This window comes from Nicotiana tomentosiformis, chromosome 9, assembly GCF_000390325.3.
Source record: "Nicotiana tomentosiformis chromosome 9, ASM39032v3, whole genome shotgun sequence".
Taxonomy (NCBI): Eukaryota; Viridiplantae; Streptophyta; class Magnoliopsida; order Solanales; family Solanaceae; genus Nicotiana; species Nicotiana tomentosiformis.
The window spans coordinates 29,773,528-29,843,731 of record NC_090820.1 but is presented as its reverse complement, the minus strand read 5'-3'; the positions used below and the strand labels follow the sequence as shown (position 1 = coordinate 29,843,731).

Sequence of the window (70,204 nt, the reverse complement as noted above, 5' to 3'; positions counted from 1 at the left end):
AGGTTGAACTTTCCTTCATAAGGGCCAAGCTTCACTGGTACTTCTTTGGCTATTCCACCCACTGGTTGAGGTGGTGAGTTGATAGCCTTCACACGACCTTTGCCCTTTCCTACAACTAGTCCAAGACGCTCCACCTGAGTCGAGGCTAAGTAGTTGTGGGTGGCACCCGTGTCTATCATTGCCCGAATGGGCTTGCCATTTACCTTCATGTCAACGAACATTAGGGTCCTCTCTTGATGAGGAGGAGTCCTCAAATTCGCCTTCTTATTTCCTTTCCTGGCAATTGGACAGGGGTCCTTCTTCTTGCGGATACCGGCACTGGTTCCCGCTAAGGGCTCAGAAATGGAGCCAACAATTGCATTGAATGCACCTACTGGCTCGGTCTGGTCCGCATCATCGGCGTCGTCATCCGTCCCATCCTCAAAAGCTTGATGGGCGTTCATCTGTGCATGTGGACATTCATTATTCCAATGTGGTCCGCCGCAATGGCGACATCCTGAGGGGGGCTTCCTCCCCCGATCATTGTTGTTAGATGCAGCACTAGTACTGCCGGAAGAGGGAGTCTTGGATTTGGGTGCACTCCGGTCTCCTCCACTTCTGCTAGGGCCACTAGTGTTTGGTTGGCCCCCTTTGTATCCTCCTCGGACAGGCTGTTGAGGCCTATCCTTCCGGGCTTCCACTTGGTAATCCCCAAGGCACTCTGCTGCTTGGATTGCCTTAGGCAACGTGTCTACCCTTTGTCTCTGCAACTCCATCCGGGCATAAGGTTTCAACCCTTCCAGGAAGGTGAAGAGTTTGTCTTTGTCCCCCATGTCACGGATGTTCAGCATGAGCGCGGAGAATTCCCGCACGTAATCTCGCACTGATTTGGTCTGGCGGAGCTCCCGCAACTTTCTCCTGGCATTGTACTCAACATTTTCGGGGAAGAACTGTAGGCGTATGGCTGCCTTCAGTTCCGCCCATGTGTCGAGGGCATCTTCACCTGCCTTGATGGCTTCGTACTTCACCCGCCACCAGAGTTTGGCATCACCCTGAAGATACATGGCAGCAGTTGCTACCTTCTTAGCTTCTTCCAGGCTTCCCACGGCATCGAAGTATTGCTCGATGTCGAAAATGAAATTTTCCACTTCTTTGGCATTCCGAGCTCCACTGTATGGCTTTGGCTCAGGAATTTTCAGCTTTTGTGCCATGGGGGCGAGGTTCACACCACCCCCAAATTGGTTTCCACCTCCTCGAAGTAGGCCTTGTAAAGCAGCATTGACAACATTGAGCTGGCCTGTCAAGTTGTCTATGGTTTGTTGCATGGCAGTCACCCTGTCTGCCTCTTGTTCCCTGTTGGCTAAATCCTCGGCACGCTCCTGCTGGAGGACCTCAAATTTACCAAAAATTTCAGCTGCCTCTGTGGCTGCTGTTTGCCGGTCTCCTTCAGAGTCGCGGCTGATGTTTTCTATGTCAACTTCGGCCTGGATGAGTCTGCGGTCCAGGTCGTCCAACCTTTGCACTAGGCTGGTTTTTAGATCGGGCACCATTTCCACGATGGGCCGTAATGCGTCAACCGTTCCCTCAAGGGTCGCGATGCGATCCCCATAATTCACCATGGTCAGAAATGGTGGTAATTGCAATGTGATCCCTCGTCCGATGTCGAGCCTAGGCTCTGATACCAACTGTTACGCGGCGCCTTCCTGAAGTTCCTTGGAAGGGCGACGTAAGGCTAGGCAACCGATGTCAGTACGGTTGCTGTCTGCCAACTGAGGTCCCCTCCGTACGCTAGACTAGATTGTCAGTGCCGTACGGGAAAACCAATGTCATGAGCAATTGAAAGAGAGCAGAAAAGAGAATTGAGAATGAAAGAAAGCTTGATTGCATTGAATGAAAGTTATTACAGAAAACAAGACGGTGTCGGGGGGGAGAGACACCAGTACAGAGAATTGTTTGCTTGCTTGAAAGTTTTGATTGCTTGGTCCCCCTTAATAATGCTTAAAAAAATAAACCAAAGTTACATGACTAGACCTATGAAAGCTGGAAAATCACACTTAAAGAAAATGCAGCAAAACTACTCTATATTTACAATGAAAAGGACTTAGTCTTCTACAAAGCAGCAGCAAGTCCGTTGGCAGCAACTTTGTCTTTAGCATCAGGGTTTGCGCGCGCGGCATTGTCTGCGCGCGCGGCGCTGTTGGCTTTTGCCTGTGGCTCGGCGCTGGCGATGGTTATCGGTGGGGCGACAGAGGCATATGCGCGCTTGTCACTTGGAGCTGCCGAGACCACGGGGCCGACAGTGGCGACGGGCGTTGGGAGGCTGGCCAGGACGCCACGGGGCGCGTCCAAGGGATCATGGGGCATGGCTGGAAAGCCGCCCATGACAGTTAGCACGTTAATAATGACACGTGATGGTTTAAATATTTATTTATATTAAGGAACAATAAAATTTAATTAATGAGAGAAATTTTATGTATAATAATACAACAATCATCTAAATACCGAAAAATGTTATTACATTAGCATAATATGTGAATTCAAATTGAAATGACATTATCAACACTTACACAAATGATCAATTTACTCATATTAGTTAGATAATTATGTATCATAGTTTAAAAGTATTTAATGTGGTGGTATCTTACCGAATACTTCTTTGTAGATGACGTTTTTTTGTGTATGTTTCCTTCTAATGTTTTGGCCGCTCTGCCATAACCAGAACTCTTGTAGTCGATATTGATATCCCTCTTGAAAGTGCAACATATAGTTGTTCGTACAAGAAAACATATTGCGGTAAATATAGTCCAATATTTAGGATATTTGTCCTTGTGCTTTATTTATTATTAAATTGCAAAACATAAACATACTGAAAATTATTGTCACACAAATTTAAAAGGTTATTCTTTAGTTTCGGAAGATGAAAGTTGAACTCAAGGATAAAAATATACTTAGAAGTATTGATGTGATGACCCGATAGGTCATCTTATGTTTTAGAATCTGATTCTGCACTTTGAAGCCTTAAAAATCTCATTTTTACCCTCCTCGATTTGTGTGCGCAATCCGGGCTTCTTCCCGAAAAGCTTTTATGTTAAAAACTGAGAAAAATAAGAATTTTTGCCTAAAAACATCATTTGAGCTTACTTCGGACAATATTTTTTAGCAAACAGACCCAGATTCGTGATTTGACGGTCCCTGTGGGTCCGTATCGTGATTTGGGACTTAGGCGTATGCCCGGAATCGAATTCGGAAGTCCCTAACCCGAGATATCAGACTTTGTTGAAATTTGAAAGATAAGGCTTAATGAATTTGAAATGTTTGACCCATAGTTTACTTTTTGGATATCGGGACCGTATTTTGGTTCCGAAACCCGATATAGGTCCAATACCATATTTATGACTTGTCTATGAAATTTGGTGAGAAACGGAGTTGGTTTGACGTGATTCGAACGTCCGGTTGTGAAAATAGAAGTTCCAAAGTTTTCTTGAAAATTTCATTTGATTTGGTGTTCAATTCGTAGTTCTAGGTGTTATTTTGGCGATTTGATCGCGCGAGCAAGTTTGTATGATGTTTTTAGACTTGTGTGCATAGTTGGTTTAGAGCCCCGAGGGCTCGGGTGAGTTTCGGATGGGCTACGGAGTAAATTAGACTTAAACCTTTGCTGGTATCTGCAATTTCTGGGGACTAGCCTCTGATCTCGCATTTGCGAGATCAGAGTTCGCAATTGCAAAAATGTCCATCTTCTGTCAGGCTCGCATTTGCGATCATGGGGTCGCATTTGCGGAAGGCCAGTGTCCGCATTTGCGATGGGAGCTGGGGAGGGAGATTCTTCGCATTTGTGATCATTTGGTCGCATTTGCGGTCAAGTCAGTATTCGCGTTTGTAAACTTTTCATTGCAAATGCGATGATTGCAGAGGTATGGGAGTCTTCGCAAATGCGATGGATTTCTCTCATTTGCGAAGCCCAGGTCGCAAATGCGACATCTGCAGCTGAACAAAATATGACTTAGACGGAATTTTTGGTTCATTCTTCAAAATTTCAAAACCTAAAACCTTAGAGGCAATTTTTCCTAGACTCTTTCTTCCCCAAATCGTTTATAAGTGATTCTAACCTATCCAGTCAATCTTTCACTATATTTCACAAGTTTTCAACCTAAAATCAAGAGTTTTCATGGTGGAATTGGGGGATTTTGGGTAGAAATTAGGGATTTGGTAAATTGGGGATTTAGACCTCAAATTGAGGTCGGATTCCGAAACAAATTACATAACCGGGGTCGGGGGTGAATGAATAATCGAGTTTTGGTCCAAACTTCAGGATTGGACCAAGCGGGCCCGGGAGTTGACTTTTGTTGACTTTTTCAATAATTACCTAAATTGAATCATTTGCAATCGTGGGTAGTTCCTAAGGCTTAATTTGAATCGTTTGGTTGGTAATTTGCTAGATTCTATTAGTTCGGAGGCTCGTTTGAAAGGCAAAGTTGTGATTGAGCTTTGAGTGAACCTTTGGAGTGAGGTAAGTGTCGTGGTTAACCTTGACTCGAGGGATTAGGACTTGTTTGCCTATTTGCTACATGTTTAGATGTTGGGTACAATGTATATGTAAGGTGACGAGTACTTATGCGTTGTTGTCGATTTATAACATGCGGGTGAGACTTATTCCTTGTAGTTTATTGCTTACTTTGATCTTGTTATCCATGCTTAGACTAGTTACTTATTAAATTGATTGTTCTTATCATATTTATGGGCTTTGTGATAATTGAGTATTGATTCCGAAGTTGAGGTTGATATTGTGAAACCAAATGTTGAAGTAAAGCTTGTACTTGTTATTATATCTCCCTGTTGTTATTTGTGAGTATTAATGCACGAAGGGTGATGCCGTGCCATATTATGAGTGTTAATACATGAAAGGTGATGTTGTGCCATATTGTGAGTGTTAATGCACGAAGGGTGATGGCGTACCATATTGTGAGTATTAATGCACGAAGGGTGATGACGTGCCATATTATGAGAGTTAATGCACGAAGGGTGATGTCGTGTCGTTTCTATTGATTTTATGGTGAGGTTGAGAGTAAAAGCACGAAGGATGATGCCGTGCATTTTTCCTTTACTGTGTTTACTTATTCTTATTGATTCATAGTATATTGGTTGTTCAAGATACTATTTTGCTGTAGTTCTCTATTTCGTATTCCCCTCAGCATGTTTCCCCTCCCAATAGTACATGTTTAGCTGTTATTGGTACATATACTGTTAAATTGCACAAGTTTGTTATGTAGGTGTCTTGTCATAGCCTCATCACTACTTTGTCGAGGTTAGGCTCGACACTTACCAGTATATGGGGTCGGTTGTACTGATACTGCACTCTGCACTTTTTTGTGCAGATTTTGGTACCATCCCTAGCTGATGGTGAGGCTTAGCAGCTTGGATTTGCTGTCAGGAGACCCAAGGTAGATCTGTTGGCGTCCGCAGACCCTGGAGTCTCTTCCTAGTTTTATCATTTACTGTTTCCTTACTTCAAAACAGTGTATTTTTCCTTTTCAGACTCTATTTGTAGTAAATCATAGTAGCTCGGGAGTTGTGACTCCAGATCCGGGTGGTAGTAATTAATGAAGTTTTTATATCATTCTGCACTCGCTGTATTTCATTTTAGCTTATTTGTTGTTATTTACTGAATTGAATAAGGATTGGTTTAATAATTCTCTAACGTCGGCTTGCCTAGTAAGTGGAATGTTAGGTGCCATCACGGTCCCGACGGTGGGAATTTCGGGTCGTGACAATTGACAAGTATCATATTTTTTGTATGTATGACGTTATTGTCAAAATTTCTATATACCATATGTATGCTATTATATAAGCTATTTGGCATAAGTTTTTCAGTAGCATGATGGGCATATTTTTTTTCATAATCAACCTGTATGCAATGGAAGATCAATTTTAACTTAGTCTATTATATATACGGTGACACTAACATATGTAAGAAATAATAAACTTGACAACAAATATGTATGGTAGAAGACCATTTGGTATTAAAGTATTTATGTATTTTTCTTGGTAGTAATTGTTGGTATCATCTTCTACTAAGTCAAAAATTAAAAAATATTTTATTTTTACCACAAAATTTTACAATCAACCTTTTATTTAGTTGGTCAACATATTCATTTCTGCTAGCTAAGATTGCTTTTAAATTTCTATCATGTAATTTGCACAAATTGCATTTTAATCTAATGATGAAATATTTCTCTTATTAAATGCATTATTATTACCATTAGGGCTATACACAAGTGTTGTGGAAGAACCAAATCATATTTATATCCGACATGAAGCAATAAATCACTGAATACTGAATTTGTTCTTACTTTATATTTCTTATCAATTGAATCTTTTTCATTTGAGACCATAAGTATAATTTTGGCAAGCTAGCTTTTACATTCTCTGCTTTCGTCGATTTTAGAACTACTGGCAGTACTTGACAGAAATTACCTTCCAAACCATTAATTTTCCACCAAGTTGTTCATTGATATCCAATTTATCTCTAGAACTCCGAGCAATTGTTTCGATCGTTTGACACTTCCCCATAAGCGCTTCATCTCATATTATTAATTTTTCTTAGATTGCTCTACTTTGATATATTTGTGATGGTTATTTCAGTTATTTGAAGAGGTGTATCAAATCTAAAGTGAGTGGTCTCATAATAAAATTATTGCTGGCACACCACTTGTTATTATTACTGACAGTATCATGCCTCTTGATCTGATATTTGAAACTAATTGACATAAAATATATTTTGATTCCATTGAAGGCATCTACAAAGGATAATCCCGCTCTACCAGAGTCGACTCTTTATAATATAGTCTTGAAAGCTTGTTCTTGTATAGGATTTCGTTTTGATTGTGCTTCTTCACACACTTGTATGGCTTTTAATTCCTTATACTATACTAACCTTTTTTATTTTGTGTTCTAATATTTTTAATCTTTAACGCTCTTTTTATGGAATAAATCTATGTACCCTAAAAATAATTTAACTTAAAAAATAATATTACTCATATGATGAGTTTAAAAAATAATTGAATTGGATTCACTAGCTAAATAATTAATTGAAAGAATTAATTATTTGGTCTTAACATACAAAATAATTTATTTTATGTTGATTCAAATTCTTAATATTAGTTCATCTTTTGTTTTGAATATTTAATCTTAATTATAATTTTATCCTCACATAAATTTTATTTTCAAAGAGTAAAAAGATAGATCTAACGTTCCACTTTTAGATCTTTATATATACAGAATCGTTAGTGGTATTGATTCTTATCATCTATTTTTCTTTCTCTTTCTCACACATTTATATTCTTAAATATTTTCTTAGTTGTTGTTTAATAATTGGGTATATTTTTTAATATTACACGAAAAATTGATAAAAAATGTTATTTGAGTAGGAAAATAGTTCAAATATAAGATCAAAATATATTATCATGGGGAAATTTTTTTCTCAATTTACACGCTTTTTGCAGCCCATTTAACATTACTTTTATTGTTTCTTGGTATTGGACATTATGGAGTGGTAATGTATTTCCAACACGGAGGATTTTTATGAAATTGATTTTATTAAACCTTCATACATATTGTTAATAAGATTAATAGATAAAAATTTATTAATTTTAAAATTTTATATATTAAAAAACTAACATAGAAGGTATTTGTGATGACCCGATAGGTCATCTTTAAATTTAAAATTTATTTCTGTGTTCTATCACCTCGAATAGTACTATTCATCATTCCCCAACCTGCATGCGCAGTGCGTATAATTTTCCGCAAAGTTTTCATATGAAAAATTGATTAAAATGTGAAATAGAGCTTTAAAACGCATTTGAGTTGACTTCGGTCAACATTTTGAGCAAACGGACCCGAATCAGTATTTTGACAGTTCTGATAGGTCTGTATCATAATTTGGGACATGGGTGTATGCCCAGAATCGAATTCGGAGGTCGTTAGCTCAAATTATCGCCATTTAACGGAAGCTAGAAATCTAAAGGCTAAAGATTTCTAAAGTTTGACCGCGGAGTTGAATTTATTGATATCGAACTCGGATTGAGATTCCAAAAATTAGAATAGCTCTGGTACGTCATTTATGACTTGTGTGCCAAATTTGAAGTCATTCCGGATTAATTTAATATGTTTCGGTACGAGTTTTGTAAATTAAAAAGTTTCAAACTCATAAGTCCGAATCGAGGTGTGAATTGTAATTTCGATGTTGTTTGATATAATTTAAGACCTCTAGTAGGTCTGTGTTATGTTACATGACTAGTTGGTATATTTGAACGGGGTCCTGAGTGGCTTGAGTGAGTTTCGGGGTGAGTTTTGAACGAGTTTGGGAATTTTGATACTCTGATGATGTTTTGGGATAGTTGAAGTACGGAGGACACATTTTGGAGTGCGGATGTGTGGCCACAAACTCCCAAAGTGCGGAGGCAGTGGTAATTGTGCAGACCGCAGTTGAAATTATGCTGTCCGCCGTTGTAATTGTGCGGTCCGCAGAATTTCTCTCGCGGCCGCAGAAAGGAGATTTTCAGGTTCAATGGTCCGACTTCAAAAGCTTATATCTTTTAATCTACAAGTAATTAGGAGATTATACAAAAACAAAAGTTGTAGTCCTTTGAGTCTAGTTTTCAGAAAGGTTTATCATTAATTATTTGGACATATGTATAAAAAGTTATGGTTAGTTTACTAAAACCTAGCTGCAAAGTCACACTGAAGTGCGACCGCACAATTTGGACCGCGGCCGCAGGGCTTGGAAATGTGCGGACCGCAATAAAAATGTGCGGTCAGCACAATGGGGATCAGATTTTATACCATATAAATGAGGGTTTCATCTCATTTTTCATTTTTGGACCTAAAGAGCTCGGTTTGTGGTGATGTTTCGTGGGTTTTTCAAGAAATTCATGAGAGTACGTGATTCTAACTCGGATTTGGTTAATATACATGAATATATCATTGTTTTCATCATTCAATTAGCATTTTGAGATGGAAATTTGAGAAAAATTATAGAAACTTCATAAACTATAATTTTAGGATTCGAAGGGCAATCCGATGTCGGAATTCGGTAATTTTTGTATAGTTGAACTCGTATCGGAACGGGTGTTCGGATTTCATGATTTTTCGTCGGGTTCCAAAAAGTGGGTCCCATGTTGACTTTTGGTTAACTTTTCCGAAAATAACTTAAATTAAGTCTCTTTTGAATTGTGAATAATTTCTAACGCTCAAATTGAATTGTTGGTAAATAATTTGCTAGGTTTGATTGGTTTGGAGAATAATTCGAAAGGAAAAGCTGTGTTCGAGTGATCATTTAAAATAATGGAACAAGGTAAGTGTCGTGGTTAACCTTAACTTGAGGGAATAGAACCCTTGAATTATTTGTTACGTGAATTTCATGTGTAACGATGTATAGGCAAGGTGACGAGTGCATATACGTCGTCAAATTGATTGTTCTCATATTTATCTAGAAATCATAAATTATTTTCTTTATCATGACTTAATTATTATATTAATTATTTCTTTCATATTCCTTGCCAAATATTAAGTCTTAAATTCATGCTATAATTGTTACATGCTTATTTGACTTATGTGACTTAATTGCTACTTGACATTTAGTATATTAGATATTAAATTACCTATTTTCTCCCTGATTTCCACAATTAATTGCTACTTGTCATTACTTGTTTCCTAAAATATTTATAAATATTGTATGCTTTGTTACCTAATAATTTCTTATCGAATGTGGTATTTATTGGAGTATTTTTATTACATTCAAGAGTTGTTAAATTATATTGTTGGAACGGGTTGCACGCCGCAACGGAGATAAAAATAAATATATTGGGGAATCGGTTTGCACGCCGCAACGGATTATATTTTAAGTTATATTGTTGGAGCGGGTTGCACGCCGCAACAGAATTTAATTGAAGGATTATATTGGGGGAACGGGTTGCACGCCGCAACAGAATGAGAAAAGAAATAATTGGTTGTGACTGCTGAAATAACTTATATTATTGATATGATTTACTAGTCTTACTTCTATTAATGTTATTATTATTATTATTATTATTATTATTATTATTATTATTATTATTATTATTATTATTATTATTATTATTATTATTATTATTATTATTATTATTATTATTATTATTATTATTATTATTATTATTATTATTATTATTATTATTATTATTATTATTATTATTATTATTATTATTATTATTATTATTATTATTATTATTATTATTATTATTATTATTATTATTATTATTATTATTATTATTATTATTATTATTATTATTATTATTATTATTATTATTATTATTATTATTATTATTATTATTATTATTATTATTATTATTATTATTATTATTATTATTATTATTATTATTATTATTATTATTATTATTATTATTATTATTATTATTATTATTATTATTATTATTATTATTATTATTATTATTATTGCGTACAGGTTAATGTAAGCAACTTGCCTTAGCCTCGTCACTACTTCGTCGAGGTTAGGCTCAGCACTTACAGAGTACATGGGATCGGTTGTACTCATACTACACTCTGCACTTCTTGTGCATATACCGGAGTTGGTCCTAGCGGCATACTATAGATTTGCTCGGATTCAACTATCAGAGGAGACTTGAGGTATAGCTGCACGATGTTCGTAGCTCTGAAGTTCCCTTCTACCTTATTTTAGTTGTGTGCTTTCTTACAGACAGCTTTATTTTTATTCACACCCTTATTTGTATTATTCTATAAGCTCGTGCACTTGTGACTCCAGTTCTGGGAAGGTATTTAGACAGCGTTATTATTTTGGATTGTTCACTTTAATTTAGATATTTTTTCAGTTGTTTGGTTTCTTTATTAATTAATTAAAATAGATTGTTAAAAATGGCTTAAATTATTCTAACGTTGGCTTGCCTAGCAAGTGAAATGTTAGGCGCCATCACGGTCCCGAAGGTGGAAATTTAGGATCTTGACAAGTTGGTATCAGAGCACTAGGTTACTTAGGTTTCACGAGACACGAGCAAGCTTAATAGAGTCTGAAGGATCGGTACGGAGACGTGTGTACATATCTTCCAGAGGCTATTTAGGAACAATATCACTTCTTTCTTATTCTATCGTGCGATTTTATTTTATCATCGATGATTGAACCATTCTATTCTTGAACCGTTCTATTCTTGTTTTCTCGCGGATGGCGATAATACGTACTACATCTACCACCGGACATGGACCAGAGCCCCCGGTGGCAACTATGACCAGGGGTAGAGGTCGAGGCCGAGGTAGAGGCAGAGCTATAGCTCAGTCTAGAGCTTGAGCAACAACACCTGTTGTAGAACCTCAGGTGGATTTGGGAGCGGAGGTTCAAGCTCAGACTATGCCTGTTGGACCAGTTCAGGTCCCCGAAGGATTCATAGCTACTCTAGTGCTTCAGGACGCTCTAGTCCATTTGGTGAGCCTTATGGAGGGCGTGGCCCAGAATGGTACATTTCCGGTGGCACCAGTTGTCTCACAGGCTTGGGGAGGAGCACAAACTCCCTCTACTCCCGCTCCGGAGCAGATGGCTCCCCAGAATCAGGCTCCAGCAGTCCCGCCAGTTGGGGTAGTTCAGCCAGTTATTGCGGCACAGGCCAGTGATAGACCCGCCATGTTTTCATAGGCCTTATTGAGACTGGACAAGTTTACTAAGCTCTTTCTAGTTCACTTCAGTGGTACACCTACTAAGGACCCACGAGATTATCTTGACCGCTTCCATGAGGTGATACGGAATATGGGAATAGTTGAAAGCAACAAAGCCGATTTTGCTATATTTCAGATGACTGGTTCCTCCAAGAGGTTATGGAGAGATTATACATTTACTAGACCAACTAATTCGCCTGCACTTACCTGGGAGCAGTTCTCACAGCTATTTCTAGAGAAGTTTGTTCCAATTACACTAAGAGAGGAATACCGCAGGCAGTTTGAGCGTCACCAGCAGGGTAGTATGACTATTACTAGTATGAGACTCGATTTATGGACATAGCACGTCATGCCATCTTCTTTCTTCCTACTAAAAAAGAGGGAGTGAGGAAATTCATTGATGGACTCACTTATACTATCAGGCTTCATATTGCCAAGGAGACAGGGAGTGATATTTCCTTCCAGGAAACTGTGAATATTGCTAGGCAGATCGAGTTAGTTCGTGCTCAGGATAGAGGGCCAATGTCAGATAAGAGTCCCCGTCATTCCGGTAATTTCAGAGGCGCCTCATATGGAGACAAGGGTACTTATGGTAGGGGCCATCCTCGCAGGCCATTTTATTCAGAACTTCAGGCATCTCACGGTGCTTCAGGGAGTCACGGTCCTATTATGCCTTACTCTGGGAAGCCGACATTTAGTGCACATCTTGCTCCTATCAGTGCACCACCGCTCCAGAGTCACTACATCAGTTATCCGGCCCGTTCGGGTCAGCTTCAGCTCCAGCAACCATAACAACATGATAGGTGTTATGAGTGTGGGAACATTGGTCACATCGGGAGGTATTGCCTTAGGTTGTCGAGCAACAGATCTCAGCATGATTCTCATGCCATCATACCGGCACTAGTTGCTCCACCGCCCGCCCGACTAGCTAGAGGCAGGGTTCAGACAATTAGAGGTGGAGGTCAGGTTGTTAAAGGTGGAGGTCAGCCAGTTAGAGGTCGTCCTAGAGATGTAGCTCCGAGTGGTGGGGCCCAGCCCTGATTTTATGCTTTTCAGGCGAGGCCTGAGACTGATTCATCTGATGTCGTGATCACAGGTATTTTTCCAGTTTACCATAGAGATGCTTCAGTTCTATTTGACCTAGGATCTACTTATTCCTACGTGTCTTCCTATTTTTCTTCGTATCTGGTTGTGCCTCGTGATTCTCTAAGTGCTTCTGTGCGTGTGTCCACACCGGTGGGAGATTCTGTTGTGGTAGATCATGTCTATCGTTCGTGTGTAGTTACTATTAGGAGCCTTGAGACTAGCATAGATCTTCTACTTCTTGATATGGTAGATTATGATATTATCTTGGGAATGGATTGGTTATCACCTTATCATGTTGTATTAGATTGTCCTGCCAAAACGATGACATTAGCCATGCCAGGGTTACCTCGAATAGAGTAAAAAAGGACTCCTGGCCATTCCACCAGCAAGGTTACCACTTACGTGAAAGCTCGTCGTATGGTCGAGAAGGGGTGTCTAGCTTATTTGGCTTATATTCGTGATCCCAGTGCGGATGTTCCATCTATGGATTCAGTCCCAGGTTTCCGTGAGTTTCCATATGTATTTCCTTCATATTTGTTGGGGATGCCACCCGACAGAGATATTGACTTCTGTATCGATTTGGCTCCGGGCACCCAACCCATTTCTATTCCACCATATTGTATGGCTCCACCAGAGCTAAAGGAATTGAAGGAGCAGTTACAAGACTTATTTGACTTAGGATTCATTAGACCTAGCATATCGCCTTGGGGTGCGCCAGTGTTATTTGTAAAGAAGAAAAATGGTTCAATGCGAATGTGTATAGATTATCGGCAGTTGAACAAGGCTACTATCAAGAACAAGTATCCGTTGCCAAGAATTTATGAATTATTCTATCAGCTTCATGGTGCCAAGGTGTTTTCAAAGATCGATTTAAGGTCTTGTTACCATCAGTTAATGATTAGGGCATCTGATGTCCCTGATATAGCTTTTTGGACTCCGTATGGGCATTATGAATTCCTAGTGATGTCATTTGGGCTGACAAATGCCCCAGCAACATTTATAGATTTGATAAATTGAGTGTTCAAGCCCTATCTGGATTCTTTTGTGGTTGTGTTCATTGATGATATCCTTATTTACTCCAGCAGTCGAGAGAATCATGAACAACATCTTTGGATTGTGCTTCAGACTTTGAAGAATAGTCAGTTATATGCCAAATTTTCAAAATGCGAGTGTTGGTTAAACTCACTTGCCTTTTTGGGGCATGTTGTATCGCAGAAGATATAAAGGTGGATCCTAAGAAGATTGAGGCAGTTCAGAACTGGACTAGGCCTACTTCAGTAATAGAGATACAGAGTTTTCTAGGTTTGGAAGGTTATTATCACCGGTTCGTGGAAGGTTTTTCATCCATAGCAAACCCATTGACTAGACTGACCCAGAAAGGTGTTCCATTCAGATGGTCAGACGAGTGTGAGTTGAGCTTTCAGAAGCTTAAGACTGCTTTGACTACAGCGCCAGTATTGGTGTTACCCACAAGTTCAGGATCATACATGGTGTATTGTGATGCATCTCGTATTGGATCGGTGCAGTATTAATGCAAGATGGTAGGGTGATTGCATATGCGTCGCGGCAGATGAAAGTTCACGAGAAGAATTATCTTGTTCATGACTTAGAATTGGCAGCCATTGTTCATGCGCTGAAGATTTGACAACACTACCTTTATAGCATGTCATGTGAGGTATTCACGGATCATCGTAGTCTACAATATCTGTTTAAATAAAAAGATCTCAATTTGAGACAGAGAAGATGGTTGGAATTGTTGAAAGACTATGATATCACCATTTTGTATCACCTAGGGAAGGTCAATGTGGTGGCCAATGCTTTGAGTAGAAAGGCTGTAAGTATGGGTAGCCTTGCATGTATTCCAGTTGGTGAGAGGCCACTAGCTGCAGATGTTCAGAATTTGGCCAATCAGTTCGTGAGACTAGATGTTTCAGAGCCCAGTCGGGTTCTAGCTTGTATAGTCGCTCGGTCTTTTTTATATGAGCGCATCAGATAGCGACAATATGATGATCCTAATTTGCTTATCCTTAAGGAAACGGTGTGTCACAGTGGTGCCAAGCAGGTTGTTGTGGGAGATGATGGAGTTCTGCGGATGCAGGGTCATATTTGTGTTCCTAATGTGGATGGGTTTCGTGAATTAATTCTTGAAGAGGCCCACAGTTTCTGGTATTCTATTCATCCGGGTACCGCCACAATGTATCAAGATTTGCGGCAACATTATTGGTGGAGGAGAATGAAAAAGGATATAATTGCATATGTAGCCCAGTGTCTGAATTGTCAACAAGTAAAGTACGAACATTAGAGACCTGGTGGTTTACTTCAGAAGTTAAAAATTCCTAAGTGGAAGTGGGAGCGTATCACTATGGATTTTGTTGTTGGACTCTCACGAACTCAGAGAAAGTTTGACGCAGTATGGGTCAATGTGGACAGGTTGACAAAGTCAGCACATTTCATTCCAGTGGCAGTTACCTATTCTTCAGAGTGGTTAGCTGAAAATTACATTCGTGAGATTGTCCGCCTTCACGGTGTACCCATATCTATTATTTCAGATCGAGGTATACAGTTCACCTCGCACTTCTAGAGGGTTATACAACATGAGTTAGGCATGCGGGTTGAGTTGAGTACAATATTTCATCCCTAGACAGACGGACAGTCCGAGCGCACTATTCAGATATTGGAAGATATGCTCAGTGCTTATGTTATAGATTTTGGAGGTTCTTGCGATCAGTTCTTGCCACTTGCGGAGTTTGCCTATAATAACAGCTACCAGTCGAGAATTCAGATGGCTCCGTATGAAGCATTATATATGAGGCGATGTCGTTCGCCAGTTGGCTGGTTTGAACTGGGAGAGGCTCGGTTGTTGGGTACTGATTTGGTACAGGATGCCTTAGATAAGGTCAAGATTATTCAGGATCGACTTCTCACAGCTCAATCTAGGAAAAAGAGTTATGCCGACCATAAAGTTTGTGATATTGTATTCATGGTTAGAGAAAGAGTATTGCTCCGGGTTTCACCTATGAAAGGTGTAATGAGATTCAGAAAGAAGGGCAAGTTGAGCCCTAGGTATATTGGACCCTTTGAAAATCTTGAAATGGTGGATGAAGTAGCCTACAGGCTTGCATTGCCACCTAGTTTATCAGTAATTCATCTGGTGTTACATGTGTCTATGCTCCGAAAATATCATGGTGATCTGTCCCATGTATTAGATTTTAGCTCAGTCCAATTGGACAAGGATTTAACTTATGAGGAGGAGTCGGTAGCTATTCTAGCCCGGCAGGTCCGACAGTTGAGGTCTAAGAGTTATCCTTCAGTTCGGGTGCAATGGAGAGGTCATTCGATTGAGGCAGCTACCTGGGAGTCCGAGTCGGACATGCGGAGTAGATATCCACACTTTTTCACCAGCCCAGGTACTTTTCTAATTTCGTTCGAGGACGAACGTTTGTTTTAGAGGTGGAGAATATGATGACCTGATAGGTCATCTTTAAATTTAAAATTCATTTCTGTGTTTTATGAACTAGAATTGCACTATTCATCATTCCCCGACTTGCGTGAGTAGTGCGTATAATATTTCGAAAAGTTTTTATAAGAAAAATTGATTAAAATGTGAAATAGAGCTTTAAAACTCATTTGAGTTGACTTCGGTCAACATTTTGAGCAAACGGACCCGGATCAGTATTTTGACAGTTCTGATAGGTCTATATTGTGATTTGGGAATTGGGTGTATGCCCGGAATCGAATTCAGAGGTCCCTAACTCAAATTATCACCATTTAACGGAAACTAGAAATCTAAAGGCTAAAGATTTTCAAAGTTTGAACGCGGAGTTGACTTTATTGATATCGAACTCGGATTGAGATTCCGAAAATTGGAATAGCTCCGCTACGTCATTTTATAATTTGTATATCAAATTTGAAGTCATTCCGAATTCATTTAATATGTTTCGGCAAGAGTTTTGTAAATTGAAAAGTTTGAAACTCATAAGTCTAAATCGAGGTGTGAATTATTATTTCGATATTGTTTGACGTGATTTGAGACCTCTAGTAGGTCCGCGTTATGTTATGGGACTGGTTGGTATATTTGAACGAGGTCCCGAGTGGCTTGAGTGAGTTTCGGGGTGAGTTTTGAACGAGTTTGGGCATTTCGATACTATAATGATGTTTTGGGATAGTTGAAGTGCGGAGTGGACATTTTAGAGTGCGGATGTGCGGCCGCAAACTCCCAAAGTGCGGAGGCAGTAGTAATTGTGCGGACCGCAGTTGAAATTGTGCTGTCCGCAGTTGAAATTGTGCGGTCCGCAGAATTTCTCTCGCGGCCGCAGAAAGGAGATTTTCAAGTTCGCTGGTCCGACTTCAGAAGCTTATATCTTTTAATCTACAAAGAATTAGGAGATGATTCAAAAATAAAAGTTTTAGTCCTTTGAGTCTAGTTTCCATAAAGGTTTATCATTAATCATTTAGACATACAGAAAGTTATGGTCAGTTTACTAAAACCTGGCAGCGCAGTCACACTGAAGTGCGGCCGCACAATTTGGACCGCGGCCGCGGGGCTTGAAAATGTGCGGACCGCAATAAAAATGTGCGGTCAGCACAATGGGGATCAGATTTTGTACCATATAAACGAGGGTTTCATCTTATTTTTTATTTTTGGACCTAGAGAGTTCGGTTTGTGGTGATTTTTCGTGGGTTTTTCAAGAAATTCATGAGGGTACGTGATTCTAACTGGATTTGGTTAATATACATGAATATATCATTGTTTTCATCATTCAATTAACATTTTGAGTGGAAATTTGGGAAAAACTATAATTTTAGGATTCGAAGGGCAATCCGATGTCGGAATTCGATAATTTTTACATGGTTGACCTCGTATCGGAACGGGTGTTCGAATTTCATGATTTTTCGTCGGGTTCTGAAAAGTGGGTCCCACGTTGACTTTTGGATGACGTTTCTGAAAATGTCTCTTTCGAATTGTGAATAATTTCTAACGCTCAAATTGAATTGTTGGTAAATAATTTGCTAGGTTTGATTGGTTTGGAGAACAATTCGAAAGGAAAAGCTGTGTTCGAGTGATCATTTGAAATTGCAAAATAAGGTAAGTGTCGTGGTTAACCTTAACTTGAGGGAATAGAACCCTTGAATTATTTTTTACGTGAATTTCATGTGTAACGATGTATAGGCAAGGTGAAGAGTGCATATATGTCGTCAAATTGATTGTTCTCATATTTATCTAGAAATCATAAATTATTTTCTTTATCATGACTTAATTATTATATTAATTATTTCTTTCATATTCCTCGCCAAATATTAAGTCTTGAATTCATGCTATAATTGTTACATGCTTATTTGACTTATGTGACTTAATTGTTACTTGACATTTAGTATATTAGATATTAAATTGCCTATTTTCTCCCTGATTTCCACAATTAATTGCTACTTGTCATTACTTGTTTCCTAAATAATTTATAAATATTGTATGCTTTGTTGCCTAATAATTTCTTATCGAATGTGGTATTTATTGGAGTATTTTTATTACATTCAAGAGTTGTTAAATTATATTGTTGGAGCGGATTGCACGCCGCAACAGAGATAAAAATAAATATATTGGGGGATCGGGTTGCACGCCGCAACGGATTATATTTTAAGTTATATGGTTGGAGCGGGTTGCATGCCGCAATAGAATTTAATTGAAGGATTATATTGGGGGAATGGGTTGCATGTCGCAACAGAATGAGAAAAGAAATAATTGGTTGTGACTGCTGAAATAACTTCAATTATTGATATGATTGACTGGTCTTACTTCTATTCATGTTACTATTATTATTATTATGTACAGGTTAATGTAAGCAACTTGCCTTAGCCTCGTTACTACTTTGTCGAAGTTAGGCTCGGCACTTACAGAGTATATGGGATCGGTTGTACTCATACTACACTCTACACTTCTTATGCATATACCAGAGTTAGTCCTAATGGCGTGCTGTAGATTTGCTCGGATTCAACTATCATAGGAGACTTGAGGTATACCTGCACGAAGTTCGCAACTCTGAAGTCCCATTCTACTTTATTTTAGTTGTGTGCTTTCTTTTAGACATCTTTATTTTTATTCACACCCTTGTTTGTATTATTCTAGAAGCTCGTATACCTGTGACTCCAGTTTTGGGTTGATATTTAGACAGCGTTATTATTTTGGATTGTTCAATTTAATTTAGAATTTTTTTCCAGTTGTTTGGTTTCTTTATTAATTAATTAAAATAGATTGTTAAAAATGGTTTAAATAATTCTAACGTTGGCTTGCCTAGCAAGTAAAATGTTAGGCGCCATCACGGTCCCGAAGGTAGAAATTTCGGGTCGTGACAGTATTGTAGTCCAAAAAAATAAGTTATTACAGTTATGTCCTTTCCCTATGAGTTCTTCTGTTTAATATTTTAGGGCTATTTTGGTCTATCAATATTGTATTCGTGCTATAATATATAGGCTCTCCTTTTCTAAAAATTAGTGATAGAATTTTTTAAGAAGTATATCCTAAAAGTAATAGGATTACATGACTAAAAATATGTATCTATCCCGAAAGTAATTATACTAAAAGGAAACCTAATGTGTTCGTAAAGGTATTAGGTTTACATGATAATATGTAGTATTATATGTCTATGCCCGAAATTAATTATACTAATAGTATTCCTAAATGTAATCATGTAGGATTCCTAATATGTAGTATTATATCCTAAAACTAATAGGATTACAAGGCTAATATCTAGAATTCCAGATATGTCCTTTTTATTGTGAGTTATTATGTTTAATATTATAAGGTTATTTTTATAAAACGACATTGTATTCATTATTTTATAATAATATAGATAGATATAGATATAGGTATAGATAATCCCACCTCTAGCTACACATAAATAATTGACTATTACCAAAAAATAATTTCACCAATGGAAATTCTAATGTCTCGATAGACTTTTTTTTTAAAGTCTGTTCCAAAAACTTGAATTCTATCTTTATACAAAAAATTATTATCTTCTAATAATTCAAATTTCTAAAAAACTAATATTTCTAGCATATTATATTACTTCCAATTATAAGTGATATTTCAATAATCTTTATTTCATCTGACAAATAAATATAGATGGCCTAGGAGTTACATGTAGGGGCGGCCCAACGGATTTTGTGGCCTAAAGCCGAAGGGCCTTAACTTCTTCTTTTTTTTAAAAAATTATTATTTTTTTATTCGAAATCTATTTTTCTTGTTTTTTTTTTTTTTAAGATTCAAATTTATTAATAATTTTTTTATAGTCAATATTTCTTAATAAGTCTTCTCAATTGACAATATAGCTAAACTATTTAACCTCTCTTGAGACAGTGTTGATCTTAAGGTAAAATTTTATCAAATTTAATTTTGAAAAATTTCTTTTCGCCAAATCAACGGTAACATGAGTTATTAACATTATTCTATAAGAAATATAAACATTTGGAAAAAAAATATTTTTTTATTTGATTGAGTATATCAATTAAATTGTTATCTTCTAATTGTACTATTTTTCTTAACACTTTTAATTCAGAAAATAAATCTAAACCATCAATATCAGATTGATCATTATCTTTAAGGAACATTCAAGATTAAGACAATATATTTTTAAATTTTTATCATCTAGTGATATTAGTATTTTACGCTAAGAGAAAACCACAAATATTTTCATATGTTTCAAATTGTTCAAATTTATTTTGAAGTGAAAAAATAGCCTTGTCTACTATGTATAAAAAGTAATCAACTCTAAAGGACACTTCAAGAGATTTTGAAATTTCATTATCAACATTATCATCAAATAGTTTCTTCCTATACATCACACATTTCTTACGAAATTCGAATTCGATATTCATTTTAAATGTAATTTGCTTGGCAGAAATCATAACAGTTGCAAATCTTTCTTATCTATATTTGTTAAAGAAGGAAATCAAACTTGTTCACAGACATAACTTTTTTAAAAACTTATATATAGCCTATTAGCTGTAACAAAAAACGGGAGCCCCCATACAGATACGGATCCAGAATTTCAAGAGGATGGGTGCGCTATTATAAAGAGGTGGATCTGGAATTCTCATTTGATGGGTTTAATTTTAGTCCCTTAATCTGAACCTACTACACTTTTAAAATTATAGGTTCAAAATTATACCTTTTGAAATTTTATTGTTTTCACATATATATTTATACTCAACGTCGAAAACAAGATCGTCCGGAGTGAGTTTTGAACCGCTAATGTTACTTGTAGAGGTGCATCCAATAATTATTGTACCATAGGAGTCCTTGAGTATGGGTGGATACACACACATATATTTATATAATTTTTAAGAAATATAACATTGTTATACATAATTTAGAGAAAAAAGAATAGATTCACAAAAATGTAGGGCATAAAACAATTGATTTGCGTGCTTCAAGAGGGACCGCTCTGATTATAGAGTGGCTGATAGATCATATCCTCGATAGTACTATAGCATCGACGAAAAAATTAGGTGTACAAGTACAACACGTTGGACAAATAAAATTCTAATAAAATAAATTGTAACAAACGGATGTTAACGATATTTTTTTGTGTTAAATAATTCAAATTTTAACATGATCAAGTAATATTCAATATGTCTCTGAATAATATTAAATTATAGCAGAGATAAACAGTACTTAAAGAATTATGTCGGGCACTTGAACAATTTAGCTCACGTTTGGCCATAAGTTTTTTTCACTTTTTTTAAAAATAATTTCAAAGGATTGTTTGTTTATCAAAGTGACTAGTTTTTGGGTAGTTTTTTAAGATTTATTTTTCAAGTTTCAAAAAGGGATTTAGACTAGTTTCAAGTTTTTGAAAATTTTTAATCGCAAAACTTGAACTTATTTTTAAATAAAATATATGTTCAAACATAATTTTAACGGCCAAAAATATTATTTTACTTTATTTTTAAAAATTATTTTTTAAGTTTGAACCAAATTTATGTCCAAACTAACTTAGATTGACTGATTGCCAAATTAAGCAGAAGTCCATCTGAATGAAGTAGATAACTTTGATGATGTGTTACACATCTCAATTGGGATAGTGCACGTGGATTGATCATCTTACTAGGAAAAGATCATTTGTTCTGATCCTTTTCGCTGAAGAAAAAGAGAGATCATTATCATTTTAAAAAGCCCAACAATTATTAAACATGAGTTTGGTGAGATGAGTAGAAAATGGAATGGCAAGACAACTATTAGAAACAAGTTTATACTTTATTATCGTATCAAATACAAGATATATAATACCAACATTATATATCAAACTTGCTTTTACATTTTATCAAAAATCATTTTAATATTTAAAGTTATTATTATAAATAGTACAATTTTACCAAATTCATAGAAATATTTTCCTCTTAATATCATGAATATGTCAAATTGTATCAATTTAACCGGACAAAGAAATAACTAGATTTCATGAAAAGAAAAAAGAAAAATAATACTCTCTCAATTTCAATTTATGTGACTCTGTTTCGGTACGAAGTTTTAATTTCAATTTGTGACTTCCAAAACTTTTAATTTGAAACATATAATCAAATCTATGTGACTTTAAAAGTGCTTATTAATAAAATACATATTTAAAGTAAAATAGTATTCATATATATATATATATATATATATATATATATATATATATATATATATATATATATATATATATATATATATATATATTTAATAATAAAATACTATCAAATGACGAAAACTGTTGTAGATCCCCCAGATTACTAGATCAGTAATCTTCGTAGGAGTTACTTGTAAAAGTTGGACACTGTGTTTTTTTTTTGTCTTTTTCTGAGTATAATAATAATATAGTGCAAAAATAATTGAAAAAATGACCAAATATGCTCATCTGCTTTCGAATATTGTCTACATTTAACCTCCATTATATTATCTGGCAAATATACTTCTACCATTATACTATATGGCCAAATTTATCATTATCATCAACAAACATTTAAAAATTACCCTTTGATGTGTTAAGTAATTCAAAATCTCCCAAATTTCTTTTATTTAAATCACTTATTGTTCTTCTTGTTCCACTATTTTCAGAAATTACTATTGATGTGAATGCTAAAGTTATTAGACTATACAAATTATTCATGAATATTTTTAATTACCAATGCACCCACTTTTCTTCTTGTAATTGGTTTAATTTTTTTTTTCCAACCATATACTGTAGAATTCGGTGGGTCTATTTATTATGAATTATATGTAGCTAATCATCATGTATGTACATGTATTATATTCAAATATATTTTGTCATTATCTGATTAATATAGAGTTCGATCGACTAGCTTAAGAGTGCACAATATGTAGGCATTGATTAAAGTAAAATTGAATTCGACAATGTAAAGTCTCCGAGTAAGTTCAGTTTAAATATGTATTTAAAGTAAAATAGTTTTCGAATATAGAATATAATATATATATTTTTTAAAATAATAAAATACTATCACATGACTAGAACTGTTGTAGATCCCCCAGATTACTAGATTAGCAATCTTCGTAGGAGTTACTTGTAAAAGTTGGATACTGTGTTTCTTTTTGATCTTTGCTTGTCCTTTTCTGAGTATAATAATATAGTGCAAAAATAATCGGGAAAAAGACCAAATATACGGTCAACTTTCGAACATTATCTACATTTAACATTTATTATACTATCCGATCAAATTTATTTCTGGCCAAATTTATCTTTATCATCAACAAACATTTAAAAATTACCCTTTGATATGTTAAGTAATTCAAAATCTCTTAAATTTCTTTTATTTAAATCACTTGTTATTCTTTTTGCTCTACTATTTTCAGGAATTACTATTGATGTAAATGCTATAATTATTAGACTATATAAATTATTCATGAATATTTTTAATTATCAATGCACCCACTTTTCTTCTTGCAATAATGGATTTGCGATTGGTTTAATTTTTTTTTCCAATCATATATACACTGTAGAATTTAGTGGGTCTATTTATTGTGAATTATATTTAGCTAATCATCATGTATGTACATGTATTATATTCAAATATATTTTGTCAATTTCTGGTTAGTATAGAGTTCGATCACTAATACTTGCAAAGTTCCCATATATTTGGTGCAACGAATTCATTAAAATTGAGATGTTGTAAATACTTTTAGAATTTAGACAAGCTACCTAATTTAAAATTTTCAAATAACTATACTTTGTTTATTAATATTTGTATTATTTTTAAAAAAATTTTCTTATTTTTTTTTTCTAATTCAAATAGCAGGTAAATACCAATTATTTTAAAAATAGTGGACCAAGATGCATAATTAATAAATTAAAATGATTTAAGAGGTTCTGGGTCTCTCACGGATCGAGGGGTGACTTTTAAAAATTTATTGCCCGATAATATAATGATAGGGATAAATTTGGTCAAATAGTATAAAAGAGTTTGTAACATATACAATATCTAGCCCTTTTCGTTTTTGAAGCAAAATCATGTTCAAAAAGTTTCTGAAAAATCCACAATAAAATTTACTCCATTACTGTAACTTGTTTTAATTTTGTCAACGCAATAAAGTGTAGACAGACACCAAATGTTTATATTCAGCAGCACAGAATAGTTGTACTTGTCCACATTGTCTCACTTTCTTGATTTGCTGACCCAAAAAATAGTTGAACCCCACAAACACAATCTCCGCTAATTCCCATTACTATGATTTGTCGGAAGATTAATCAGGGTAAGCTCCGGAATTCCGTCCGGCAGAGTATTTGCCGGTGGTTTCAGTCTTCTGTTGCACCGGTGGCAGCTCCGGTGACACCTGTTAGTACTGTATGCAGTGGCAAGAAAATTCAGTCTGAACTTCATTTCTTTGGAAACTATACGACGCCGTATTGCTCATTTAGTAAGGTGACAATTTAGTTTGCTTTTGTTTTATCTTTTTTTATTTTTATTTTATTTAAGGTAAGTGAGTGTGTTCATAAGCTTTTTACCATTATTTGTATGTCAGAGTACTTTGCTTTAGTGGTGGATTCTGAGTGATGTGTGTGCACTTTTGTTTGAACTTGTCAAACTGAATATTCAAAAGGGTAATTTTCCAGTGCCTTTTTGTTTTTTAGTTTGTTCCCTCAACCCCCTTTTCCTCATATGGAGATGTGGGAATATCAAAATTTTTGACTATGATGATAAAGCTACATGAATTAAGTAAATTGGAAATATTACTGGCCTTAGAGAAATGCTGCAACCTTATATAGGATTGTAGATTTTGATGTGGCTGTAATCTGGCATTTTTAACCTTCCCCCGACCCTGCGGAACGCGGGATGCTTTGTGCATCGGGCTGCCCTTTATCTATTCAAGTAATAGGCAGAATTGAAATTTGTGTAGATTAGTTTCTAAAGTTGGTGTTTCTTTTCATCCAGTGGTGTTAAGATTAAGGATCATCAGTAGCATTTTGGTCAGATCATGGAATTTGTTCCCTCATTTAATGTTCACTTGTTCTATTTCTGCAACATGTTCTGTCTGTTGTGCATCAGTTCCTTTTGAACCTATCAAAAGTTCTTGATGCAGGTTTTATGCAATAGTTTTTGAGAAGTTATTTTCTCTGTAGGTTAGCAAAACTCTGGTTCTGTTGTTTTTACCTATTGTTTATGCCAGTATTTTTTTTGCAGTCGAATGTTTCGTTTATTCCGAGAGGGTGTAGTTTTTCAACTCAAGCTGCATTGGATCTTTCTACTGGTGGAGTAATTGATGTACCTTTGGCGCAAACTGGTGAAGGCATTGCTGAATGTGAACTTCTCAAATGGTTTGTTCAGGAGGTTAGTGAATGTCTCTTGTTAATATAATAGGGTATTTCACACCATACTTTTTCTCCTTTAGTAAATGATTTTCAGCTATGTTACTAAAAACATGCAATTGGACTCCCAACTGCTTGGCTTGATTTAAAATTTAAACTTGATGTGAGGAATTTGAAGCCAATTATACCTTGAAGTAGAATTTACATACATCTCTAGGCCCATACTCGTTTAACAAACTGCAATTGATGTTTAGCTCCTCATGATTTTGGCCATTGCCCTGTTGGTCCTTGTAATCTTCTCTTATTAGAAGTTAGCAAGTACTACCCACTGTTTTCATTTGCGATTTGGTCATACAAGTTAGTATATGCTGGATTCTTGTTTAAAAGAATTCTCTTAGGTTTTAATGCTCTGCCCATTTTTTTTAATCTATAATTTTGTGGGATGAGTTAAGTATGTTGGGTTCTTGTTTTAAGAGATTTCGATACTCCTCTATTCACTTATCGATCAGGATTTCAACAGCATAGTATTCCAGCATAAAAACATCTGTTTTTGTATGCAAAAATGACTTGGGAGTACCTGCTTCTTCCCCCTCCTGTCTCTCTGCCTTTTATCGCTTCTCCTATCTCCTCTTGTTGGATTGCTGACTTTGTGCTGATTAGTTCATAATTACTAGTCTATAAAGCATTTTATATAATACATTCCGATGATTTTCTTTTTTTGTTTTTGGGCAGGGGGACCAGGTTGAAGAATTTCAACCTCTTTGTGAAGTTCAGAGTGACAAGGCAACAATTGAAATAACAAGTCGTTACAAAGGAAAAATTTCTCATATTGTTCATGTTCCCGGCAGCATTGTAAAGGTACAACACACATAATGTGTTCACTGTGTACCAACCACACTGAAATTCTTCTGGTATTTAATCTTTCTGCCTTGAGGATTTGGTTGTTTAACTGCACTTTAATGATGAGATCAGGAAGTAGTTGGAGATGTTAATCTCATAGTGGGAATTTCATGACCAAATTCTGTTTTTACACTTTCAAATAGTTTTTTTTAAAAAAGAATGATAACTTCCATCCAGTTTGAAGATATCCTCAAATGTTTGAGCAAAGAAGATGGAGAATAGGCTCACTTTTAAAAGATCAGCTACATAGAAAACTACTTTTTATGTGTGGTGTGCTTTTGGAACTATGCTTGTAAGAAAAATTGAGCAAACATGTCGTTCATAAGAAGAAATGAGCCCTTTTTGCATTATATCATCTTCTCTACCAAATTTTGTAGGTTGGGGAAACACTTTTGAAGATTGCCGTTGATGAAATTCCTGAGCCTACTGAGACTTCTGATGCTTCAGAAAAGATGACATCACTGGACTCTGATTTTATTGGCTCAAGTGATATCAGCTCCGTGCCTGAAAAATCCAAGATTGATGGAGTGTCATCTACACCTGCTGTCCGCAATCTTGCAAAGCAGTATGGTTTAGACATAAATGATGTGCCTGGAACTGGTAAAGATGGAAGGATACTTAAAGAGGATGTTACAAATTATGCAATGCAAAAAGGACTAATTAATGAAGCACTAGCATGTGCACAACAAAAACATTCAGAGGTTTCATCTCTCATTGGAGCGGGATATGAAGATAAGACACTTCAGCTAAGGTTAGTTACTACCATAAAGAGAACTCAAACTCACTAGCTCACTATACTGTTTCATACGTTACTCGAAACTTCTGAATGCAGATGGGGCATAGTTTTTCATTAGTTAGAAACATTCTTTTTTGTTGATAGAAAGCGTGTTCTTCGAACAAGTTTCTTCTAGTGTGTTGTAAAATGCACGGACAATTTGTGCCGGAAAAATTGAGATTGATATTCCTTTACTAGGGAGGTATTGCATTCTATTTTCTACTCACAGTTTGCTATTGGCTCCTAAACTCTACAGGGGATATCAGCGTTCCATGGTTAAGTCAATGACATTAGCTGCGAAAATTCCACATTTTTATTATGTAGAAGAGATGAAATGTGATGCAGTTGTGGAGCTGAAAAAATCATTCCAGAATGAGAATTCTGATCCGGAGATCAAGCACACTTTCCTTCCGGTCCTGATAAAATCACTATCAATGGCTTTAACTACTCATCCCATGCTAAATAGTCGCTTCAATGAGGAATCCTATGAGGTCATCCTAAAAGGTATATCAAATGCAAAATTCTGAATTTCCGATTTCAAATGTTCCCGTGCTCATAGACGTAGTAAAAATAGCTCGCTTTACATGATTTTGCATTATAAGCTGCTACAATATTTTCTTTTCGTCATTCACGCATTCTTCGTCCCTATTAATGATAATTTTTTCTTTCCATGATCTAGGGTCCCACAACATTGGAATAGCAATGGCTACTCCAAATGGTTTGGTTGTTCCAAACATAAAAAATGTTCAGTCTCTCTCAATCTTGGAGGTCAGTTGGCATCTGTTACCCCAGTAACTTCAAGTTTTGCCATAGTCTACTCTGTACTGAATTGACATTTCTATATATTCTTTTTTCCCCTCATATAATTACATCTCTACATCACTTGTTATAGTCTATTAAGCGCATTTTTTTAATTAAATCCTAGTTTGACATGACAATATTAAGACACTGTTAAGAGGAGCATCTGACATATTTAAACTTGAGTGGAGGAAGATATTGGAGGCTGAAATTATTAATAAAAAAGGTTTAAGAAGTGTAGAAGTTCCCGGTTATTCTGTGGATTCTTCTGTTCGCGTATTACTTTAATGTCGTATGATGTGGGTACAGCCTTATCCTTTATGAGTGTGTAAATTATTATAGAAAATCAAGAAATAGAAAGAATGTTTAGTTTGGGCTGAACAATATAGAGAAGTTGTTAAGAGATATTTTGGAGGAATTGATAAAGGAGGATCTGATGGCAGTAAGCGTGGCCAGTTTATTTGTACTTTTATGTATTATCCTTGAATCAATTTGGTTTTACGTGTTCAAAATTGCAATTCCTCTCATTTGAGTGTTTAAGCCAGAGAATAAGGTTACGATTAGACATTTTGGTCCTGGTGGAAATTTTGCTCAGCTCAAAATGCAAAAGGTTACAATTCCTCTGTGTGCATTTTCTGTACTGTCTTACCATAGTGCGAAAGGAGGTTGAGAAGACTTTTGGCTATGTAATCTCAAAACATGACTTTTCCCTCTCTACCTCCCCTTCCCCCCTCCCCTCAGTGATGAGTACTATTTCTCATAGTCCAAGATCAGTTCCTTTTTTTCTTTTCTGTGTATGTATACACTACTAAATGCATGTCTTTGCTTCCTTTTGAGCGGAGTTGTTAACTGGATATATTTTTGTGCTACAGATAACAAAGGAGCTATCACGGCTACAGAAGTTGGCTAAGATAAACAAGCTTAGCCCTGATGATATATCAGGGTCAACTATTACTCTAAGCAATATTGGAGGAATTGGTGGAAAGTTTGGTTCCCCGCTTATAAATTCACCTGAAGTTGCCATCATAGGAATAGGACGGATTCAGAAAATTGCACAGTTTACTGAAGATGGGGATGTGTATCCTGCATCAATCATGACGGTATGTTAATTGTCGTGCAATGCATCAAAACGAGACGTTTTCGTTTCAGTATCTCATATGGGATGTTTCCGTTTTTTCAGATAAATATAGGTGCAGATCATAGAGTTCTTGATGGAGCAACTGTTGCAAGGTTCTGCAATGACTGGAAAAAATTTGTGGAAAAGCCAGACCTCCTGCTGTTGCATACAAGATGAATTCTCGTCTCCGGAAGTTGATCGGAAAGAATGTAAGTCTAGTCTAAGCTAAAGGCTCATATTGTTGGTGCCTTCCTTCTCATTGTTGGTGCAAAGATCAATTGGAGCTTATAGGTGTCCTGAAAGATAGAATCACTAATCTAATAAACCATAGTGTTAGCATTCAATGCAACCAAGTTATTCTCTATATAGCTTTTGCAACATTTCCCACATTTCTAATTTTTTGTTTTCATTTGTGGTAGTCAGCTTCCTCTTCTATAAAAATGTTATAGACCTGCAAACATTGTTCAAGTTCAAGGAAAGTTTCTTACTAGTAAATCCGTTGCATAAGAGGGACATGTCATTGTTGAAAAGAATGCTCTTGGGAAAAAAAAAACGGGGCGTAAAAAACAGTTGTTAGATTTCACTAAAAAGTATTCTACTCTCAACGTAATAATGTTAAAGAGGCATGGTTATTGTTTGAAGTGGATTTTGGCTCTTTCAGCTTGACTACGACTGATTCTGAGTTCTTAGTAGCCAGACAACTTGTGGGAGTGTGTTCAATTGAGAACTTGGCAGGGGCAAAATGCGCAAACCATATACTTCAGGGTTGGCTAAGGGTCAAAAGTTTTAAAAGAGCCAGAGTAAAAACGAAAGAGCGAGCTATTAACTTGTGTATATTGCAAAGTTCTTTAAGTTGTAGACAAGAATGGATCAAGTAGATCTTTTAGTTTTTGTTTTAGCTGTTTTTCCCATTTGGCTTTGAATTAGCAAAGCATCCCAAGAGTCTCTTTAACTTTTCCCTTAACTTGAATGTTAACAAAGGTTAGTAACCTCTCCATGGAGTATATAAGAATTTGGGTAGACAAGCAATATATGAAATTACTTTTAAAGAAATCAGTTAAGAGAAATTTAGAAGGGGAGTTTTGGAGCAACACTAGAGTTCTTTCCGTGTGACCTATAGGTCACGGGTTCGAGTTGTGTAATCAGCCACTGGTGCTTACATTAGACTAGACTGCCTACATCACACCCCCTTGGGGTGCAACCTTTCCTCGGATCCTGCGTAAATGGAAGATGCTTCGTACACCGGGCTGTCCTTTTTTTAAGTCGAGAAATTTAGACACTTTTGGAAGGGTATTTCAGGTATCAAAAGGTTCATCACTTTAACATAGCTATGTCCTTAAAACATTTACACATTCACTAGAGGGCTTAAGCAATCAAATGAGAAAATAAGACACTTGAGAGAGTGTCAGCAACATCAACAGATATAAGTCACATCCAATCCAAAGCAGTACTAAACACATGATGATATAATAACTACTGAACTTAGCTTTACAGTCTATCTTTAATCAGAACTTTATGATCAGATGGGTCCAAGGTGATCACTCTCCAAGCTCACAAGTGCTAGTAATTCCTTCCCCTCCTCCTTATACTCTGTTCCAATCACAATGCAACGCACTACAGTACCTTTCTCAATTCTTGACATCTTCTCATTCATAAATATGGGATTTTCTCCTTGCACATACTTATAATCCGACATCATCTTATTAGATAGGTATATATTATCAACGGGGCCACATTTCAAAAAGACGCCGTGCTTCAAGATCTTATGAACAACCCCTTCCAAGATCTCTCCGCGAAACATCTTGAAAGTAATGCAGCTGAATTCCACAGGGAAAAGCACATCACCAGCCATCTGTTCTCGAACTTTTCCTTCTCCAATCTTCTCCAGTGCAGTGACTGCTAAAAAGTAACCAAGATTCTTTGAGGCCTTCTTGGAAGCAAAGTCTTTCAAAAGGCGAATGACAATCACCTTCTGAAGTGTTAAACCTTCAACGTCAAGGTTCTCAGCAGGGATTATTACGTTCCATGATAAGCGAGATTTCAGAAACATTTTCAAATGACCTGTCACAAATCAAAACATATTGAGCAATGGTCAATGAAGATATGGGGCTACGCTCACTTCGTATACATCCTAAGAATAAACAACAACAACAACAACAACAACAACAGACTCAGTATAGTCCCACAAATGGGGTTCTTACTCCTAACTTGATTAGAGTTATGCAGGTATTAGTTATACATGTATTAGTTATGCATGAATAAATAATAATTATGCAGGTATTAGTTATATATGGATTAGTTACGCATGGATTAATTTTTTTGAATATTTGGTTTGTTGTATTAGAAATTGATATACATTATATAAATTTTAAAGTAAAATACTTATTTACTGATTTTGTCGCTAATAGGTTGAGAAGAGGAAGAGCCTAGCGGTGAGGCATCAGTATCTCCATGCTTGTTCTCCAAAGGGTTTGATACAAATCAATCTATAGAAGGAAACCTTTATGTGTAAAATGATAGGGGTAAATTTGTCATTTCAATATTTTATCCATGTATTACTAATACATATATTAGTTATTCCATCTTCTACCCCGCATAAAATAATACACAGACTGACTCATAACTTATACATGTATTATTTATGTAGAATTATAAAATGACAACCAAACATGGTATTAGTTATGCTGGATTTTGTACAAAATAACTAATGGCTACCAAACACTGTAAGTTATGTTGCCCCCAATACATGGATAACTTTTCTCCTAACCAGCTACTAAACGACCACGAAGTGTATAAGGTAGGAGGCACAAAGAGGATAGAAGAGGGAGATAAACATAAACCATAATATATAGTCATATTCTGAAAGACTCCATTCTTATAAGTTATAAGATAATATTACAAAGGGTGCTTTTATAGGTGCTAATAGTCTTTAAACATATTTCTTCAGACCTCTTTCATGGTGCTATGAACCTAGCCACATTGATAATATAGAAATCATACCTAAATAATGCAAAATCATGCACCTAAGATAACTAAAAGACATATGAATCTAGACATTTGAACATTTAAGCTTACTATTCCCAACAAATGCAGCAATCAGCTATTGCAACTGCTACCATCCCTTCATCTCTAATAAGAGTATTTCAACCATTTTCTTTTCTGAAGATAATAATTCAAAATGAATATCAGAAATAATAGCAACCTTTTTTCAGCTAAACAAATATATTTCGGTCATTAACATAAGTGAAACATGTGTAATCGTGGAAAGAGGGGGATTCGAACCCTCAGTAAAAAGTAAAAACAAAAGCGTATGTGTAGCAATTAGAGGTGTACATGGACCGGGTTGGTTCGGTTTTTATCAAAACCGAACCAAACCAACTATATCGGTTTGGATTGGTTCGGTTTTGTCGGGGTTTTCGGGTTTTTTTGTTACTTAAATATTATTTTAATCTTATTTTGTTAAATTTTCGATAAGTAAATATATGTTTAGTAAAAATATTAAAAAATGACAAATATATTATCTATTAAAATATTCTTATGGGAGAATTTTCTTAGTAACACATAATAGTTATTTTTTTAGTCATCGGACAATAATGTTTTGTTGATGTACACTTTCAAGGTTAACCAAATTTAGTAATTAAATATAAAAATCAATATGATACCTAAATAATAATAGTCACTTCACATTCGAAAAAGATATAAGAATTTAATAGATCTTAACATATGATATGAATATGGAAGAACAAAGAGATTGACGCATTTCAGTAATACTGGATGAGAAAGTGATCATATAACCCATTATTTAAGGTTAATAAATATGGAGCACTTCATATACTATTAAATATTATATCCCGCATGAGAATCCCCAATATTTCTAGATATTTTTTAAAGAAAATTCTATATAAAATCGTAAAAGTATATACAAAAAGTATATATTTATATGTCGGTTTGGTTCGGGTTTTTTTACTTAATACCAAATCAAATCAAATCAAACCTAATTGAGTTTTTTAATCGGTTTGGTTTGACTTTTCGGTTTGGTGTGGTTTTCCGGTTCAGTTTGTACACCGTAATAGCAATTCAAAAGGTTAGTATAAAAACATAGTTATAATAGCAATTCCAAAGGTTAGTATAAAAACATAGTTATAACAGCGAAAACAATACCTTCCCATCCTTCTCCCTACGCTTATCATGTTGAAAGCAGCTCAACTTTGAATTTATCAAATGCCCTTATTTTAATTAGCTTCCTAAATTAGTAACATTTTCCGCAATTCAATCAAAGTAAGTGCGTCTGGTATGAAGGAAAACACTCTCCAGCACCAAAAGGTATTAGGCTAATGATCAATAAATTAGGTTGAGAATCATAAGGTCTCAGGTTTAGATTGCGGGACAAAAAACATTAGGTGTAATTTCTTTCCATCTGTCCAAGTTTTGGTGGACAGAGTTACCTAGTACTTGTGTTGATAGTAGGTAGTAGATACCCCGTTAAATTAGTCTAGGTACACACAAGCTCGCCTAGACACCACAGCTATTAAAAAAAAAATCAAAAAAAAGAAGAAAGAATTAGTCTCACTATCCAACAATCTAACATTTAAAAACCCTTTCAAATAGACTATTGAAGAAGACCATACACTAAGAAAGTCATTTTTCCCTTTGAATGAATAAGTAGAAGATGTTCTCCATCGTACCAAATACATGGTTTTGACGAAAACAATAACAGCTTCAAAGAGGGAAAACTAAGAAACACAATGGTAACAAGCATAAGTACAAAAAAGCAAGAAGAAAGGTCATATCAGTTAATACTGTAAAATATTTAAATGGTGTCAAACATAAAAGAGCAGTTTGCTTTAGTCTTCAAAAGGGTGTCCAACAGAGGAAAGAAGCTTCACGCTATTGTGGGCTATAGCATTGTATTATCGATGCTAACAAATAAAAAAAACAACTTGAAAGAAAGTAACCATTAGATAAAATGCACAAGAAAAAAAGAAGAAGAGATTCTGGTCGCTCTTTGAAAGGAGGAGGGAAAGGACTAACCTTTGCTGGACGGAGTGGCACTGTGGGAGTCGTGAGCTGTTACTAGTGTGTTTGCTGCTACTTTATTTTATATTTGGCAATCCAAACGGAAAACTTCCATAATTGGAAATTAACGGAACTTTGAGTTAAGTATCAAAAGTAGCATCCGTTTCGTTTCTCTAGCAGTGGAATAATACTAGTACTAGTCCTTCCTTACATGCAAATGTTGTGTCTACAGATTACAGAGTGGTATTTACTTCTTCTTTTTTTCTTTTTTTGTGTCAACAAAAATAACTTACTGTATGTGTTATAAGGAGTATTAAATAGTAAGCATCAGCATATTTCGATTTTCTTCTCTTAAGGTGTGCTTGAGCAGAGAGTAGTAATCTGCAATAATTTTATGTTATATTTGGTATGAGTGTTTCTGTAGTTTGAAAATTCGATGTTTCTTTTTTTTGGTTTAGACACAAAAATAATCATCCAACATACACAAAATCAATTCTTTCAAAATCTAATTCAAACATATTGTTCTTTGAAAAATATGACTAAAATAAAATTTTAACTAAAAGTATATTAAATCTAAACGCCATAATGTCAAAGAGGTATGTTTATTGTTTGAAGTATTTTTAGCTGTTTCAGCTCGTCGGCAGCAAAATGCACAAACCATGTACTTCAGTTTATTTTATTTTTTTTACATCACCGTTCCAATTTTTTTTTTTGCGAAGTTCAATCTACAAGTGTCAATGCATTTAACCCTTGTGTCAGATCTAAGGGTCAAATTTGAGAGGGCTAGAGCAAAAAGAAGGGAGAAATGTATATTTTAGCGCTCCAAAAAAATAGCCGATATATATAAATATCGCGTGTGTATTTATATACATATAATATACATATTTAATACACTTTAGCCGATATATATAAATATTGCGTGTGTATTTATATACATATAATATACATATTTAATACACTTTTGTCTAATGCATGCAATTAGTTTAGGCCAACCGATCAATTTTGTATTTTGCCCAAAATATTTAGAGTGTTTGCCACATTTCTAAGTCTTTTTTAAGTTGTAGATCAAGATGAAGTTTTGTCCGAGGGATAATGCTTTTTCACTATTTTGAGAGAAGCACATTCCAGCAATCTGTCACTTAGCATTTACTATTGTTTTTGCTGGGCTTTTGAATCATGGTCTCTTAGGTTTTCACCCAATTCATTGACCCTTATCACGCCCTTGGCTATAGTTTTTCTGAAAGTTAAACCTCAGCTTTGTTCAAGTGCCAGAATCTTAGACCCTGGCTGAAAAGACATGGACAACTTGAGACTGTTTTCAGAAAGTGAATTGTGACACCTGCCCATGGAGTATAAGTATCTGGGAAGACAGCACTGTATTAAGATATTTTTAAGGAAATCAGTAACGAGCATTAGACATTTTGGAAGGGTATTTCAGGTATTAAAAGGTTTATCACCTTAACCATAGAGTTAAAGAATTTGGGTTTAGACATCCTATGCCTTCAAACATTTACATAAAATCACTTGAGGGCTTAAACTAAACTTCGCAGAGGGTCATCAGCAACATCAACAGATAGTCATATTCAATCCAAAACAGTACTAAACACATACATAGCTACAGAAGTTAGCTTTACATGTCATTGGTCTATGTCCAAAATGAGCCAATCATGGCAAGTAACCTAAATCTAAACAGAACTTTGTGAGATGGGTCCAAGGTAATCACCTTCCAAGCTCACAACTGCTTGGAATTCCTTCTCCGCCTCCACATACCTTGCCCCAACCACAATGAAACGCACCACAGTGTCTCTCTCAATTCTTGACATCTTCTCATTCATAAAGATGGGATTTTCTCCAGGCACATACTTATAATCCGACATCTTCTGATGAGAGAGGTATATCTTGTCGGTGGGGCCACATCTTAAAAAGACACCGTGCTTCAAGATCTTGTGGACAACCCCTTCCAAGATTTCTCCACGGAATATGTTGAAGGTAATGCAACTGAAGTCCACAGGGAAGAGCACATCTCCAGTGTGTTGTCGAACTTTCCCTTCCCCAATCTTCTCCATTGTAGTGACAGCTATAAAGTAACCGAGATTCTTTGTAGCCTTCTTGGAAGCAAAGTCTTCCAAGAGGCGAACAACAATTGCCTTCTGAAGCATTAAACCTTCAATATCAAGGTTCTCAGCAGGGATTATCACGTTCCATGACAACCGAGATTTCAAATACATTTTTAAATGACCTGTCCACAAATGAAAACACATTGGGTAACAAAACAAGGGAAATATTGGGCCTTAAAAAGATACCCCGCAGCTGCAGCAATGCTAGTATGAAAGTTCAAGAGAATGTCTGGAAATACATATACCACAACCATAAGAAATGCAATGCACATTTACTGAACTTTATCCATCAGGAGCAGATTTGTAAGAGGTACTGGATAGGGAACCGTAAGAGACAAAGTGGCACATTAAAATACTAAGGATTTGCGCGCTGGGTTCTTAACTAGCAAAAACAACAACAACAACAACAACAAACCCAGTGAAATAAAGTGGGGTCTGGGAATTGAGTTCTTAACTAGCAGTATCAGCCATTTTTCAGAAAAATAAGTTGCAGAGATTAGCTTGAAACATTATAGGCAAACATAGAAGACTACACATTGTATCAGCTCATACAAGAATAAAGCAATCAAGCTATTGCAACAACGTCATTTATGAGATATTACAAACCCTCCATCTCTAATAAGAGTGTTTACACCAATATGAAACTTTTAAAAAAAGATTATAATGATTAGTGAATATCAGTAACTGAGCAACTCCTTATCAGCTACACCGACCAATTGGAAGTATTAGTGGTGAAATGGAGTTTCCCACAGACAATGAAAGAATATTTCGAAGAATTAAGCCAATTTTAGAAGCCAACTGCAGCTGAGTGTCTATGCTCAGCAATCAGCATGAGTTGGTAACGAAAGAAAAGAGGGTGGCAAACCTTTGAACCAGTCTAATTATATATATAGTGTTTAGTAGATAAAACTTAAACCCGAGATTAATAACACATATATCTTTGGGTAACAGGCGAAAAAAACCCAACTTTGAATTTTTCAAATGTCCCCTATTTTAATCAGCTCTCAAAATTACGAGCATTTTCTGAGAGTCAATCAAAGATGAATGCAAAAAGTAAAGTCATTTCACGAAGACAATAACAGTTGCAAAAAGGTAAATTAAGAAAAGAAAAAGAAGAAAAAATAATAAGATTAAAAAAAAAAACATATTTTGGTCCATATCTACCTGGGGCTAGGGTAAAATTTGCAGGGTTTAAGGGTTTCTGAGACAATTTTATAATGGTGACAAAAGACAAAATGAGACTTTACCTTTGCTTTAGGCTTCTAAAGAGTGTGGAGCAGTGAGCAAAAATAGAGGAAATTAGGGCTATATGATTGCATGATCGATAATAGCAAGTAAAGGAAAAAATGTGAAAGATTCGGAACATAGAAAAAATGCACAAGAAAAACAAGAATCGTGGTCACTATTTGAAGGAAATGGAGTAGGACTAACCTTTTCTGGACGGAGATGACAAACGGCGGCGACGGCGGAGCGGCACTGTGGGGAGACGGAGTTGGTAGAGGGAACAGTAGCTTCGTGACTCGTGAGCTATGGATTCTGGTTCAGTGTGGGTACTCCAAATTATATGTTGGATCATAGAGGAACGTTAAATAAATGGAGGGACTGAAATTGATTTAGTAGAGACTTTGGGGGTTAAAAGCATCCTTCTCATTTCTCTCAATGACACCTGTCCTTTTGCATTATTGCATGTAATCGTTGTGTCTATAGGGGCACTTTTAAGAAAAAAATTAATTTCGGTCATTCTGAATTTCTGATATTCTATTAAGCATTCTGAACCTTGAATTAATTCCTCTTTAGTCAATTCATTTTGTGTGAGAGAGATCTATGAATAAACACAAGCTTTTCTAGGATTATTATTTTTTTTCATTCAAATTGCAAAAGATTAGGTTTAACTATATTTTCCCCTCAAATACATGTGAATATGATATATTTAAGTTTTGGTTGACAGATTTAACTGTTATTTGTGAGGTGACAAGTATCTCAAAGCAAGCGCAAGCTGGCCCGGACACTACGATTATTAAAAAAATAATATATTTAAATTTATTTTAGAACTAATTGATCGTTAATTTCAATTTGTAAATTCTCAAGTAAAAGGATCAAAGTGTACTATTCAATGCTTAATTACAAAAGTGCAAATTTCCTAAGAAAGAAACTTCCCTTACCGCAACATGTATAAGAAAACCAACTTCTCCTGTAATTTGTAAACCGTTCAAAATTCTCCCGCTCTCTTTCTAATCAGTTCAGTTTCATCTATGGCGAACCAATTTCTCCTCTATACCATCTTTTTAGTGTTCTTCATCTCTCTCTTTCCCCCTTTAACTCATCAACTCTCATTATCAGGTAGTTCTAACTCCTCACTCACAAAATACAACTATGTATATAAGTAAATTCACACTCCTCTGATTAATTTTTTCTCTTTTGGCAGAAGATGTAGCAGCAGTTCCTAGTTTTGCATTTAGTTGGGTGGACAACAATGATACATTTGTGGCTGGGGCTGTGGCAACCATAATGGTCAAAGTTATTGGAAAATTTGATCCTGCCAAATTCAAGCACCCTTTCAATCCCAACATCAGTGTTAATGATAAGACGGGAAACAGCTCTTACATTTCTGGGGTTTCGTCTAATTTTGGCGGGAATTTTGGGGATTGGAGGATTTCTTTCGTTCCCATCATGACCGGGTTGTTCAATGTGCTGATTACTGATGATCACTTCAATGTCTTTGATTCTTCCCTGCATTTTCAAGTCACTCCAGGTTTCCTTTTTCACTAATTCCTGTTATTGAAATATCATAGTTGACTATAGTACATAAATTCGGCCAATTAAACATATCCTCTATTGCGGTGTATAAGCACTTTACTTTACGTCCTATGTTACTATAGGAGTGGTTTAGCGTTTCAAAGATTTGTATGACATAGGAAATATAAAGAACTTCTAGTACATATTATTTCGTATATTATTGGCTTCAGGTAAGTTTATAGTATGAAGTAACATGGTTAGTGAGGATTTATATTGCCGACTCCAAATTGTTTGACACTGAGGCTTAGTTGTTGTTGTTGTTGTGTATAAGCATCCGGTAGAGCAGTTTTTTCTTTGTCGGATTAATTTGATATGCTTCACTTGCATATTGGTCTAATGAAGTTAATGACAAATATGTCTCAGGCTCTCAGCCACGCGCTGTAAAGTTTCTGTTAAAGTCAGCGGCTTTTTATCTTTCATATGTTCCTTAGTTAATTATGTTGTGTATATGAAGGTAAAATTTATCCATCTGCAAGCGTGGTGTCATGGAATAATGGAGTGAGTGAGTTTGTAGCTGGGACGAGAGCTTCAGTTATGGTTCTTCCTAAAGATGCATTTGGGAATAATATATCTTCAGCTAGTGAAGGACTGAACTCTTACAACTTCACATTATCTATATCTACTTTCAATGGTTCTGCCGCAACTATGTTCAATTTCACCAATAAAGGATGGGATATAACTGGTTATCTCGAAATAGAGTTTGTTGTAGCTACTGCTGGAAATCTTTTACTTCATGTAGAAGGAGACAACCAAACATTGAGGGGCTGTCCTCTAATGTTCATAGTGTACCCAGGTGATTCATGTAAGCATAAGGCTAATAATATTTTTTTATAGTTCTGGCAACAATCTTGGAGAAAGTCGATACTGATCATTTGGTTAAACTAATATGACCTGAAGCTCATCTCTGTCCTATTCAAGGTCTATTTCTTAGAAATTTCTCAACTCTTATTAGAGAATGCTGCACATTGTTAAAGCTATAATTGATTCTTCTTCTATTTTCACAAAAACTTATTTCACTCTATCTTTTACATGTTTTTGGTGGATACTTTTGTTGCCTTTTGCTCTAGTGTATGTTTCTCTGGAGAGTAACCAACTCCTAGGTTCAACTTGCAGGATCTCTGGATGTTTCAAAATGTTTGTTGCAGTGGGAAGTTGAAACAAAGTACTTCCAAATATTTTCTCTGATGGAAGGTTTTATTCACCAGCATGATCAATATGGAAATCTTGTTCCAGGGTTCTATGAATTTGATGTTGAAGTTATTGAGAATGGAACAAATTTGATTATTCCCGTGACAGATATGCAATTCAAGCAGGTTGGCCTGGGTATTCAGTTGTTTTCCTTCAGCCTCATGGAACCAGGGGACTTCAAGCTTATGATATATCATAAAGAGATGAATAATTCCATCTCAACTATGCCGTTCCATTTTACAGTGTATATAGGTGATTTAGCATAACTACATTTTCTGCCGCTTACATTTTGTGGTTTCTGTCCTTTTTACACTTACTGTGCCTCTCATATCAACAAGTTGCACTGAATGTTTAGTTTTTGTATGCATTCCTTTTATCGTTTTTAGCTTAGGTATCTGTGGAGCTATTTCTTTCAGTTGTTTTCTTATGTGTCACATGGTTAGCGCTTTACAATTCACATATGATTAGATTTTAGACTCACAGAAGCTTCTCACTGAAAAGAAATCACGTCGGAGGTTTTGCGAGCAGGTAATCTTGTGAATAATTCTAAAATGAGGGTAAGGATATTTTGAAATGGGAAAAGGTTCCTCTCTCTTCTAGCATACTAGATTGAACTTTTAACTGCTTGTTAATTGAATAAGTTTCTTGTGCCGTTATAATTACCTTCAGATACTTTGTCATCTTGATATTCTTTCTGTGTATGAAGCTATGCATCAGAGTTAGTACATTTCTGGTACTTAGCTTCTGATCTACAATTTCAAATTTTATAGGTTATTGTGATGGAATGAATAGTATTGTTAATGGTTCGGGTCTAAATGACTCTGTTGCTGGTGAAGCTGCAAGGTTCTCTGTCTTATTGAAGGATGCTTATCTATATCCGTCACTTATTGAGTTGGAAAGCCTACAAGTACAAATCGTGAATGAATTTGATTCCTATCATACACAAGCAAGCATACATCCAATGAAGATGGTTAATGGTATTAAACTAAGAATTCATTTTTGGTAAATAGAATACATTACCTTGACATTTTTTGATTGTTTGTCTCTCTATAATAGGAACTCTATGTGGTATGGATTTGAATTGCGGTGCACAAAATGATGTGGAACTTGCTTTTATTACTCTGGCTGATACAAACCTTGACGTAAGAATTCTTCATAGTGTTCTTTATTTTGGGCTTTAGAATAGATGGAACTGATAGTTATTTTGGGTGCAGCCAAGAAGCATGAAGTTTAGTGCCTTTGATGTTAGTTATATACCAGAGAAGAGTGGAATCTATGAAATTCGTGTATTTTGTGGAAATATTCCTCTAAATGGTGGTCATCCATTCAGCAAGGCAGTAAGTCCAGGTACATGTTTATGCTCTTAATATATATGTATATTCATGAAATATACTTGTTGTCGTAGTTAAACTAGGAAAGAAGCGCTTTCGTGTTAACATGAAGAGATGGTGCTTATATCAGAACCTTTTTTTTTTGTGGCTAGAAATAATCCCAACTTTACAGCTTTTGTATTGCTTGAGAAAATCAACCAATATTTCACAACACAATGTCCATCCAGCCAAACATTATTTTGTATACGCCGTACATTAACTTGTCTAACTTCATTGACAATGGTGATGCAAGGATCTTCTGATTCTCAAGTTTCTCTGATGTTTCATTGCTTTGGTGCAGGCAAAGTTAATATATCTCTTTCTGGACCTGTGAAATTCAGTCCAAAAGTAGCAAAGCTGACAAAGAATGAAATCACAGTACGACTCATGGATTCATATTCTAATCCAGTCCTCTTACAGCAGTCAAAGTTGAAGTTGGAGATTGGTTCTGTTAATAGATCAGGTTTTTCAACATGGACTTTTGTTGACAATAAGGATGGCACATATAATGGCAGCTACATGGCAAAGGATGTTGGCACCTATGAGTTATGTGCCTTGTTTGAAGGAATGCGTTTCTTGCCATGCCCCTTTGGTGTGAATGTATACACTAGTGAGTTCTTTTCTTTGAAACATAAAATGAAATTCTTTTAGGATACGATAAAATTCTTTTAGGATTACTACTTTAATCTTTCAACTACATGGTCATTGAAATGGTAATTTCTTGCTTTTCATGGCCTGATATTTCCTGTCCATTCATCTGACAGACATTTCCTGTCCATTCATCTGACATAAGGCATTCTTCTGCCTTTCAGGTGAGTATTTTCCTAGAGTACAGAATGATTCAGTCTGGGTCTGGGAGGATGACTCAATTGCTTTTGATGCTCTGGAAAATGACTATTTTGCTGGCCATAACATTACAATTTTTGAATTTTCAAAGGTAGGTATCTAGTCTACTGGGACTACACAATTGAAAGAATATATACTTTTTTGTATTGTAACTAAAAATGAGAGGTAAAAAAAACTTGATGGATATTATCTTCTATGAATACAGTAGGCGTACAAATATGTGTTTAGACATGTTCTCTTACATAGGATATAAAATAGTTTAATAAAATTTCCATGCACAGCCAGGTCATGGTTCAACTCTTCAGTATGGGCGTCTCTTTAGATATACACCCTTCAAAGGATTCTATGGGAGGGATTCTTTCTCTTATACAATATGTGATGTGAATGGGAACATCGCGTCAGGTGGTGTGGATATATCTGTTCTAAGCATCCCTCCTCAGTTTGTTTCTGTTCCAAGTCAATTACTGGCAACTGAAGATGTAATTAGTCCACAGTTCGGGTAAAGTTCTACTCACTATTTCGTGTTTGCTTTGCTGTCTAAGCGTCTGTAATCTTGTTTGCTAACTTCGCAGTGGTTTCCCTGGACTTGAGATCATCTATTCAGATTCAACTGAGAATATCAGCATTACTTTTAGTGCACAGTCTGGGACCGTCTTTCTGTCTCCTATGTTAATGCAATTTTGGAAGCCAAGCTGGAGTATTGCTACTATATCCAACGAGGTTGGGGAGACTACTGAATTAACTTTAACAGGTTCTCTAGGAGAAATCAATTTTGCCATTCAGTTGGTACAGTACTTTGGGTATGGCTATCTGCACATAAATTCTCACCATTTATTTATCTGCTGAATCACTCTCTCTTCGGAAGCTAGTAAGATGGTTTTTATTTGCTTCTAAAGATGTGTCCTTTTCTAGATAATTGGAAAGTCATCCCTGTCTATCTGTAGCTTTTGCGAGTGGGGCTTATGCCAAACTAACACCATTTCAAAAATTTATTCCCAAATTAAGTCTTCTTTCAAAACAATCCTAAAATAACACTTCTGGTCACCTACCAGGTCAATCAAAGAAAAAAAGCACCAAAGTATGTAATATATAGCGCTTCATTCTTTTTTCACTGTTCCCCCAACACTTAGGCCACCCACTCTTACATAACCCTTCTCTATTCAGGTAGTAGTCACTCCTCGTTACCTCATAATTGTTTATGCATTACTCATTTTAGTTATTTACATTTGTTTACACTAAAAAATCTGCCGGAACAGTATTAATTCCTATGAACATTAACTTCTCCAAAAGTTCCAAAGAATACCGTAGGCTCTTTGTAGAAGATATTGGAACTACATGTAAAATCCAGTAGAATGATGGGTGAGAATAATAATCTCCAGTTTAGAATTAACTAAATGTGCATATTAGATGGTAAATCTTATTCTAGTAAAAATGATGTTTGTTTTTCGAAAGGAAAAATAGAAGCACTTCTCACTACTAAAGCGACATGGTAGGTGAAAATGAATGTATATGTTTGGGGATTTTATTTACAAAGTGCCACTTTGAGAATGCCTTTTGAGAGACTACCAATTACATTGTGCTAGCTTTTCGTTATAATGCACCAGTTATTGATAGAGCTATGCAGGTAGACTATTCTTGTTCTATCAGTATTCAGAACAGGTTGAAAATCTATGGCTTCCTGATGAACTTGGCAAAAGTTCTCTTCCTTACACTATCAGGAGGAGGATACTTCTAACTGCTTTTCTTGTACTGTCACGCTTAACTTAGATTTGCACATTTTGAATAGATGGCTATCTGTTTGTACTTCAGCGTCTAGCGATAAGTCTCTGTAAAAGAGACCAATACTTTTTGACAATCATAATGAACTGTTTGATTGTATCAACATTTATCAGCTCTTCCTATTCCTTTCTTGTTTGAACAGAACTATCTAATTTCCTCTTATTTCATAGTCGTTGTCTTTTAAATGTATTTAAATGATAAAATAGGATTTCTATTGTAGACACCTCCTCCCCAGAATTGGAAAAACCGGGGACGCGCCCTCTCTTGTTGACATAAGTGCAGACATCTAGTAAAATGCAGAGAATGACTAATAACTTTTCAATAGGGTTAAGCATGTTGTGTTAACAAGTCTCATGTCTTTCTTTGAATCAGAGATGAGAACTTTTACGGAACTGATGCAATTCAAGTCTCTACCATGAACAAAAATGGAAAGAACAAGTTAGATATTCCGATATTGGTGGAACCTATCAATGATCCTCCATTCATTAATCTCCCTCCTTTTGTTATTTTGGATCAAGGGAGTGAAGAAGTAATCATTTTTACCAGAGTGAGGGATAAGTCTGCTGTTTTTGTTGGAGATCCAGATCTACTGCATTATCCTGGTACGTGAGTGTAATGCATCCAAATTTCAACCCAACGGGAACGTAATGTATGGCTAATACTAGAAAGGAGATATAGTGCCATTTTCGAATTAGTTAATAGTTTGTGAATTAAATGGATAATGACGGATGAGAGTCGTGCTAATTCTGCACTACTGAGTTGTACGTGAGAATTCTGGATATTGCCTAGTGATTTGTAGTTTATTTAATCAAAATGGTGGGGTTTTCATCAAAATTTTCATTTCACGTTCTAATGGAAAAAAAGAGACTACCTGCTTTCTGGACAGAAACCTCCCATATCTGGCAGCTGTGGCGTTTGCCTCTTCACTCTTCTGGTAGCTCTACTGAAACTAGTTTCTATTATGCAAGTCCTCTGTCGTTTACAATTGCTGATGCTTTCGGGATATGAGAGAGGGATACTATAATTTACTTTTATTTGAGACATAGTCGAGTGCCTCTTTAAATCTTAAAAAGTTGATATTTAACTTTTTCTTCAGGGAATAAGTCTCGTTTCTTGGTTATGTTCTCCGTGGAAGTCAGTTCTGGATTCCTTTCAACAAAGCTTCCTGCTGATCTAGTTAGCACGACTGAATTAAAATTGAAAACCAGCTACCAGTGGCAGCCTCTTCAGACATTTGTAACCATCTCAGAACATTTCACTGTCAAAGCCAAAGGAATTAGATTTCGGGGTACACTAGAAGACTGCAACAGTGTGTTGGAGCAATTGGTATATCAGGTGTGTTCCAGAGATTCTAAGTTACTACTAGTATCATTTTTCGCTGGTTCTGGTCTTATACCTTCCTTTCCTGTAACATTGACAGATTATTTCAGAATAATCTGCTAGTATTGTCTACCTAGACTATAATAGGTTCAACAACTATGCAGTGGCGGAGCCAGAATTTTCATTAAGGGGAGTCAAAATATAAAGAAATAAACTCACCAAGAAGTCATGGGGTGTCAATATATAGTATATATACATATTATAAAAAAAATTACCCAGCTACACTATAATTTTCCGAAGAAGGGGTGTCGGTAGACACCCATTCGGTGCATGTGGCTCCGCCGAATCACATCATAAACTTACTATCCTTTTCATAAGACAGCAGGTAATCAGTAGGAGGTAGAGCGTTAAGGTTAGTTCTGATGTTGCAATGAATCCATTGCCATCTGAGATTATTTTTTATTCCTCTTCACACTCTTTCAAATGATGGCATGTATGCTGTTCCCTGACCCACCCCCACCCCAAATTGTTTCTTCCATTAGTTAATAAACTGAAGATCAAAAAGAAAAATCACGAAATAGTATTGAAATATGTGAAATGGTTTTCCAGTTCATTTGTTTTTCTTAATCGCTATACCAATGAAATACAGGGAATCAGGAGGTTAACTAATGGTATATGTAGCAATACTTGAGAAGTGGCAAAGATAATGGCACAGAGTGCCACAAGGGATCAAGAGTTATTGAGATAGTCAATAGTTTTCTGCAGTACAGTTTTTATTGCACATTTTCCCATTTCCCCCTTTGTTGTAACTCCTTGATCGGTTACAAAAGGATTTTTTGAACATAATAAGGGCTTATATGCATATTTTGCATTTATATTGCTTACTAACATCTGTTGAAACTAGTCCTTAGCGATGTTAGAATATATTTGCAAATGTACATGTTACTGCACTGCTTCATTGTATTGCAGAATTCACTGATTCATTCTTTGTTTGCATTTATCCTGTTTCCGTTTCACGTTTTGTCTGCATAACTATGTCAGTTACTTTGCAGGGCGATAAACATCATGCTATTCTTACCGTGACAGTGAATGATATGGGAAACTACGGTTGCTACCCAGACTGCAGTGAAATGATGTCAATCCCTCATTTTGTTGAGGCTTCTGTCAGTCTCATGAGAGAAAGACCTCTGAGTTCATTATTCGCACATAGTAAGTTATGCATCAGAAAGTGCAATGTTTTGTGATACAAGCTTCTTTATTTGCATTCTTTTTCCTGAAATTCATGGTGCATGCCTATTGCCACAGGTCCCACTTGTTAAATTTTTATCTTACCTAATGACAAACCCCATTTCACCTGCTAAATACTTCAATTTTTTTGTTCCAGTTTCCCTGCTTTTTATAAACCCCTAGCTGGAAAGGTGCTTTCTCCAGCTCCTGCAGATCTCAGCTAAGATTTGAAAATGTTAAAGTATGCAATTACAGGCCTCAGATGCGACTGTCAAAGAAATTGCTCTTTGTATATATATATATATATATATATATATATATATATATATATATATATATATTTATTGGCTCATTCAAACTGCACTTCATGGAAAGGGGGATGCACGATAACTTTTTGAAGATTGCATTGATTCTATGAGTGAAGCATAGAATTATTATAGAATCAATGCAAATTTTCTGAGTTTTCAATTGGAATAAGTGAAGCATTGACAGATGTATTATGCTATTAGTTATCATGATGACAATAATACTGCATCTGATTTGCAGCTTTTGGATCAGCAATTCTTACTGAATTCATTCTGGTGCTCGCTCTTGGTGTGATACTTCTCTTCTACATATGCAAATGTGCATTTGTTCTCTTTAATGAAAAGAAGAGGCAGGTGCCTCGGGATTTTGAGCTCTCCAAGGTCCAGAATTCCCAAGAAGTAAGTGTAAGTATGGGATTAAATGAAGATTTGCTATTGTTCTTTACAAGCCAGAATTTTATCTTTTGCTGGCCTCTGGGGTTGATGTTTTGGTCAACACGACACCTCTATTAATCTTTTAGACGCATACCACACTCAACTCAGTGTGTAGTAATAGAGTAAAAAATCTTCTATGATATGTTCTTTTGTGTATTTTACAGTTAAATGAGGATTTATCTGATAAGATGACTCGACTCAGAGGGTGCTGTTCAAATTCCTTGTCTAATCTCCAGCTCGCCAAATTCCATCCACGGTAGGTTTATAGTAATGAAATGTCTCTAATTTGTCTTTTATGAAAAACTGAATTCAGAAGTTAAGATCCTTTCTGAACATGGAAAGGTACAACATTTTGTGAACTTCAGTTTTGAATCTTGTCATTTGTAAACAAGTTCAACACTGTAAGTAGTGACTAAAACTGAGGCTTGTGGTAAGATGGATGATAGAGGATACTTGTAGCAAACAAGAAAAATATAGGTCTCGGTGTGTTTACATCTGTAATACTACATGCTACCAGCAGAGAGTTTTCTCAGCAAACTAGTTAGTTGCGTTCCAAATATTCAGAAAGTTTATTCCAGCTGTATCTCTTGCTATGTTGCTCGGACTCTCCGAAAATGCCGCCAGGTGCGTGTTGGATCCTCCAAAAGTAGTATATTTTTGGAGGATCCGACACGGGTACGGCAGCATTTTGGAGTGTCCACGCAACAGATATCTCTTGTACCTGAAAGCTATTTGTTTCAAAGTAGCATTTGGTCTTATGCCCTTTCTTTCTATTTCATGAAATTTAATGATGCAAACTACATACAGGTCATGCCTACAGCTTGGAATTGGAGAATCTCCTAAATCTGTCAACACTTCCTCAAAGTCTTCGAGTGAAATGACTTCTACTTCTGGGCTAAGTCCTGTAGCTTCTGCAAAAGATAAACAAATCTCAGCCTAACTGGAAGAAACTAGTAAAGTTTATTAAGATGATGAAGCTCTTCTTTGAAAGACTACTTTGACTTCTATGGACTTTATATTATTATTAGGGGTGTTCATGGTTCGATTTGGATCGGTTTTTCCCTAAAAAGAAACCAAACCAAGTAAGTCGATTTTTAAATATTGGAACCAAACCAAACCAATTAAATCGGTTTTTTATCGATTCGGTTTTGTCGGTTTTTCGATTTTTTCGGTTATTTATCGGGTTTTTTCTTAAATATGAGACATACAATGCCAAACACATATTCCGGCGACTACATTTTCAACTTAGCACTATCAAACCAATTGCTATTTGAGAAATCTATCGTTTACCAAAATATATTGATGATAATTGAATCAAGTAGTGATGAATAATTTAAGTACTCAATTAAAAATCGATTATTTTTAACATGAAATAAATTCGTGTACTTACCAAAAGAAAACTACCAATCAAACTAGAATGTAAAGGCAAATAATTAAATTAATATAATAGCAAAGAACTAGATTAAAAATACAAACGACTAATATGTACCATAAAATTTTAGAAACTTTATATATATATATATATATGTAATAATAAATTTAATAACTACTTCTATAGTCGGTTTGGTTTGGTTTTGTTCGGTTATTTTTTGATTAACACCAAAACCAAACCAAATTTGATCGGTTTTTAAAATTCAAAACCAAAACCAAACCAAACATAAGAAGTATCGGTTTTTTTGGTCGGTTTAGTTCGGTTTTCTGTTTGGTTTGGTTTTTTGGGTTCTTATGAACACCCCTAATTATTATATATATCAATAGCAGTAGATATACTTCCTATAACCAGCACTTGTTAATACTACTAATATTTTGCAGGAAGCGAAGCTAGTTACTTGTATAGTGACAGATTGAACATGCAATGAAAAGAAAGGAGTATATTTTGTAGGGATTAGAGACTAGAGAGTAAGCTGATATTCATAACCAAATATTACAAGTTAGAACTTCTTAAATCTGAATTCTGGAAGTATAGAAAATGATCTGTTCCGTTAATTTGAATGCTGAAAAATACATCCAATATAAGACCAACGAGGAACGCTTATATGGATTCTATTAAATCTTCACTTTTAGGTGGGAGGAATAAATTAAACAAACAAACTATGGATAAATTCAAACTACCTCTTCTTAAATTTTTATCAATTTTTTTATACGCGTTTGCCTTAAATTCAATTGGAGGAAATACACTAAAGAAAGAAGAGTTTAATTAGTTTGGATTAGCAGTGAAACAAAAGAAAACATTACCAAGATGAGCAAACAAGCCGACCAGAAAACAACACGATTAATAAAAACTTTGAGTTTATTTAAAGAACTGTTACTGTTATAGTAATTCGTATTTTATTACCATTTTTAACTTATGAGAAACCATTTGAAAGAGATTTTTTAATTAGTAGAGTAATTTTTTCCTTTTTTGGATGAAAAAGAAATAAGAATCAAATGTTTTTATGAGTTACCGCTGAATTTTCACTGAGTTTTTAGTCAAAACTGTGAAAGATTAGACCATATTTTTTTAGAGTAGGTCTAATAAAAGGAAAAAAAAACTCGAATTCTAAAAGAATCAAATGTTTTAATGAGTTACCCTGAATTACTTCAAACTCAAACATAAGGGACTAAATTCTCTCACATCACAGAGAGTTTTTTCTTCTCTAAAAGCACGTATGCTTTAATAGTCGTACATAGCGCTTTAAGGACAGTTCCACGAAACCAAACCAAATTTTGTATAATTAAAAGAAAAAGGAAAAGAAGATGAAGCAAAGGAGAAATTCTCTTAATCATCTCGACACTATTGGTCTCTCTTTCCATTTCGGGCAGAATTGGCAGCTGATTTATCACACACTGACACACTCGTATATATACAATGTGTGCGAAAATTCAAACAATCAGTATTGCTCGAAACCTAGTGTGCGGTGGCGCTGCTAGAGCAATCGGAAAATCATTTGCATCGAGGAACATGGCAACCGCCACGACGGCAGCACATGAAAATCTTCTCACCGTCGGCAGTAAAATCATCGCCGTCGGTCGTAACTACGCCGCTCATGCCAAAGAACTCGGTAACGCAGTACCTAAGGTCTCTCTCTCTCTCTCTCTCTCTCTCTCTCTCTCTCTCTCTCTCTCTCTCTATGTGTGTGTGTGTGAATTCTGATCTGTGATTGATGCTTTTCTCGAAGCTGATTGAGCGCAATCGATCATCGTACTAGGTTTATCTATGTGTAATTGTGATTTAACTTTTGAAGGAGCCAGTGTTGTTTATGAAGCCCACATCCTCGTATTTGATGAACGGAGGGACAATCGAAGTTCCTCATCCATTGGAATCACTGGATCACGAGGTGGAGTTGGCAGTTGTGATAAGCCAAAGGGCTAGGGATGTACCTGAAGCCACTGCTATGGACTATGTTGGAGGTATTCTATCAACAATTGGCAAAACTTGTATGCTCGATTTTGTATTTTGATTCCTAAAGTTGTTAACTTTGAGTTGAATTCGACTGTATTTTGCAACTGTAGTTATTTCTTTAATCTTGTTTCATAAAATGCATGTGTGATTGTTATTTTAGTCGATAGAAAAAAGAAAGACCCTGTATAGTTTGTTGATCTGTGCTGCAGATTTTGACAGCCAATGCTGTTCTTTAGGTTACAATATGAAGTTGATCTTCTATCGTGATTCTCGTTTTGTACATTGTATGGTCTCTATTCTCTAAACTACTAAAGCACCACATATTGGAGAAAATTACTGCTATGAGCTCTTTTTGACGTGCATCTTAATTTATATTATAGCAAAAGACTTGAGAAGCAGTGAACTGAATTGGTGTTGTGGAATGATGTGTTTTTCTTCCCCTGATAGATTTTTTCGGCAGAAATATTTGCCCAATCCTTTAAGATAAATATTTGCCCAATCCTTAAGATAAATATTTGCCCAATCCTTAAGATAAAACTGGTGCTCAGATAATGTGTTTCACCCTCTGACCCATCAATTGCATGGCTCAGGCCTCAGAGTAGTTTTGCACTGTTCACTGGTTTAAGACGATAAATAGAAGATATTCGAGCAGTGAACCTTACAGCACAGTAGGCATTCCTGATATTGTGTGTATAGAGAGGTTCTAATTTTACCCCGGAAGTGTAAAGAAAAAGAGAAAAAAGAAAAAAATAAAGAATTCCTCTTCCTTGTAGTAGTCTCCATTTTGTCTCGTGAGATTTCCTCTTCCTTGTAGTAGTCTCCATTTTGTCTCTTGCCATCTCAGTATTGGTGAAAGCCCACAGTGAACCAGTTAAAACCTCTTATCATAAATCTACTAATGTTAATGTTATAATGTAAAAGTGCACTACCGTCAACCTCCTTACCTAAGCCTTGTTTCTCTTAGCTGAAGACCCAAGAAGGCTATTTTTTTTGTGGAGGGTTATGTGACCGGCACTCGACGGCATAACCCCTGCTGAGCGAACCCATCAACTTGATTAGTTATCATGAAAGACTATGGGGATCCGGGGTTCCCCATGCCTATAGTAACTTAATCGATTAGAAGTAACTTATCTGGATTCAATTTCATTTGCTTTCTTCTTTTTCCTTGTTCCTGTTGTGTTGGAATATTTTTCACATTCCACCCCATGCCATAGAAAGTTGCAGCGCACTTGCATTGGCTGCTTTTTTGACAGTTTATCTCTATTTGAGCACAAAATCAGCTTGCCAAGACACTTTGCGATTGTTGCTAACATCCGCCAAGCTGTGTGGCTACTGGCCAACACAACCACCTCTTGGGCAATATATTTAAGCCGAGGGTCTATCGGAAACAGCCTCTCTACTCCTCCGGAGTAGGGGTAAGGTCTGCGTACACACTACCCTCCCCAGATTTCACTTGCGGGATTCTACTGGGTTGTTGTTGTTATTGTTGTTGTTGTTGGATTCTACCTGAACAGTGCTACGCTGTTGTTCCTTCGCTTAGGTGAATACTGGGTGTCTATCTTGCCAAGGTTCACTTGTCTTTTCAATTTTTATCTACTTTTGCTGGAAATAAATTAGAGTTATTCAACGAACTTGTTCGGATATGCCCATCGATTCATGGGATGTCCTCTATTTGTTTAAAAACGGAAGCAGTGGAACAACAAAACCAGGTTGATTTATTTGCGGAATTGTTTTTCCTTCTTTCTGTTTCTAAGTTCGTTAAACATACTCATCCATCTGCTTTCTTCAGACCCTCTTCTTTTCCTTCTCAAAAAAAAAAAAAATCCATCTGCTTTCTTCTGAATCTGCATTAGATTGTTTGTCCCAATAAATATGTGGACTCTACTCACTGGTTGAAAATTCTTTGTTTCAGGTTATGCACTTGCTTTGGATATGACTGCGAGGGAGATCCAAGCTACTGCAAAGGTTTGAATTCTTTTACGTCATACATTTCGAATATCCGTGCTCATTTGTCTTATTTATTTTTGGTCTTTAATCATTACTATTAGTCCTTCATTGTCATTCCTGAGGATGACAATACCAATTTTTACCAATACAAATTGACAGTCTGCAGGCCTGCCGTGGACTGTTGCTAAGGGCCAAGACACATTCACTCCTATCAGCTCAGTTGTAAGAAGTTTTGGCAATGTCATATGTTTGTTTTCATTTTCCCTTTGTTTTCCCCCTAATGTTAGATGGTGTTATATATCATTTTGAGAATAATTAATAATCATCTTTCCCTTTTGTTTCCTGCAGTTACCTAAGTCGATGGTGCCAGATCCCCATGATATAGAATTGTGGCTGAAGGTAATAATATTTCTTTTCGTCTGCTTAATGTTGGTCTTCACAATTGCAGCTGATCATCATATGCTACTCTGCAGGTTGACGGAGAAATTCGGCAAAAAGGCTCGACAAGTGATATGATATTCAAGATCCCATTTTTGATTAGCCACATAAGTTCGATCATGACTCTTCTTCAGGGAGATGTTATTTTAACTGGTAGGACGACTCATGCTGCTTCTTTATTCAATTGATAAATGGCCTTTCATGAAAGTTATTTTTTCTTTTCGTAACTTGCATTGCATTTTTTTCTATTTATAAAGTCCTGTAAACTTTTGCAATTGTTAGGCCTGTTATAATAAACTGAGGTCATTAAGGTTCTTCCTTTTTGTGCTTGAATTTTTCTTGATTTACATGCTTGTGGTTTTGAAAGTGAAACATGTTTTTGATGGCCTGCTACGTTCTTGGATCTCTTTTAGTTTCCCTCCATTGGCAGTTTTTGTTAATTTGCATGAAGGCTCAATACTTGTATATCACTGGACAAGAGAAGGAACATCATTCGGTTTACACTAGTCTTATTCTAAAAAAAATGCTGCAAACTGTCCTGAAACCATTGGGTAACCCTACCTACTGTTTTCTATAATTCAGCAAGTATGTCACCTACTGGAGATTTCTTTTTAAATTTCAGCAAGTGTGTCACTTCACCCAGTTTATTGAGAATTTTAAAACGTTCTTGTTCAAGTAATACAACTCTTGTTACAGTTATTCATTCAATGTTTCCATTACTGATTTTCTGTAGGGACTCCCAAAGGAGTTGGCCCTGTTAAGGTAGGCCAAAAGATTGATGCTGGCATAACGGGTCTCCTGGATGTTCACTTTGATGTTGGAAGACGCCCAGGAGCAAAACAACAATGATTCACCAAAAGTTAGCTTCTTTTTTCTTTGTTGTATACTTGAACCACTTCTTTGTGGACAATTCTTTCTTTTTCCTTTTAAGACATCCCGGATATGTTGTACAATAATAAAAACACTAACATTAAACATTTAGAACTGCTTGTATGTTTTCTGAAAAATTACAAGTTGAAATAGCATGATGCTCGACTTTGTTTTTCAGTTGAATGCTTTTTTGTACCCTTTTTAGGTGATAAATCCCTTAGGTAAATGCCATTAGAAATTTATACTATATAGTATTCAGTTCATTTTGATTAAGGTTTATTAGTACTCAGCTGCTAGTTGTATAAGAGGACCTGATTATAGCAGTCTTAATCAACAATATAGCTTTCTCATTATCTCTCTTCTCTCAGTCTCAAGTTTAGTGTCTTTGCCTTGGTGTTAATATCACATATCACTCAAAGTAATATCTATAATGTTTCTTTCTATTCCTACCCTTCAATTCCTGGCTGAAAAGAAAAGAACAACTGAATGGAAACCAATTTTTTTAAGGTTTACAGATATTTGGAAATGGATGAAATAGGTATAAGAATTATTTTAGCATATGGAAATGATCCTTGTATAACTCCATTTTCTGGTTGATCTAACTTGTTGTGGAGCTCCAAAGAAATTTCAAAGTGCAGAACCTTTAATCAGAGGAAGAAAATCCCTGTAAGAAGGCATGGATGTGTTTGTTAACTTCATCAGGCTTTTCTTGTTGAAGAAAATGAGCCACCCCTTTCAAGATAACCACATCTTCTAGCAAAGGTACATCTTTCTTTAATCCACCCTTGTGTATATAATCCTTGACTCCTGCTGCATTGTAAGTTATGTCCAAATCTCCTACTATGAACTTCACTGGTACTTTTATTTTAGCCCCAGTCCATGGTGCTGTCAGTTCCCAGTTTCTGCATTTCAAGAATACAATCAATTTTGAGGTAAGTAGCTAGTCATATTTTCTTTTAGGGCTTTACCCAGAAGGGAAGCCCTTTCAAAAATTCTCAATGGTCAGGGCCAAAGAGGGGGTTTGGAAATAGTTTTCAACCAGCAATAGACGCGCCTCGGTTAGTACCTGAGTAGCTGCGTCATTGCCCCAAGCGCAAAGATTCTCTATACTTTTGAATCAAGATTTATTAGTTGAGTAGTTTTTCGAGTAGAGCTATAATATAGTAGTGATTCATTATATGAAGAAAAAAAATGAAAGAGGGATTAGTGTAGAAGCTTACAGATCAAGAGCTCTGTAATAATTCAATCCACCAGTGAAGCCAGTCTGCTCATATTTGGTAGCATAGTAATCAACTTCTTTTTCAGTCAGCCAAGGGGGTAATTTGACTGGACTTTTATCAAATGGCTTTCCTTTAGGCACCTTCAGTGGTTCAGGGTTTCGATTAGTCAATAGCTTCTCCAAAACTGTCTTGGTCCCTATTTGAGCAAATTCTTCTTCTATTTCTCCAGGTTCCTTCATAGTTTAAATTATTAAACAATTCATCACATTATGAGAACTAGTGACATTTCCATCTACCCTTAAATTATTGTTTTTTACTCTTCAATAGTCAAACAAACTTGAATTTCACAAAATTTTGATATATATTTTTCCCGCACTTGTAGTATTATTATTATACATCCTAACATTATTTCATAAAGACGAATTAATACAAGTTTGACTTAACCTTAAAAGTTGATCAACTTGACTATCAACAGTAAATCGAGTATTCAATTCATTTAGATGGAGTATTAGTTGAGAGAAGAAAGAGTGGAAAAATAAATAAATAAACCTGGAATCTGATAATATAGTACTCATCTCCATAAGTAGCACGTAGACGAGCAATGGGCCTAATAATTGGGTTTTGTGGAGTGAAAGGAACACTCATGTTAACAAGGGCCTTGACCTTATCGGGCCTATACAAACACAAAGCCCAAGCAATCATAGCTCCCCAATCATGGCCCACTACAAACACTTTCTCTTGGTCAGGGGAAATGATATTAAGAAGTTCCACAATGTCACCAACAACATGGAGAGTGGTGAACTTGGTGAAGTCATCATTGAGTGCTCCGGTGGTGTCTCCGAACCCGCGTAGGTCCGGGGCTACCGCCCGGTAGCCATGGCCCGCCATGAACGGCATTTGGTAGCGCCACGAGTACCATAGTTCCGGGAAGCCGTGAAGGAATAGAACTATTGGGCCTTGGCCCATTTCAGCTATGTGCATGTTTATCCCATTCACTCTCAATAACTTGTGTTGAATCTCCTTCATTTCCTCCATCTCGCTCTTTCTATCACTCTCCTTGAAAATGTACTTGTGTTTTGACGATCTCGCTTAGAGTTTAGCTGCTTTTTAAAGTGTACAAGTTCGTGAAGAGGGCGAGTGAAATGAGGAAAAGCGGCTTAGAAAAGAGTAGTAGGTATACTTTTACAAGCAAGAGTACCATTGAGCTTAACTTGTTTCGTTTTTTGGTTATATCGTTATATGTCACAATGTTGTTCTTTTGCAAATTATGGTTAATCTCGAGAGAAGTTTCTGAAATCTCTCCACCTTTTGTTCTACTAAGAAAATAGGTTTTCTTCTCCTCTTGGCTTTTCCATGTGAGTCATATACTTGTGTCCTTATTACTTAAATGGAACAATAAGTTAACTATCTTTTTTATCACTCTGAGAAAACGTATGACAAGGTTTAAAACTAAAATTTTAGTATTAATTGAAAAGCCATGACGTTTGTAGCAGAAAATGAATTGGATAGATAACGGACTGATGATAATGACTCATAGCTAATATTTTACTTTTCTTTTGTACAACGAGACTACTACAGTTGAATCTCTCTATAACAGTCAATACTTCACTATAGCAACCGGGTTTTCTTTGGAACTAATTTTTCATGCTATATTATAATAAGTATTTGTTATCTATAACAACTTACTATAACAGCCAAAAAATATCGGAATTAACAAGGCTGTTACAGAGAGGTTAGACAGTAATTTGATAGAGATTAGTCACAATTGGTACAGTGACCATCTGCATAAAATTTTCATCAAAAAGCATAATAAACTCAATGTTTAACTCTCAAGAATTATAAGAATTGGAATTATCAGAAATTAATCAAGCGTAATCTTAATTAGTTGCAAGAAGAGTGCAAGAAAACTCCATCTTCAATAAAGAACAACAAAATAAAGCTCACCTGGTTGTCAACATTATGGGCACACATTACAAACTTAGCAAACAAACACATTTAATACAACCTCAAAAAATGGAGGAAAAAAAAGAAGAGAAACTCTACAGAATAGCACAGAACTTGGATTGATTAGAGGATGAAATCTTGCGAATAAAGTTGTAAATATGGTCATTAATTTCTTTTGGTTTTTCTTCGTGGATAAAATGTCCAACTCCTTCTAAAACCACAACTTCCTCTAACAAAGGCACTTGTTTTTTGAAACCTCCTTTGTGTAAATAATCTTTTGTGCCAGGAGCATTATAAGTAAGGTCAAGCTCACCTACAATGAACTTCACTGGTACTTGGATTTTAGCCCCTGTCCATGCTCCTGTAAGCTCCCAATTTCTGCAATATTCAAATGCAAATAACTTACATCCAAATTTATAGGGTACTTTAATCTCTCTCTCTCTCTCTCTCTCTCTCTCTCTCTCTCTCTCTCTCTCTCTCTCTCTCTCTCTCTCTCTCTCTCTCACACACACACACACACACACACATATATATATATATATATATATATATATATATGGAGCAACATGCATGGCCACTAAGACCATATAGTCATGCATCTAGCCGATCCAACTTGTTTGGATTTGAGACATTATTTAAGTTCGCGTATTGTAGTTATATTATTACTTCCCGGTCCAATATATAATAACGAGAGTTTGAAGTACGAAAGTTAAATTTTCTAATTTTTTTTGTTAATTCGAATATTAACTTTTAATATTTTCGAACTGAGAATTACATAGTTAGCAAGCAACTACGTACATACATTACTATACATTGCCGTTGTTAATTAATATCAATATGACTAAAATGTTTGTAAAATAACAATAAAAAGATACTTAACTTTGAAATATTACTACTATCATGTAAAATAGGACAACGGGAGTATTATAGTACTCCATCCATCCTAATTTATGTGATACACCTTCCTTTTAAGCTTATATTTAGCTAAAAGAGTGATATCTTATTATAATTAAGAATAATTTAATTTTAAACTTCCCTTTTGCATGAATGAAATAATTTATAGACATACAATTATATCTATATTATATCTATGGTTGTTTTAGACTATAAGTTCTAAAATTTTTATTTTCATTTTTTCTTAATTCTATGCATATATAGTCAAAGTGCATCATATAAAATGGAACGAAGAGATTATATTAAAATCGCTTACCGATCTATTGCTCGGTAAAAGTTGAGTGCTCCAGTGAAGCCAGTTTGTTCATATTTGGTAGCATAGAAATCAAGTTCTTCCTCTGATAACCAACAAGGCAGCTCTACTTGAGGATTATCTCCAAATGATTTTCCTTTTTTAAAGTAAAGAGGAGCTGGTTCCCTATATGTGAAAAACTTCTTTAAAACATTCTTCACACCTATCTCCTCAAACTCAGCTTCTATTACTCCAGCCTCCTGCATTAACACAATCAAATTAAAGGAGCTGTTAATCATGTAAATTTACTATTCATGTTGTGTTAAAATGAATGTTCTCGAGAGTTAAAAAAAGTAATCTTCAACTAATTCATTAATTAATTCGACTCTTGACAAAAAAAGAATATAGAAAATTGTTTCAGTAGTACTCCCTTATGTAATGACTTTTGAAACTTCTTGTTTAAAACAAGTCATAAATATTTGTATGGTATAAATCATTCCATCATTTCATTAAGGATAAAATCATAAGTTTAAAAGTTATATTGTATCTAAACTTAGAAATATATTATTTTTTTGGGATAGATTGAAAATAAAAGTTTATTACATAAATTGGGACGAAGAGAATATTAACTACTCCCTCTATTCACTTGTACTTATACACACTGTAATTTGTATTTCCCTTAATAAATACTCCATTCGTTTTAATTTATGTAAACTTATTTCATTTTTAGTCCGTACCAAAAAGAATGACGTCTTTACTTATTTGGAAACAATTTACTTTTATGTAATAATTTATAGCCACACAAAATATATCTGTCTTATTTTACACCACAAATTTAAAAGTATTATCTCTTTTCTTAAATTCCGTGCCCAGTCAAATAGGTTAACATAAATTAAAACGGATGGAATAAATAAAGTACATATTTTACCGTAATATCCGTAATAATGATACCAATTCCTATGCAACCACCGTCGCAAGTCCTGCGGTGAGAACGAAGCTAAAGCCCCGACCGCCAGAAATGCACGAAGAAAAACCAGCTGCATTTTTCTCTCCACAAGAAGAAGAGAAAATTCTCACATGGAAAGCCAGCTATTGAAGACATCAGGAGGGATTTCGCATCTAGGTTTCCGATGGTTGGTACTCTTAAAATTGGTCATTATAATTCCAAGTATATTTTTCTAGATTTCATGGTTAGGGAGGATTATTTGAAGATATATCTTAGAAGGAACTTCTGGGTTTTGGGGAGTTGGATGAGGGTTGTTACTTGGACTGCAGATTTCAATCCGAAAGAAGAAACCTCATTAGCGCCTTTTTGGATTACCCTGCCGGAGCTCAAATGGCAATATTATAATTGGTATGCGCTTCAGAGAATTACTTCTACTATTGAAACTTTATTAAAAATTGACAAAGCCACTGATGTTAAGTCAAGGCTTAATTTTGCTAAGGTTATGGTTGAGGTCGATTTGGCTATTTTAGAGACGAGTGTCTGTATGGGCAGGCATCAAGGAAGAGGGTGGGTCTGAAGTTGGGGTTTTTTGGCAACAGATAGAATACGAATTTGTCTCAGATTACTGCTTTGCTTGCAAACATAAGGAACATGTTTAGGAGGTATGTTTGTCACAAAAGAGGAAGGTGAATTCAGATAACTCAAAGGCGAATGTTGGTGCTGTTATGCCTACTACTGATCAGTTGTCTAAGAAACAAGCACATCCTTCCAATTTTGCATCTACAAGCTCTAAACCAGTCAATAAGAAGGCCTCTTTCACTAAGCGTGGTGTTAGGACAAATTTTATTCAGTTGCCAAAAATGGATGCTCAGAATTTTGCTCTCACAAATCATATCCCTGTTGCTTTAGGAGGTAGTCAATCTTCTAAAGGTCCAGTGATTAATAGCAAAGGAATTATCAAGTAGAGAAACCTTTCACGGAATAGGCGAAGAATTCAGCAAGGCATCAGGGCTAGCCTTGGCAAGAAGAACAAAATGAAATGGGTGGCTAGGCCATCAAATGATAAGGGAGAACAATAGAAGACCGAACAAGCTAACGATACTGTACAAAATTTATCTTAAGTCAATTCTATTGTAGTAGTTGAATCAGATGCTAAGGATGATAGCCAGGAAAGGGATATAGAAGTTCTGAATGTACAAACTCGTTTCCCGACTGTGGGCCACAATCCTGTGAGTGTGTCCAACTCATTTCAACTACTTGAAAAGGAAGCTAATCTTTGTGAAGAGCAGGACAATTTACAAAAAATTGGTTCTCATTCCAACTCTCAAAGGATGGGTTTTTGTGGTACTCCCCAGTCAGTAGGTGGTCCAACAACCAGTCCAATTTTGCAAAAAGAAGCAAAAGGTATACATTTGGAGGTTCAGCTGTGGAGTCCCAACACAACTCCACTTCAACTAAATTTTCCCACTGGTACTTTGACTTTGGCTCAACAGAATACAATTTTGGAAGGGATAATGAAGAAGAGGCTAGTGAACTTGAATTCAGTAGTGAAGATGATCATGATAGAGATCAGGATGGCGACTATGAAGAGGAGGTATTGGATGCAGAAGTACAAGGAAATTGTATGAGAAGATTTCAAGTCAAGATCAAAAACTTGAGTAGAAGACTCAGCCAGTGATCAAAAGAACAAATTGAAAATGTGTTTGATAAAGTCAGAGAATGGGAAGCCAAGATGCAAGTTCTGGAAGATGAATACATTGAGAATGATATGGAAGATCTTAGACCTCAGATTCATAAAGGTCAAGCAGAGCACACTAAATGGTTGAAACGTGAAGAAGCAATACTCAAGCAAAGGGACAACATTAGATGGCTAGAAGAGGGTGATTCAACCTCTAAATATTTTCATTCCATTATAAATGAAAGAAGACGAAGACTCACCTTACAGAGAGTACAAGGAGAAGCTAGACAGTGGTTAAATGGGGAAGAAAACATTGCTAAAGAGGCAGTTGATTGTTATATAAATTTGTTTGGAGATGAAGGTGTTCCAGAGCTTCATCATTTGGATTGTATCAGCCAGCTTATTAACTAGGAGGATAATAATATGTTATGTAATATCCCAGATGAGGAGGAAATCAAGAAAGATATATTTGATCTAAATGCTAGCAGCTCACTAAATGCTAACAGCTCACCAGGGCCAAATGAATTTGGAGGAGCATTCTACCAAAACTGTTGGGACATTGTCAAAGTAGATTTGGTCAATTTGATACAATATTTCTTTACTGGGGCAGAGCTTAGCAGATTCTATACAAGCACATATCTAGTATTGTTTCCCAGAGTGGATAATCCTAGTTCTTTTCATGAAATGAGACCTATAAGCCCGAGTAACTATTCATACAAGATTATCTCTAAGATAATGAGTTCAAGACTGAATTCTATTCTCCCAAAGCTTATATCTCACAATCAGACAGGCTTCCTAAAAGGCAGGTCAATTACAGAAAATATTTTATTGGCCCAGGAAATTATACATGGTATTGGAAAAAGAAACGTGGGAGGAAATATAGTCGTTAAGCTTGACATGTCAAAGGCTTACGATAGTCAATTAGTACTTCTTATTGCAAGTGTTGAGGAAGTTTGGGTTTTCAGAAAATTGGATTGACCTAGTGTGGAGGCTAATCTCTAATGTTTGGTATTCTGTGCTCACTAATGGAGTTAGAAGAGATTTCTTTCTATTTTATAAAGGGCTAAAGCAAGGGGACCCGTTATCCCCTTCTCTTTTCATACTAGGGGCTGAAGTTCTCTCTATCATGTTAAATCAGTTGCCTCATAAAAATCAGTACATTGAATTTAGTATGTTGCATAATGGTCCACAAATAACACATCTTGCTTATGCAGATGATGTTGTGATTTTTACATCTGGTGGAAAAAGATCGTTGAAGTTGGTGATTCACCAATTGCAGAATTATGAGAATTGTTCTGGGCAGAGTATTAACATTAATAAGAGTTGTTTCTTGGTTAGTACAAAGGCCTCTAATGTTGACATTCAGAGAATTAAGGAAGTTACTAGTTTCAATCATGCCAATTTTCCCATCACCTATTTAGGATACCCTTTGTATATGGGAAGACAGAGGATATCTCACTTTAATGATAGGATTAGAAAAATTGTGAGGAAGATAACAGGTTGGCAGGGTAAGTTGGTATCTGTTGGTGGTAGAGCAACTCTTATCAAGCATATCTTACAGTCTCAACCTATCTATTTGCTTTCTGCCATAGAACCGCCTAAAACTATTTTTAAGCAATTAGAAAGTTATATGGCCAAATTTTTCTGGGGGGTCTATAGATGGGAAACAAAAATATCATTGGAGTTCTTGGGCTAATTTGTGCTATCCAGTAGAGGAGGGAGGCTTGGGGTTCAAGATGTTGGTTGATGTTAGTAATAGTTTAACTATGAAAAGGTGGTGGCGATTTAGAACTTGCAAGACGTTGTGGTCTGACTTCTTTCAAGCTAAATATTGCAGCAACTCTCACCCATTTCCTATAGAGAGAAGATGGAAGAGCTACTACTATGGAGGATCAACTTAGGCAATAGTAGTTTATGGTGGGACAATTGGTCAGAAATGGGTGCCATTGCTCAAATTATCCATTTGCAGGAACCTCCAAGCAATCAAGTTGTTAGCGATGTTATCGTTAATAATAACTAGAATATATCTAATTTACATCTTCCTGAATTTTTGTCCGAACAGATCTTGTCATTCCTATTAGTATCCATAACTCTGTTGATCTCCCTGTGTGGATGCCAAATAGTTGTGGTATCTTTACTACTTTGTCGGCTTGGAATTGTATTAGGCAGAGAAAGGATATAGCCGTTTTTCTGAAAAGAATTTGGCATAAATATTTGCCTTTTAAAATGTCCTTTTTGGTTTGGAGAATCTTAAAAGATAAACTGCCTTTTGATGACACTATTATGAGATTTGTTCATACTTTTGTATCCAAATGCTTATGTTGTCTTGACTTTCAGAAGGAAACACTTCATTATACTTTTATTGGTGGCAAGGTGGCATCTCACATATGGAAATATTTTGGAGGACCGTTGGGGATCAGTTGGAGTGATATTCCTATTTTTACAATGATACAGAGATGGTGGGCTCTTAAACCTAAGAATAGTGTTCATCAAACTATCTTACAAGTTACTCATGTGGTTATATTTTGGGAGATCTGGAAGGCAAGATGTGCCTTGAAATTTGGAGGTAAAAAGGGTCTATGTAAAAGGAATTATTTACCAAATTCTAACTCATCTCAAATGGATTCTTGCTAAGACAGAGTGTGGTCGAGAATGGGATACCAACTGGGAAAGTATGTCATCAGATAGTTAATCTAGTTCCTAGGATTGTTTGCATTCCTATTATATGGGAAAAACCTCCTAACATGGTTGAAGCCAGGCTGCTCTTGCTGGCCTCAAATTGTGCAGTCATTATAATATGTGTAATATCATTCTGGAATGCGCAGTACCTTGGCAGATGATGGACAAGGTTAAGAATATCCAAAATCTTATCAGTCGGGTAAATCGTGAAGTACAACATTGTTATAGAGAAGTTAATCAGGTCGCGCATGCACTTGCCAAGCAGGGAATTGACAACGATGCATTGAGTATCACTTCATTTCAAGATCTACCAGTCTCAGCAAAAGGGTCTTATAGGCTAGATTACATCCAAATGGTTTCTTTTAGGCATAAGCAAACGAAGAATAATGTATTTTTGTAAATTCATAAGTGTATCTGGCACGGGAAATTGGAGCTTATTTGTATTTTTTGTATAGGGATCTAGCTGGGAAGGAGGAGCTTGTACATCCAGTTTTCCCTTGATGCTTTAGTTTCTAAGGTAGAATATGATAGCTGGAGATATTTTATGTAACTCCAATTCAACTTTTGGTGAGGTAAGGACGTATGGTCCCCCTCTTTTGTATATTTTGCTAGTTTAATGAAAACAATGGAGATATGGAAGACTCACAAGGCCCAAGCTTACTATGTCTATGCATACCAAAAATAACATCTTGCCCTTTCACAAAAAGACAGATCGTGTGCAGATCCAAGTGCTTTCGGATCTGGCGACTGTTAAATCTCAAAGTGCTATCAGTTGGAGACTATCAACGTTAGCTGCATGGAGTCCGCTAACCTTGTCTCTCTTTCTTTCAGTTATTGTACAGTTCTATACTTCAGACAGTGTTTTATCAGTCAGATTTTGTATTCATATTAGATACTAATGTACTCAGTGACACCGGGTTTTGGGAGTGTTGTGTATCTGTAATTAAAGGGGGAATGCCACCTTATGGCATATTTTATAAAAAAAAAATCTTAAAAAATAATTTGGGGAATGAGTAGTTAATAAACAGGGTAAAACAAGGAAAAAAAATTCTTTCTCTTAATTTACTAAAATAAACAAATAAAAGTAAAAATATGATTTTAGTATAGATAGTGGATAAGTAAAAGCCCCGTGATGGAAGATAGGAGGAAAAATCAAGCTATTAATTATTGGATCAAAAGAAAAGTTAGATAATTAATTACTAGATGGAATATACCTAGAGTGTAGCAGTGATAAAATGAGGGAACTGTTTTTTCTAAAAAGACAACACATATCATAATCTTTTGGAGATCTATTCCATAACAGAACATCTCTATACTTACACGTACTAGCAGCTTTACTTTATGGAAACGAATCTTGCTTTTTAAGAACTATTGGGATTCAAACTTGTGGAACTGTGGCTATCGTAACAACTTAAAAAATGAAACAAAATACAAAGAATAAAGATTTTTGAAATTTGTAGCGTAAAACAAGTCATAGTTATTTTTGTGGTTATCAATCATCTCATTAAGTAAATTTTTAAAATTATTTCTAGATGTATAAATTTTTATTCTTATTAAAATAGACAAAAAAGTAAAATGCCATCACATAAATTGATATAAATGAAGTACTTAATAAAAATGTAACTGCATTGTTTCTTTAACAATAATCTATTTTGTTGGATCAAATAATTTAATCTGTTTTGCTACGAACAAAATAGATAATAAAATCAGAAATCCTTGAATTTATATTCGAACGTAATATTGCTCCTGCATGTAGATGATCGATGAAAGATATGCAAAGTGCAAACTACTAGATCAAGGATCATAGCGAGGTTGCTTTTCTATTTTTGTCACTATTTATTATTTTATCTTTATTTGTTGGAACCCTATATATGTAAATCTCGAGAGATTCCAAACTTTTACTAAAACGGATGGTTAAAATAGAATGATGCTCCATAACTAATCTAACTATATTAAATCTGTTAGATTCATGATATGAATAATTCATATAGTCGATCCATATAATTCAAAACTGAACGTTAACCGATGGAAGTTCTCGTTTGGTCATAGATTTTAGCTATTTAAAAAAAAATATAACTAAAAATACTTTTTGTTCGTGGAATATGATCAGTTTTTTAAAAAAATTAAAATTCTTTTTCAAGTGCCCAAGAACTAGTTTAATACAGATTTTGGGTGAAAATTTTTCTTCCACGCACAAAACTTTAATTTTTTTTTTCAAATAAAATACATGTCCAAACACAACTTTAACTTACAAATATTATTTTTCAACAAAACTTCAAAAACTCTTTTTTCAACTTTCAATTGAATCTATGTCCAACTTCAATCACTTTTTGGTGAGAAAGAACGTGAGTTTAATTAGAAAAAATGTGAAACAAAAGGGAGATGAGAGATAGAGCAAATGAAGAGCACCTGGAATCTAACAACATAGTAATCATCTCCATAAACTGCACGCAAAGTCTCAAGTGGTTTCTTCATAGGGTTTCTGGGATTGAAAGCAACACTCAAGCAGAAAAAACCCTTAACCTTATCAGGCCTATACAAACAAAGAGCCCAAGAAACAACAGCACCCCAATCATGCCCTACAACAAACACCTTCTCCTCTTGTGGTGCAATAGAATTCAACAGCTCCACTAAATCACCAACAATACTTAGGGTTGTGAAATTGCTAGGATCATCTTTATTAGGTACTCCGGTGGCCGTGTCGCCGTAGCCGCGTAAATCCGGAGCTACGGCGCGGTATCCGTGGTTAGCCATGAATGACATTTGGTGCCGCCATGAATACCAGCATTCTGGGAAGCCATGAATTAAAAGGACTAAAGGGCCTTTACCTATTTCAGCATAATGCATGTTTATTCCATTTACCGACACTGTTTTGTGCTCTACACCTTCCATTTTCTGAAGTTTCGCCAAAGCTGATCTAAAGAAGGAGGTTCGTGGATTCTTTGATTTTAGATTGTTCTATCGGTTCTCCTTTTGTATGCTCAAGAAAGATAAAATATACTCCGTACAATTCTACTCCGAGGGAGATTCGGGATGGTTAGGGTTTGTACTGATTTTCTTATTATATTTAGACGCAGAATATTTACGATTATATTTGACAGATCTCTCTTTTGGAGGAAAAGGTTGTGACCTCTATAAATTAAGGATTTCTCCATACCACATTAAAGAATTATGCTCTTTTAGTATAATTTTCTTTTGCACTCTGATTTATAATCGTTCAAGATTTGTTTTGTTAGCTTCCGCATGACGCCTTGTTATTTTGATCCCTTTTCATCTTAATGGATTCAACTTTTAAGGTTCTTAAGCATTAAACTGAATTTTAACTAATGTTCTACGATGAAAGTACTGAGTTGATGAATTCGGTACATTTAAGTTCCACCCGTGCCTGATTTCTACCCTCCATGTCCCATTTTATTCGATACAATTTTTTTTTCCCAAAAGAGTGATGCTTTCTGTATTTAGAAACATATTAAACTTCTTATTTTACTTTTTTTTTGAAAGCTTTTTTTCTTTTTAAATTCGTGTATATGGTGTCAAGCATAAATTGGACGTAGGAAGTATTGTTTAATTGCCCATGCAAGTCTTTGCTTTTTTGCTTTTGCACGTTAAGACAGAGAGCAGGCCACTTTGGTGGACTTATATATTCCAGTATGGCCATATTAAATTATATCATGATGACCATCTATTCTGATAAGTCCATTTTTACTGTAAAATTGAGTCAATCATGGAGAATAAATGTAACTTGGGTGAAAATTCTCATACAGTTACAGGATGGACATAGTTGTATACGGTCGAGATCGAGTTCGCCTACGACATGAAAGGACAGACTCGGAACATGACAATACAAGACTGAAGATCGGCCCCGAGTCACACCGAGCTAGAACCCGGAGTCAGAACACCTGCCTTCGATAACATTGAGTCCGAGACCCCGGAGTCGACCCTAGCCCCCAACGAGCTCGAAGAAACATTGTTAGCATAACCAACAGAAGACCGAAATATCTGTACCGGGCAGATGTTGCGGCGGGAATCTCGGCGCGTATTAGTAAGGAACCGGCAATCAGCAAATCAAGGGATTTTTACCTTTTATAGAATTGTACCTAAGGTAGGACTCCTCTACTATATAAAGGGGGGTCTGATAATTTATTGAACACATCGTAACACATATCCTAAAGCAATACATTATTATTATTTCTCTTTAAACTCTTGTTCTTCTGTATCCTGACATCGATCGAAGCATACCTGGATCGAGGGTGATTAATCTTCCAAGGCTAAGACTGTTCAATTCTTGTGGTTAGCATTTACTTTATCATTATTTATTTCAATTGGAATCTAATTTATCGTTTTGTGTCAAGTTAGTCCACGTATCCTTAAAACCACATACAAATTCAATTATTATCCGATTTTGAGGGTAAACAGTTTGGCGCCCACTGTGAGGCTAAGGATAATAATAGTTATTTGATACAAGCCTACAAACAACACACACTACTTTATACTTGTTTTTTAAAGTGTCTCTAATTGTAGGTTAAAACTCAAAATGTCGAACTCTCAATTATCACCCCTACATGTTGACAATGAGTCCGGTCATCACGGTGAAAATAACAACATAGCGCCCGGTGATGAGGTACCGCCTGTTGATCCCATTGAAATTCTGGTCGCGGATCCGATTGACGCTAATTCGCATGTGGCTATCGACACGAACCTGCCTGCCGACCCCAAGAATAGCATCTGTGGTAGAGCCCGATCTACAACTTAAAATACACAAAACATTGGAGGAGACAGGATCGGTTTACAGGTGATCTTCAAAATACCGCAGGCCCAACAGGCGGTGATAACTGAGTTACAGAATCAAAGCCGTACACCGAGCAGAGTTGAACCCGATCCACCCCGAGAAGTCACCCGCAGGGATGAACCGGTCGCAGAAAGGTCAAGTGAAAACGAATCGGGGGCTAACCCCGAGATCATAAAGATGCTTGAAGAACTGACAAAACGGGTAGAATCAGGGGAGAAGAAAATCGAAGCTAATGACAAAAAGGTGGAAACCTACAATTTCAGGGTAGATCAAATCTCAGGAGCACCACCGATGTTGAAAGGCCTGGATTCAAAGAAGTTCGTGCAAAAACCTTTTCCTCCAAGTGCGGCTCCAAAGCCGATCCCTAAGAAATTCTGCATGCCTGAGATTGCTAAGTATAACAGAACGACCACCCCAAATGAGCATGTAACCTCTTACACATGTGCCATCAAAGGAAATGACTTGGAGGATGATGAGATCGAGTATGTCCTATTGAAGAAGTTCGGAGAGAACCTGTCAAAAGGAGCTATGATATGGTATCACAACTTACCTCCTAATTCTATTGACTCATTTGCTATGCTTGCGGATTCCTTTGTGAAGGCACACGCCGGGGTCATCAAGGTCGAGACCAGGAAATCAGACCTTTTCAAAGTAAAATAGAAGGATAACGAGATCCTCAGAGAGTTCGTGTCCCAGTTTCAAATGGAACGAATGGACCTGCCACCGGTCGCTGATGATTGGGCTATTCAGGCTTTCACCCAAGGGCTCAATGTTCAAAGCTCGGTGGCTTCACAGCAGTTGAAACAAAACCTGATAGAATGCCCAACCTTTACTTGGGCTGACGTGCATAACCGATATCAATCAAAAATCAAAGTCGAAGATGATCAACTCGGGGCCCCTTCGGGGTCCGTTTATCCCGTCATAAACATCGACGGAGTTAAGAGAGACATCGATCATGAACCACGATCAAACAGGGATCGGTATCAGTAGTATAATGGAGACCAAAGAAGTACTGGGTCTGGGCGGAACTCTTTGAGAAATGAAAGGAGAAGTGATCGAGGTCAGAGAAATCGGGGACTCATGAGCAAAAACAGTTTCGACAAGCCTATCGGGCCCAAAGAAGCACCGAGGTTATCGGAATACAACTTTAACGTCGATGCTATCGTCATTGTATCAACTATCAGACACATCAAAGATACCAAATGGCCTCGACCTCTACAATCCAATCCAACCCAAAGGGATCCTAACTAGATGTGTAAATATCACGACACTCACGGCCATAGAACGGAGGATTGCCGACAGTTGAGAGAGGAAGTAGCCCGACTATTCAACAACAGGCATCTTCGAGAGTTCCTGAGCAATCGAGCCAAGAATCATTTCAGGAATAGGGATTTTAACAAGCAGACCGAACACGAAGAACCTCAACACATCATTAACATGATCATCGGTGGGGTCAATGTCCCTCGAGGGCCGATGTTGAAGCGTATCAAAGTATCCATCACGAGGGAAAAATGGATTTGAGATTACATACTGGAAGGAACCTTTTCTTTCAACGACGA

At 35.9% G+C, this 70,204-nt stretch overlaps 7 protein-coding genes and 1 pseudogene across 14 annotated transcripts; 3 read left to right on the top strand and 5 right to left on the bottom strand.

The window, feature by feature from the left end:
- The first annotated feature begins 24,275 nt into the window (after positions 1-24,275).
- LOC104113648 (lipoamide acyltransferase component of branched-chain alpha-keto acid dehydrogenase complex, mitochondrial) lies at positions 24,276-31,849 on the top strand. Of its 2 annotated transcripts, none has more exons than XM_009623876.4 (9): positions 24,276-24,693; positions 25,453-25,599; positions 26,310-26,435; positions 26,855-27,228; positions 27,509-27,756; positions 27,932-28,020; positions 28,923-29,150; positions 29,231-29,376; positions 31,576-31,849. In XM_009623876.4, the coding sequence occupies exons 1-8, from the start codon at positions 24,499-24,501 to the stop codon at positions 29,342-29,344; spliced, it is 1,521 nt and encodes a 506-aa protein (XP_009622171.1). In that variant the 5' UTR covers positions 24,276-24,498; the 3' UTR covers positions 29,345-29,376; positions 31,576-31,849. The 2 variants fall into 2 exon arrangements, with proteins under 2 accessions (XP_009622171.1, XP_070042137.1); XM_070186036.1 differs by lacking the exon at positions 31,576-31,849 and adding an exon at positions 29,829-30,058.
- Positions 30,461-34,321, bottom strand: LOC104113646 (DNA-directed RNA polymerase V subunit 7-like). 2 transcript variants are annotated; one of them, XM_033660647.2, is made up of 2 exons: positions 34,199-34,321; positions 30,461-31,228 (listed from the first exon to the last, which is right to left on the bottom strand). In XM_033660647.2, the coding sequence occupies exon 2, from the start codon at positions 31,215-31,217 to the stop codon at positions 30,687-30,689; it is 531 nt and encodes a 176-aa protein (XP_033516538.1). In that variant the 5' UTR covers positions 31,218-31,228; positions 34,199-34,321; the 3' UTR covers positions 30,461-30,686. The 2 variants fall into 2 exon arrangements, with proteins under 2 accessions (XP_033516538.1, XP_018632336.1); XM_018776820.3 differs by lacking the exon at positions 34,199-34,321 and adding an exon at positions 31,339-31,354.
- A 1,416-nt stretch (positions 34,322-35,737) lies between these two features.
- On the bottom strand, positions 35,738-37,885 carry LOC104113649 (DNA-directed RNA polymerase V subunit 7). Its single transcript, XM_009623878.4, has 2 exons — positions 37,732-37,885; positions 35,738-36,422 (listed from the first exon to the last, which is right to left on the bottom strand). The coding sequence occupies exons 1-2, from the start codon at positions 37,874-37,876 to the stop codon at positions 35,869-35,871; spliced, it is 699 nt and encodes a 232-aa protein (XP_009622173.4). The 5' UTR covers positions 37,877-37,885; the 3' UTR covers positions 35,738-35,868.
- A 566-nt stretch (positions 37,886-38,451) lies between these two features.
- LOC104113650 (protein GAMETE EXPRESSED 2) lies at positions 38,452-48,608 on the top strand. 5 transcript variants are annotated; one of them, XM_009623881.4, is made up of 17 exons: positions 38,452-38,640; positions 38,726-39,052; positions 39,551-39,889; positions 40,210-40,536; positions 41,055-41,261; positions 41,341-41,426; positions 41,499-41,631; positions 41,956-42,264; positions 42,467-42,591; positions 42,782-42,999; positions 43,073-43,300; positions 44,652-44,881; positions 45,376-45,614; positions 46,652-46,808; positions 47,373-47,530; positions 47,731-47,822; positions 48,374-48,608. In XM_009623881.4, exons 1-17 carry the CDS (start codon positions 38,553-38,555, stop codon positions 48,504-48,506), a joined length of 3,396 nt encoding a protein of 1,131 aa, XP_009622176.1. In that variant the 5' UTR covers positions 38,452-38,552; the 3' UTR covers positions 48,507-48,608. The 5 variants fall into 5 exon arrangements, with proteins under 5 accessions (XP_009622176.1, XP_033516539.1, XP_009622174.1 ...); XM_033660648.2 differs by having other exon boundaries at positions 38,453-38,640; positions 38,729-39,052; positions 47,373-47,536; XM_009623879.4 differs by having other exon boundaries at positions 38,453-38,640; positions 47,373-47,536.
- Positions 48,609-50,302: 1,694 nt separating this feature from the next.
- Positions 50,303-54,380, top strand: LOC104113653 (oxaloacetate tautomerase FAHD1, mitochondrial). Of its 2 annotated transcripts, none has more exons than XM_033660651.2 (7): positions 50,303-50,624; positions 50,791-50,956; positions 52,861-52,913; positions 53,055-53,114; positions 53,244-53,294; positions 53,369-53,486; positions 54,067-54,380. In XM_033660651.2, exons 1-7 carry the CDS (start codon positions 50,415-50,417, stop codon positions 54,180-54,182), a joined length of 774 nt encoding a protein of 257 aa, XP_033516542.1. In that variant the 5' UTR covers positions 50,303-50,414; the 3' UTR covers positions 54,183-54,380. The 2 variants fall into 2 exon arrangements, with proteins under 2 accessions (XP_033516542.1, XP_009622180.1); XM_009623885.4 differs by having other exon boundaries at positions 50,304-50,624; positions 53,055-53,117.
- On the bottom strand, positions 54,199-56,709 carry LOC104113652 (uncharacterized). Its single transcript, XM_009623884.4, has 3 exons — positions 55,973-56,709; positions 55,424-55,656; positions 54,199-55,105 (listed from the first exon to the last, which is right to left on the bottom strand). The coding sequence occupies exons 1-3, from the start codon at positions 56,456-56,458 to the stop codon at positions 54,847-54,849; spliced, it is 978 nt and encodes a 325-aa protein (XP_009622179.1). The 5' UTR covers positions 56,459-56,709; the 3' UTR covers positions 54,199-54,846.
- On the bottom strand, positions 55,164-55,304 carry LOC117280882 (U4 spliceosomal RNA; annotated as a pseudogene).
- Positions 56,710-57,274: 565 nt separating the features above from the next.
- On the bottom strand, positions 57,275-66,881 carry LOC104113654 (uncharacterized). The gene is made up of 3 exons (XM_009623886.4): positions 66,266-66,881; positions 58,578-58,813; positions 57,275-57,745 (listed from the first exon to the last, which is right to left on the bottom strand). The coding sequence occupies exons 1-3, from the start codon at positions 66,746-66,748 to the stop codon at positions 57,463-57,465; spliced, it is 1,002 nt and encodes a 333-aa protein (XP_009622181.1). The 5' UTR covers positions 66,749-66,881; the 3' UTR covers positions 57,275-57,462.
- Positions 66,882-70,204: the final 3,323 nt, after the last annotated feature.

Excerpts from the sequence above, each read along its gene's own strand:
- LOC104113648 (XM_009623876.4), top strand. The coding sequence starts at position 24,499 with ATGATTTGTCGGAAGATTAATCAGGGTAAGCTCCGGAATTCCGTCCGG. Across the intron at positions 26,436-26,854 it reads TTCCCGGCAGCATTGTAAAG|GTTGGGGAAACACTTTTGAA; the intron begins GTACAACACACA and ends CAAATTTTGTAG. Across the intron at positions 29,151-29,230 it reads ATCCTGCATCAATCATGACG|ATAAATATAGGTGCAGATCA; the intron begins GTATGTTAATTG and ends CCGTTTTTTCAG.
- LOC104113646 (XM_033660647.2), bottom strand. The coding sequence starts at position 31,217 with ATGTTTCTGAAATCTCGCTTATCATGGAACGTAATAATCCCTGCTGAG.
- LOC104113649 (XM_009623878.4), bottom strand. The coding sequence starts at position 37,876 with ATGATCCAACATATAATTTGGAGTACCCACACTGAACCAGAATCCATA. Across the intron at positions 36,423-37,731 it reads GTCATCTCCGTCCAGAAAAG|GTCATTTAAAAATGTATTTG; the intron begins GTTAGTCCTACT and ends ATTTGTGGACAG.
- LOC104113650 (XM_009623879.4), top strand. The coding sequence starts at position 38,553 with ATGGCGAACCAATTTCTCCTCTATACCATCTTTTTAGTGTTCTTCATC. Across the intron at positions 39,890-40,209 it reads AATGTTCATAGTGTACCCAG|GATCTCTGGATGTTTCAAAA; the intron begins GTGATTCATGTA and ends TTCAACTTGCAG. Across the intron at positions 41,427-41,498 it reads TGGCTGATACAAACCTTGAC|CCAAGAAGCATGAAGTTTAG; the intron begins GTAAGAATTCTT and ends TTTTGGGTGCAG.
- LOC104113653 (XM_009623885.4), top strand. The coding sequence starts at position 50,415 with ATGTGTGCGAAAATTCAAACAATCAGTATTGCTCGAAACCTAGTGTGC. Across the intron at positions 50,625-50,790 it reads TCGGTAACGCAGTACCTAAG|GAGCCAGTGTTGTTTATGAA; the intron begins GTCTCTCTCTCT and ends TAACTTTTGAAG. Across the intron at positions 53,118-53,243 it reads TCACTCCTATCAGCTCAGTT|TTACCTAAGTCGATGGTGCC; the intron begins GTAAGAAGTTTT and ends TGTTTCCTGCAG.
- LOC104113652 (XM_009623884.4), bottom strand. The coding sequence starts at position 56,458 with ATGGAGGAAATGAAGGAGATTCAACACAAGTTATTGAGAGTGAATGGG. Across the intron at positions 55,657-55,972 it reads ACTATATTATCAGATTCCAG|GAACCTGGAGAAATAGAAGA; the intron begins GTTTATTTATTT and ends TAAACTATGAAG. Across the intron at positions 55,106-55,423 it reads TATTACAGAGCTCTTGATCT|AAACTGGGAACTGACAGCAC; the intron begins GTAAGCTTCTAC and ends CTTGAAATGCAG.
- LOC104113654 (XM_009623886.4), bottom strand. The coding sequence starts at position 66,748 with ATGGAAGGTGTAGAGCACAAAACAGTGTCGGTAAATGGAATAAACATG. Across the intron at positions 58,814-66,265 it reads ACTATGTTGTTAGATTCCAG|GAGGCTGGAGTAATAGAAGC; the intron begins GTGCTCTTCATT and ends GTGTTAATGCAG. Across the intron at positions 57,746-58,577 it reads TTTTACCGAGCAATAGATCG|AAATTGGGAGCTTACAGGAG; the intron begins GTAAGCGATTTT and ends TGAATATTGCAG.